This window comes from Bos indicus x Bos taurus, chromosome 7 (assembly GCF_003369695.1).
Source record: "Bos indicus x Bos taurus breed Angus x Brahman F1 hybrid chromosome 7, Bos_hybrid_MaternalHap_v2.0, whole genome shotgun sequence".
NCBI lineage: Eukaryota > Metazoa > Chordata > Mammalia > Artiodactyla > Bovidae > Bos > Bos indicus x Bos taurus.
This window is the reverse complement of record NC_040082.1, coordinates 13,050,735-13,122,823: the sequence shown is the minus strand read 5'-3', so window position 1 is coordinate 13,122,823 and position 72,089 is coordinate 13,050,735.

The following is a 72,089-nucleotide window of genomic DNA, read 5'->3' as shown; positions in this document are numbered from 1 at the left end:
CATATCAGGGGTTATTGATATTTCTCCCAGCAATCTTGATTCCAGCTTGTGCTTCTTCCAGCCCAGCATTTCTCATGATGTACTCTGCATATAAGTTAAATAAGCAGGGTGACAATATACAGCCTTGACGTACTCCTTTTCCTATTTGGAACCAGTCTGTTGTTCCATGTCCAGTTCTAACTGTTGCTTCCTGACCTGCATACAGGTTTCTCAAGAGGCAGGTCAGGTGGTCTGGTATTCCCATCTCTTTCAGAATTTTCCACAGTTTATTGTTATCCACACAGTCAAAGGCTTTGGCATAGTCAAGAAAGCAGAAATAGATGTTTTTCTGGAACTCTCTTGCTTTTTCCATGATCCAGTGGATGTTGGTAATTTGATCTCTCACTCCTCTGCCTTTTCTAAAACCAGCTTGAACATCTGGAAGTTCATGGTTCACGTATTGCTGAAGCCTGGCTTGGAGAATTTTGAGCATTACTTTACTAGCGTGTGAGATGAGTGCAATTGTGTGGTATTTTGAGCATTCTTTGGCATTGCCTTTCTTTGGGATTGGAATGAAAACTGACCTTTTTCCAGTCCTGTGGCCACTGCTGAGTTTTCCAAATTTGGTGGCATATTGAGTACAACATTTTCACAGCATCATCTTTCAGGATTTGAAATAGCTCAACTGGAATTCCATCACCTCCACTAGCTTTGTTCATAGTGATGCTTTCTAAGGCACATCACACGGGCGGCTGCGACCGGTGCACATTGCGCAACGGAGAGGAACTACCCCACGTCCGAGATCGGGGGCAGAAGCCAGGAGGATCCCATGCCCGAGGGGCAGCAGCCAAGAGGAGTTACCCCACGTCTGAGGTCAGGTGCGGCAGCCGAGAGGAGCTACCCTGCTTCCGAGGTCAGGCACGGTGGCCGAGAGTGCTAGGCTGCGACAGCACAGGAGCAGCCGAGAGGAGCTACCCCATGCCAGAGGCCCAGGGCGGTGGCCAGGTAGAGCAACCCCACGTCCAAGGAGTGGTGTCTGTGCGGGCACACGAGGGCCTGCTGCTGCCGCTAAGTCGCTTCAGTTGTGTCCGACTTTGTGGGACCCCAGAGATGGCAGCCCACCAGGCTCCCCAGTCCCTGGGATTCTCCAGGCAAGAACACTGGAGTGGGTTGCCATTTCCTTCTTCAATGCATAAAAGTGAAATGTGAAAGTGAAGTCGCTCAGTCGTGTCCGACCCTCAGCGACCCCATGGAATTCAGCCTTCCAGGCTCCTCCGTTCATGGGGTTTTCCAGGCAAGAGTACTGGAGTAGGGTGCCATTGGGCCTAGAAGAGCTAGTCCACGTTCAGGGTCAGGAGGGGCAGCGGTGAGGAGATACTCCTCGTCCAAGGTAAGGAGCAGCAGCTGCTCTTTGCTGAAGCAGCCCTGAAGAGATACCCCATGTCCAAGGTAAGAGAAACCCAAGTATGATGGTAAGTGTTGCAAGAGGGCATTAGAGGGCAGACACACTGAAACCATAATCACAGAAAACTAGTCAATCTAATCACAGTAGGACCACACCCTTGTCTAACTCAATGAAACTAAGCCATGCCCATGGGGCCACCCAAGATGGGCGGGTCATGGTGGAGAGGTCTGACAGAATGTGGTCCACTGGAGAAGGGAATGGCAAACCACTTCAGTATTCTTGCCCTGAGAACCCCATGAACAGTATGAAAAGGCAAAATGATAGGATACTGAAAGAGGAACTCCCCAGTCAGTAGGTGCCCAATATGCTACTGGAGATCAGTGGAGAGATAACTCTAGAAAGAATGAAGGGATGGAGCCAAAGCAAAAACAATAGCCAGTTGTGGATGTGACTGGTGATAGAAGCAAGGTTCGATGCTATAAAGAGCAATATTGCATAGGTAATATTGCATATTACCTCGGATGTGAGGTAGCTCCTCTCAGCTGCCGCCCCTGACCTTGGACATGGGGTAGCTCCTCTTGGCTGCTGCCCCTGAAACTTCCTAGACAGAGTTTAAAAGGCAGGGGAAACTTCCCAAGTATTACTTATTTCAGTTGGTGTTTTAACAATAACTACTTAATGCTTCAAACTTACTGTTGATGGTGAAAGCTTGAAATAGGGATAGTCTATTTGTGAACAAAAGAATAATTCATGTACTTTGGCTCTACATTTTTTCTTTAGATTCTATTTTTTATTTTAATTTGCAATGTTGTATCATTTAGTTTCAGGTATACATCAAAGTGGTGTATATATATATATATATATAAAATATATATATGATTTGCCTCACTTAATATGATAATCTCTAGGTCTATCCATATTGCTGCAAATGATATCTTTTTTATGTCTGAGTAATATTCCATTGTGTATAGATACCACATTTTCTTCATCCATTCATTTGTGGATGGAATTTAGTTTGTTTCCAGCTATTGTAAATAGTGCTGCTATGAACATTGAAGGCTTCTCTTGTGGCTCAGCTGGTAAAGAATCCACCTGCAATGTAGGAGATCTGGGTTCAATCCCTGGATTGGGAAGATCTCCTGGAGAAGGGAAAGGCTACCCACTCCAGTATTCTGGCCTAGAGGATTCCGTGGACTATACAGTCCATGGGGTTGTAAAGAGTCGGACATAACTGAGCAACTTTCACTTTCACTTTCATGAACATTGAAGTGCATGGATCTTTTCAAATTAGAGTTTAACTCCAGGTATATGCCCAGGGCTGCTAGATTATATGGTAACTCTATCTTTAGCCTTTTAAAGGATCAACGATATTGTTCTTATAGTGGCTGCACTAATTTACTTTCCCACCAAAAGTGTAGGAGGGTTCCTTTTCACCATACCCTTTCCAGCGTTTATTGCTTGTAGGTTTTATGATGATGGCCATTCTGACTGGTGTGAAGTGATGCTCATTGACATATTTTGGAAATAAATTCCTTATCCATAGCATCATTTCCAAATATTTTCTCCCAGTACAAACACTGTCTTCTCATTTAGTTGATGGCTTCCTTTGCTATGCAAAAGCTTTTAAATTTAATTTGGTCCCATTTGTTTGCTTTTGTTTTTATTTTTATTACTCTAGGAGCCTGATTCAAAAAAAGTATTGCTGAGATTTATGTCAGAGTATTTTGCCTATGTTTTCCTCTAGGAGTTTTATAGTATTTGACCTCCCATTTAGATGTTCAATCCTTTTTTTTTTTTTTTTTTAATGTGGGGTTAGGGAATGGTCTAATTTCATTCTTTTACATGTAGCTGTCCAGTTTGTCCAATACCACTTATTGAAGAGATTGTCTTTTCTCCATTGTATATTTTCACTTCATTTGTCATAGATTAATTGACCACAAGTGTGTGTGTGTTTATTTCTGGTCTTTCTATCCTGTTGCATTGATAGATATGTCAGCTTTTGTGCCATATGTCTGCCTCTGTGCCAGTACCGTACTGTTTTAATTCCTATAGCTTTGTAGTATAGTCTGAAGTCAAGGCATGTAATTCCTCCAGCTTCCTTCTTCTTTCTCAAGATTACTTTGGCTATTCCGGGTCTCTTGTGTTTCCATACAAATGTTTTTGTTTGTTTTAATTCTGTGAAAAAGGCCATTGGTAATTATATATGGATTGCATTGAATCTGTAGATTGCCTTGGATAGTACAGTCATTTTAACAGTACTGACACTTCCAATCTATGGACACAGTGTATCTTTCCATCTGTTTGTGTTGTGTTCAGTTTTTTTCATCAGTGTCTTATAGTTTTTAGAGTAGAGATATTTTGCCTTGTTAGGTAGGTTTTTTTTCCTGTATATCTTATTCTTTAACAGGATTATTTCCTTAATTTCTATGTTTTATATTTCTTTGTTAGGGTATAGAAATGCAACATATTTCTGTGTTTTAATTTTGTATCCAGCAACTTACTGAATTCATGAAGACCTCTAGTCCTTCTCTGGTAGGGTGCTTAGGATTTTCCATGCATAACATTAAATCATCTGAAAACAGTAGCAGTTTTACTTCTTATTTTCCAGTTTGGATTCCCTTTATTGATTTTTCTTCTCCAATTGATGTGACTTGGACTTCCAAAATTGTGTTGAATAAAAGTGGCAAGGGTAGACATCCTTGTCTTTTTCCTGATCTGAGAGGAAACGCTTTCAGTTTTTCACGATTGATTATAAATGTTGTCATATATGGCCTTTATTATGTTGACCTCCATAGCCACTTTTTGAAGAGTTTTTATCATAAATTGATGCTAAATTTTATCAAAAGCTTTTTCTATATCTGTTGAGATGATCATATAGTCTTTATTCTTTAATTTGTCAATGTGGTATATAATACTGACTTATTTGTGGATACTGAAAAACCCTTACATCCCCAGAATAAACCCCAGTTGCATATCGTGTATCATCCTTCTAACGTACTGTGGCAGTCAGTTTGCTAGTATTTTGTTGAGGATAATTGCATCTGTGTTCATTAGTGGTATTGGCCCATAATTTTTTTTTCATTATATCATTGTCTGATTTTGTCATCTGGGTGATGGTAGCCTCATGGAATGAATTCACATGTGTTCTGAATGTACAGTTCAAAACTCTCACTCTTATGGGAGAATCTTGGTAATATAATTATCCTCCAGTTTGTGGGTCACTGAACTGGGGAGGGGAGTGGGTATAAGATTTGATTATATCTTGAGTGTCTGCACTCCCCCACACACCAGTCTCATTTTGGTTTCTTTTTTATGTCTTTAGTTGTAGAAGATCTTTTCTGGTAGTTTCCAATCTTTTCAATGATGGTTGTTCTGCAGATTGTTGTGATTTTGGTGTGCTTGTGACAGGAGGTGAGTGAGTTTAGGGTCTTCTATTCCACCGTCTTGGCTACTCTCCTCCATTCTGAAAATTAAGGCACTAGATCAAGTTTCCCAAAATGCAGTTCTATAATAAGTAATGATATACCTCTGAAAAGAAGTTTTTCATGACCTGATTAAATACGACTTCATTTAGATGGCAAATCTTTGTGTACAAATGATAATAATACACAGCACAGAGGCAGAAATAAGGCCTCTTATTAAGAAAAAAGTGAAAGTCACTCAGTCATGCCCGACTCTGTATGACCCCATACAGTTCATGCAATTCTCCAGGCCAGAATACTGAAATGTGTAACCTTTCTCTTTTCCAGGAGATCCTCCCAACCCAGGGATTGAACCCAGGTCTCTCACATTGCAGGCAGATTCTTTAGCAGCTAAGCCACAAGGGAAGCCCAAGAATAGTGGAGGAGATAACCTATCCCTTCTCCAGAGGATCTTCCCCACCCAGGAATCAAACCAGAGTCTCCTGCATTACAGGCAGATTCTTTACCAACTGAGCTATCAGGGAAGCCAATGAGGCAATTTTCTTTAAATTTTTTAATTTTAAAATTTCTTTAACATTTTTAACATTTTATTTAAAAAAAACTCATTACATCTAAGTATTCAAACTAGAACTCAAAGCAGTCCTTCTTTCTGGCTTTTTCATGCACCTACCACACATAACCAGTGATTCAGTGCTTAACACATGGAAGAGATTATTTTATCCTGGAAAATTTTAACACCAGGTTGCTTTTATCAACTTGCTTGATCATAAAAATCACTGGGAAGCAGCTAAAAGAAGGTATAGTTTAGGTTAGTACTACCTCAAGGAGACCCCATAAAAAAGAGTGTACTGAAAAGGGTATTCTCAAGGTAACTGAATGAATTTACTTTCCAGATTGGTTTATTTAGTGTCATTGGTTTGGATACTTGAGAACATCTGGCAAAAAATTGATGTTGGTTTTAGCATAATTAATATTAAACTGTTCCTTCTGGGTGTATTTGAACAACAGAATCAATTGCTTTGTGAAGGTATTTCTGACTGCCAATAGTAAAATTATGTAATAAAAAATGATATTTATTTCCTATTTTTTCTGGCAGGAGAACATGCTTTAAGCTCATATAAATGTGACATTAAGCCCCTTAAATGTAAGTTGAAAAATTAACTAAAATGTAGTGGAGCCAACACAGTTTTGTTTTACACCAATTGGGTGTGAAATTTGAATGTGATGTCATGAGAATATTTCTGCATAATCTGATTCTCACACTGGTGTTTTAATCCAGAGCATTGACATCATTGGTTAAGTTAAAAAAACAAAAACAGAAAAAAGAAAAAGGAAGAAAAGAAGAGAAAGAAAGGAAGGAGATCACACAGGGAAGATTAATAATTGAAAACCCCTTGAGGACTGGACATGTTTGGCTCATTCCTTTGATCCTAGTAGAATATAACATGCAGCTCAACACTTAGTGATCAGTTTTAATTATCATTTCCCTTTCACATCCACTGTGATGTGAGATATGAGATGCATACACCAATGAGTCCATGAAGGCCTTGTTGTATAAAATTGTTTCTCTGTGACTGAGTATGTGCACAGGCATTCACTTTATGCATTCATATGGATTAATTTCAGGGCTGTGAGAAAAATCTCTTTTGATTTTGGATATTGATGATACTATACATATTTTGTGTTATTCTTGAATGTGTAAATGCCCTCAAACTCAGTTAATATAAAAGACAATTCACACATAGAGAAAATGAATTTTAACATGAAAGAAGATAATAGTAAATACATTTTTTGTTGTTGTTGTTTCATGAATCCTATATTAGAGCACCTCAGTGCCTCCCAAGGGTGAAAAGTTTATCTTTAATCTAGTAAAGTATTACATACATTAACATTAAAATTAACAGATTTAAAATTAGTTTTTTAAAATTGTCAACCATTTGATCTAAAAATCAATGCCATGTCATAAATTATAATTTTACTAAAGTTCAGACTTGAATTTCAAACAGTTGTAGGTTATTGGTACAATTCACGGAGGCAAGAGTGAACGTAGGCAGATAAGACTGTATAAACTGTTAAACTTGTTCAAACTTCTACCATTTAAAAATGAACTCCAAAAGAAATCCAAGTGCTATTTTTTATCAAAGAGAAGAAAGTATGTATAGATCTCACACAATTATCTTGTTTATACTTTAAAAATATGCATTTTCAGTAAAAGTAATGATTTATCTTTTAAAGATTTTTGGCATCTTATATCTATTTCCAAAAAATTATGCAGTGATCTTTTGATCGGGATGTTGCAAAAGTTAAAATGTACTTGCAGCAATCCAATAATAGCTAGTAACCTTAACCTAGTTTATTTTATTTTTATTTTTGTTCTTTTTGAGTTAGAGTACTTTGTTTCCTATTAATATATAAATTTCTTAATATATATATTTTTGGATGACTATTTAGTCAAGCTTGATCAAGTCTAGAGGCAGCTATAAAAACTGCCAAATGAAGAAGTCATTTTTTGAGGAAAGGTATCTGATTGAAATATTTACAACTTACCTCTTAGAAGTACTATGTGGGTAACCTCAAAACAGATTCAAATTGAAAACACATGTGTATCTCTGAATGTCCATTTTATGAAAATAGAAATACCCTGTGGTGTAAAAATTATTGTGGTATCTAGACATCTCAAAAAGCATATTAAACAAGAAGAGTACATTATGAGAATATGAGCTTTGCTCTGAATTTCTTTTCTCCACAGCATAATTGTCTGAAACTAATATCTTCTGACTTGTTGGGGAAAAAAATCACAATACAGTAACTACTAAAGCAGAAACTCTACTAAATCTAGAATTAAATTTTTCTGTCTGTGAGTATTAGGAGACTATTTTAGCCTAGATTCTTCATCCCTGAACTGTCCTGCCCAACGCGTACACACTCTGGCTGGAAATTGCTATATCATTTCACCATTACCACATGGACCATCATCACAGATATTGAAGTGCAACACTACCCAAAGCCAGCCTGGTTTCAATCATGTGGTAAGAGATACAATGTAAGATGCAATGAGCTTTGACATCCTAGTCAGTTACATGATCTTCACTTAAATTACACTAACTGGGTTCAGTATCAATTGTTTTGACCTCCCAAGAAGTTAATACAGTCCATACGTCACGTATTTATGTACCAAATCCATAGAGTCTTAAAAATCTTCTTGAAAAAAGACCGGTTTCAGAGTAGTTTATGTCTGCTATAATGGTATCTCTTCTACTTTCCCTTTTGGAGTTTCAATCTTAGAATACCAAATCAACAAAAGTGGAAAAGCTTTTCCGAATGATGATGATTGTCTTCTCCCTAAAATGTTATTAATCATCACATCTTCGTGATTTAACGCCATATTCTTCTGGTTTTTCAGGTAGTGTCCACATGTTTCACAAGAAGATCACAGATTTGAAGTTAACCCCCCAAATATGGTCACCGAGTAAAAATATTACATGTCTGTTGTGTAAGACTTAGGGTTCATGCTCTAACACCCTTTATTTAGGGTTCAGCCTCATACCTGCATATGGGGCCCCAGTGACAGCAATTACTCTTGCGTCACTGGGTCCTAAAATGTGGCCCCACGACTACTAACAATTCACAAGTATTTTCCAAGGTGACCAAGAGTCCGATCTCTGGGAGTGCTCAGTTTTATTATATATCAGTGTCTAAAGCTTTATTGTGTTATGAATTAACAATTGTAACATTTAATTAAAAATAAACATCACCTCACATCACCTTATTAAAACAGCAGCAGTCTTATTAATGTTAATGTTTACTTGAGTTTTGCTCAGTTGCAGGGAGATATTTGGTGTGCGATATATTTCCTCTTTCTGAGGTGACCTTCGACCTGAAAAGCATCCAATTGTGGTTCAAATGCTGATAGATCACTGTGCTTTTGTTCACGTGTCGTTTTCATTGAAGGACTGCTTTCGTTTGTTTTTGAAAAAGGCACCTTTGGTCAATAGCAACTCCTCTGACCTAAACCTTTCAAAAAAAAATTCCTATAACCAGGGTCAAAATTAATTGGTTTGATGTTTTTTATCCTGAGGTATACTCGAGTAAAATTAATAATGATTTTTAAATTCTTGAATATTAACCTCTCCAGTTTTGTTTCAGTGGGAATATGTATCTCAAAATTTAAAAATAGAATTATATTAATATAGATTTCAAGTCAGATAACTTGGAATCAACTCTTTTTTTGTTTGTTTATTCACTGTGCAACTCTCAGGACATTAATGAACCTTGCATTGCTTCAGTTTCTGTATTTAACAAACCTAAAAAAGAAAGCTAGAAAAATAAATTTAAAAAAATACCTATCACTCAGTGTCCATATGGAGATTAATAAGACAGCATGTAGCACAATACAAAGCACGTGCTGTGCATATATTCTCATTCAATCTCTCTCGCCCTCCTCCACCTCACAGAGGGAATACTGAACTGATACAGACACCATGAAGGTCATATGACAGTACATATTAAAGTTGAAAATGTATGAACCTGTGACTCTATGATGCTTGACCATCAATTCCACTTACAAGTGTCTCCCTTAAAGCAAAATCCCTTCATTGGATGTACCAAGACCATCACTGCAGTGCTGCTCCTATGAAAGGAGCAGGATAGCACAGTGACGCAATCCAGGCTCTGGAGTGTCTGTCTAGACCTGAATCTATGCATCTCACTAGTTGGATAAACCTGTACAAGTCATTCCACGGGAGTGCTATGTCACTTATCAAATTGGAAATAGGAATAGTACCTTCCTATGCTGTTTTTAAGGCTGAATAAATTAATATAGGTAAGACAAGTACAACAGTATCTGCCAATAATGCTAAATAAGTGTGGGTATTATTGTAATATAGGAAAATTTGACAAAATGAAATCTAGAGATATGAAATATTTTTATACATGGAAATTTAAATGACAATTCAATGGGAATTGACTGATTTGTTTATTAAACCATATAATTAACTATACATCCGGAAGAAAGCAAAGCTCGAACTGCTTTTCATGCAATTTACAATTGTATATTTCAGATGCATTAAATATTTAAATAAATTAAAAACCATTAGAATATATTAAAATAAAATTATAAAGAATATTGGTGCAAACTTGTATTCTTCATTCACAGAAATTTAGACATTTTGCAGCAAAGCCCTAGCTTAAATCATGGCATCACTAAAACCCATTCTGTCTGCAGTAGAGCTTACCTTCTTTTAGCTTTTTCATAGAGCTTTTAGTATATTAGGAATTTAAGCATGTATATTACAATTTTCCCCAGCTTACAGATTGTATTTTTAAGCTTTCTTTTTTCCTATATTTAACTATAATTTTTATGTAGTAAAATTATCAATTTTAATTTTATTATTACCGATTTATGTGTCTTATTTGGAAAGACCACTTCAAACCTAATTATTATTTAAAATCAGTCCATAGTGTTTTTTTTTTTTCTAATTTTATTTTATTTTTAAACTTTACATAATTGTATTAGTTTTGCCAAATATCAAAATGATATAGTGTTTTTTTATTAATTTTGCATATTTGATTCTTTAATTCACATGGAATTTATTTTCCTAAAAAAAGTTTGAAATCCACTGTTTATTAAAAATGTTTGACAAATTTTATCCATGTTATTAAATAATCCAGTTCTCCCTAAATTGCCACTTTTGTCTTTTTATATCATACCAATATTATATAAAATATAACTTTTTATATTATACAAAAACATATGTATTTTATGTTTCCAATATCTATTCTGATCCATTGCTTTGTTGCTAATTCTTGTACATCAGTGTCTTAACTTCTATTGTTTAAGATTTTATACAAATGTTTCTTTTAAAAGTATTTTTACGGCTAGCCTCTCATGGCTATAATGCTGAATGTTTATTAGAAACCTTGGTCTAATTCTACCACCGCACATTTCTACTCCTTCATACTTCTTTTTTATCCCCAGATGAACCAAGGATTAAATTGAATTTGTACAGTCTTTCCTCATGAAGACAAAGATTATTGACCCATTTATTTAAACCTTCTTTTATGTTCTTCAGTTAATTTTACAATTTTCTTTCCATATCTTTTGAAGATTTTGTTTTGCATGTTCTTAGGTATGGTACTTGTAGCTATAGTGCTTTATATTTGTGTGTTGTGTTGTATTTTATAGTTAAATGTTGTGGGCATTTAAAAAATCCATTGACTTTTATAAATTGATTTTATTAGCAGCCACTATACTGAACTCTTTTATAGTTTTCAGTATTGTATTCACTTACTCTGGATATTCAGTCATAAGTAAATGATATGACTGTGTCCTTCTTTCCAATGTTTAATTGATGGCCTTATCTAGCGGCAATATCCAGTAGCACAAACTGGATTTCAGTCCCTACTTGCCAGGTGTCTAGTGTAATAAGCAATTTGCAAAACCACATATTAATATGTTGTCCCTTTAAATAAATGCAGGCGCATGTGAAAAGTTATTTCAGGGACTGGTGCTCCAGTGGTTAAGACTCCAAGCTTCCACTGCAGGATAGGGAAGCTTCCACCCCTGGTCAGGGAACCAAGATCCCACAGGCGGCTCGACCAAGAAAGAGAAAAAACAAAAGCTATTTCAAAAGTTTATGCAGGGTATTCAGGATGGCCAGATCAAAAGCAGTGGCTGTATACAACCATCCTACCCTGGGACTTGAGGAAAAATACATTGCTTTTCCCATACCCTAAGGGTCCATTTCCTGGATAGCTAAGTAGTGTGATTGCAAGTCAGATATACTCAAAGTAAGCTGATTTACAGTATCCTTGCCCTACTGTCCGTGTAGGCTGTCTCTGCCACGCAGCATCTCGGGTCTAAACAAAACAATGAAAAGTCTCTTCCCACAGTGTAGTCTAGTTGGGGCGTAGACAAATAGCAAACATCTGACTTTATTGAGAACTGCTCAATTTTATGAGTAACCATTTAACATTTTATCAATAATCATTTAATATTATAGCAAATTATATCTTAAGATTATTATATTTATATATTTAACATTGTATTTAAATTATATAGATTAGATGCAAACACCCTCTTCCAACAATACAAGAGAAGACTCTACATATGGACATCAACAGATGGTCAACACCGAAATCAGATCGATTATATTCTTTGCAGCCAAAGATGGAGAAGCTCTATACAGTCAACAAAAACAAGACCAGGGGCTGACTGTGGCTCAGATCATGAACTCCTTATTGCCAAATTCAGACTGAAATTGAAGAAAGTAGGGGAAACCACTAGACCATTGAGGTAATACCTAAATCAAATCCCTTATGATTATACAGTGGAAGTGAGAAATAGATTTAAGGGACTAGATCTGATAGACAGAGTGCCTGATGAACTATGGACGGAGGTTTGTGACATTGTACAGGAGACAGGGATCAAGACCATCCCCATGGAAAAGAAATGCAAAAAAGCAAAATGGCTGTCTGGGGAGGTCTTACAAATAGCTATGAAAAGAAGAGAAGTGAAAAGCAAAGGAGAAAAGGAAAGATATACCCATTTGAATGCAGAGTTCCAAAGAATAGCAAGAAGAGATAAGAAAGCCTTCCTCAGCGATCAATGCAAAGAAATAGAGGAAAACAACAGAATGGGAAAGACTAGAGATCTCTTCAAGAAAATGAGAGATACCAAGGGAACATTTCATGCAAAGATGGACTCAATAAAGGACAGAAATGGTAGGGACCTAACAGAAGCAGAAGATATTAAGAAGGGGTGGCAAGAATATACAGAAGAACTGTACAAAAAAGATCTTCACAATCCAGATAATTATGATGGTGTGATCACTCACCTAGAGCCAGACATCCCGGAACGTGAAGTCAAGTGGGCCTTAGGAAGCATCACTATGAACAAAGCTAGTGGAGGTGATGGAATTCCAGTTGAGCTATTTAAAATCCTAAAAGATGATGCTGTTAGTCATTATTCTGAGGTTTCATCTTATTTTTTCATCTGAAACATGTTCTTCTGCCCTGTCATTTTGTCTAATTTTCAGTGATTGTGTTTTCTGTTCCATAGGCTGCGTGGTTGTAGTTCTTCTTGATTCTGCTCTCTGCCCACTAGTGGATGAGTGTGTCTAAAAGGTTTATGCAGCCTTCATGGTGGAAAAGGCTGATACCTCTGGGTGCTCCTCCTCCCATCACCCTAATCTGGGGAACCTCATTTCAGGTTCAGAGCTTCCACTTCTGTGGGAGAACATCTGTGGTATAATTACTGGCTTCCCTCATAGCTCAGCTGGTAAAGAATCTGCCTGCAACGCAGGAGACCCCGGTTCAATTCCTGGGTCAGGAAGATCCCCTGGAAAAGGGATAGGCTACCCACTCCAGTATTCTTGGGCTTCCCTGGTGGCTCAGCTGGTAAGGAATCTGCCTGCAATACAGGAGACCTGGGTTCAATCCCTGGGTTGGGAAGATCCACTGGAGAAGGGAAAGGCTAACCCACTCCAGTATTCTGGCCTGGAGAATTCCATGGACTATATAGTCCATGGGGTTGCATAGAGTTGGACACAGTTGAGCGACTTTGACTTTCACTGTTTTGTTGTGTCTTCTCTGTCTTTGAATTTAGGATATCTTTTTTGGTAGCTTCCAGTATCTTTTTTGTCAGTGGTTATTCAGCAATTTGTTATGATTTTGGTCATCAGCTTGGTTTACAACAGTTCAAGAAAATTCATCTTAACTATGAATTTTGAAGAGGAAAAAAGAATTAAAGTCACTTGGCTCAATATTTACTTTTTAAAGCTCCTTTTCAATGTTGCTGCTGCTGCTAAGTCACTTCAGTCATGTCCAACTCTGTGTGACCCCAGAGATGGCAGCCCACCAGGCTCCGCCATCCCTGGCATTCTCCAGGCAAGAACACTGGAGTGGGTTGCCAGTTCCTTCTCCAACGCATGAAAGTGAAAAGTGAAAATGAAGTCACTCAGTCGTGTCTGACTCTTTGGGACCCCATGGACTGCAGCCCACCAGGGTCCTCCGTCCATGGGATTTTCCAGGCAAGAGTACTGGAGTGGGGTGCCATTGCCTTCTCCCTTTCAATGTTAGGTTGACCAAACTAAAAGAAAAAAAAAAAAAAAAACTAAGATGAGTTTATTACATGAATTTAAGCTTCTGCACAGCATTTGCCAAATTTCAGGTAATTTGAGAACAATGAAGAGATAATTGAGGACCTAAACTGGTAAAACAAGAGAAACTGAAAATCAAGGTATTTTTTTTTTTTTTCTGTATTAGCTAATTTACTTCCTTATCCTCTATTCTCACTACAGTTTTAAATGATAATATACTTTGAATGTGAATGACAATCAATTTACAGAGATGAAGAGTTACTTATATATAAATACAGAGAAAGAAGAAAAAATCAACTTCTGGAGAGTAATCATCTACTAGAAATTCTCAGGAAATAGCAAATTAGCAAGTGGCAGAATGGGAAGAATTATGCTGAGAATACTGAAGTATTCAATGATCAAGAAAGTTTTTATAAGAACTCATTTTGCCAGATTTTTTTAAATGCTTAGTCTGTTCTTCCAATCTATAAATATTCTTTAGGAAAAATGAAGCTTTCTTTAAACATTTCTGTATTTTTATTTGAAAAAATAATACATGAACATGGTGAAAAAATTTAAATTATGCACATGTTAATGTTCGTTTCCTTCTTATACCAGTGACTGTCTCAGTCCTCTTTATCCAGAGCCAGTAACCATTTCAAAACTCAGAGTCATATGCAAGCTTTGCAAATTGAGAACAGTCTGCTAACTACTGCTTTTTAAAACTTAACTCTTTCTCATTCTGTATCAGTGCATCTGGATTCACTTCATCTTTGTAATGTTTGCGTAACACTTAACATACCTCCATACATCGTATGGAGTTATCACAATAGAGGGTCCCTACAGATGGGCATTTGAGTTTTCCTGTTTTTTGCTTTAATAAGCAATATTCAACTGAACATTCTTGCACATAAACTTGCCATAGTTTTCTAAATGTAAATTGCTAGTGTATAATACTATATAGAATTTCCTTTTTAAAGACTCTGCTTAAATATGACAGCTATTAGTAGCAGCTGACTGAAGAGACTGCTCAATTTAAAATCCTACTGACTTCATGAAAGAATCTCTTTCCCTATACATTCACCAACATGTACCCTGACTCTATAATATTAGACATTTAATAAAAAAAAAAATTTCTCTGGTTTGTAATTTGGCACTTGAAGTATTGGAGCTTCAGCTTCAGCATCAGTCCCTCCAATCAATGTTCAGGATTGATTTCCTTTAGGATTGACTGGTTTGATTTCCTGCAGTCCAAAGGACTCTCAAGAGTCTTCTCCAACACTACAGTTCAAAAGCATCAATTCTTCCATGCTCAGCCTTTTTTATGGCCCAACTCTCACATCCATACATAGCTATTGGAGGAAAAAACCATAGCTTTGACTAAACAGACCTTTGTCCACAAAGTAATCTCTCTGATTTTTAATACAGTGTCTAGGTTTGTCATAGCTTTTCTTCCAAGGAGCAAATGTCTTTCAATTTCATGACTGAAGCCAACATCTGCCGTGATTTTGGAGCCCAAGAAAATAAAGTCTCTCACTGTTTCTGTTGTTTCCCCATCTATTTGCCATGGAGTGATGAGACTAGATGTCATGATCTTACCTTTTGAATATTGAGCTTTAAATGAGCTTTTTCACTTTCCTCTTTCACCTTCATTAAGATGCACTTTAGTTCCTGTTCGCTTTCTGCCATAAGGGTGGTGTCATCTGCGTATCTGAAGTAATTGATATTTCTCCCTGAAATCTTGATCCCAGCTTGTGCTTCATCCAGCCCAGCATTTCACATAGTGTACTTTGCATATAAGTTAAATAAGCAGGTGACAATAAACAGCCTTGACGTACTCACCACGCTGTATAAATCCCTGTGCTGCACAGCAATTCCTTGTTGCTATCTACATTGTGTAGAGATGTTTGTATCCGTTAGTTCCATACTCCTCATTTGTCCCTCCCCGATTTTGCAAATTGCAAATTTGCTGTCTATGTCTGTGAGTCTGTTTCTGTTTTGTATACACATTCATTTGTATCATTTTTAACACATATCATATAGCATTTGTCTGCCTTATTTCACTAAGTATAGTATTCTGAGGGTCCATCCTTGTTGCTGCAAATGGCAATATTTCAAGTCCTTTTTAGAGCTGTGTGTGTGTGTGTGTGCACACGCATGCTAAATCGCTTCAGTCAGTTTTGAGTCTTTGTGACCCTATGGGTCAAAGCCTGCCAGGCTATGGGATTCTGCAGCCAAGAATACTGGAGTGGGTTGCCATGCCCTCCTCCAAGTAATATTCCTAACCCAGGAATGGAGCCCATGTCTCTCACGTCTCCTGCATTGGCAGGTGGATTCTTTAACACTAATGCCACGTAGGAACCCCTTTTATGGCCGAGTGATATTCAAATATATATCACATCTTTTAAGCCAGTAGTCTGTTGATGAGCACCCAGTTTGCTTTCTATTCTCAGCTATTATGAATAGAGTCACTATGAACAGTGGGGTGCTTGTATCTTTTCAAATTAGTGTTTTTGTTTTTTCTATATATATACCCAGGAGTGGAATTGCGAATCATATGGTAAGTCTATTTTTAGTTTTTGAAGAAACTTCAATATATTTTTCCATAATGACTATACCAACCTGCATTCCCATCAGCACTGTATAAAGGTTCCCATTTCTCCATGCCTTCTCTAGCATTTATTATTTATAGACTTTTTGATGATTGACTTTCTGACAGATGTGAGGTGACACCTCATTGTGGTTTTGAGCTATCCAATAATTAGTGATGTTGAGCAGTTTTTCATATACCTGTTAGCCATCTGTATCTCTTCTTTAGAAAAATATCAATTTAGGTCTTCTGCCCATTTTTTGATTCATTAGTTTGTTTGTTTGTTTGTTTTGATTGTGAGCTGTTTGCCTGTTTGGGATATTAAATCCTTATAGACAACATTATTTGCAAATAATTTCTCCCACTCCATAGATTTTTTTTCACTTTGTGAGTGGTATCCCTTGCTGTGCAAATGCTTCTAAATTTGATTAGGTATCATTTATTTTTGCTTTTATCTCTTTTACTTTGGGAGACTAAGAAAATATTGATATGATTTATGTCAAAGAGTGTTTGTCTAGGAGTTGTATTGTGCCACATCTTACATTTTGGTCTTCAAATTATTTTGAGGTTATTTTTGTATACAATATGAGGGAATGTTCTAATTTCGTTATTTTACATGTAACTGTCCAGCTTTCTCTATAACACTTATTGAAGAGACTATCTTTTCTCCATTGCATATTTTTTGTCTCCTTTGTTGTAGATTCAAAAGTTCAAAGTGAAGTCGCTCAGTCGTGTCTGACTCTTTGTGACCCCATGGACTAGCCTGCTAGGCTCCTCTGTCTATGGGATTTTCCAAGCTTAAATACTGGAGTGGGTTGCCATTTCTTTCTCCTGACCCAGGGATTGAACCAGGTCTACCACACTGCAGGCAGACTCTTTACCAACTGAGCCACCAGGGAAGCCTCGGTGTAGATTAATTGACCATAAATGTATGGTTTATATCTGGATTCTCTGTTCTTCTCCCCTGATCTATGTGTCCGTCTTTGTGACAGTTCTGTACTATTTGATTGCTGTAGCTTTGTAGTATAGTCTCAAGTCTGGAAGGGTTATACTTCCAGCTTTGTGGTTTGTTTGTTTTTTTTCTTTCAGGATTGCTTTGGTAATCCCAGGTCTTTTGTGATTCCACATAAATGTGAGAATTATTTGATCTATTTCAGTGAGAAACGTCATGGTTTTGATGGGGACTGCACTACATCTCTAGATTGCTTTGAGTACAATGACAGTTTTAACAATACTAATTCTTCAAATTCAAGAGCATAGAATATCTTTCCATTTCTTTAATTCCTCTTTAGTTTCCCTGATCAATCTTTTATATTGCCAAGCCTAGTTGGTTAAGTTTATTCCTAGGCATTTCTTTTCTCTTTCTGATATTTCATTAGTGTGTTGAGACACAACAGATGCCCATATATTAATCTTGTATTGCGCTAACCGGCTGAATTCATTTATTAGTTCCAGTAGTTTTTGTGTGGAGACTTTCAGATTCTCTATACAGAGTATCTGCATATAGATATATATTTGCATATAGTGACAGTTTTACCACAAGAGCGTTTTTTTTCATCTTCTAATTTTCTTCCAGTACTTTTATAGTTTTATTTTTCACCTCAACCCATTGATTGAGCTAGAGTTTATTTCACAGTAAGGGGTGATCTCAGTGTCAGTATTTTGTTTTCCCCTGCAAAGAATGAATGAATCATCTCAATACCAATATTGTATGTTTCTTGTTTTCACTGAATAATCTGCCATGTTATCACCAACTCATATTACAAATATATTTTAGTACCTGTATGTGTCAAGCATTGTATTGAGAAAATGGTGAACACAAACTCTACTACCCTTTGCTTCATGAAGCCTAACTTTTTATGGGGGATTTGCTTTTATAAACAATGAATAAAATACTGTATTATATAATTTATAATAATAACTAACATTCATTGAGCACTTACGTTCTACCTGACATTATTTCAGGGCTTATTTTTCTGTTTTCCATCATCAAACGTAGCCAGCATCCTGTTTTCAGATAGCCAGTAAACAATGATTAAGTTTAAATTTTTGAGGCATTGTTTTAAAAAGCAAGAGAAAGGGGAAAAAAGGAAGACAAGTGAGTGATAGATTTTATACTACTTGCAAAGCCTAAGGTATTATCTCTGGTCTTTTGTAGAACCAGAGTGCTTTAAACAATTTTACATTTTTTTTACTCATTTACTCTTCACATTAAATCTTAAAGCAGTTAATAATATTAAATACTATTTAAATCTGCTATCATTGCCATGACAAAACAAAAACAAAAAGAACTATCTCATAATTACCATCGAAGAGAAAATCAGGGCACTGAATTGCTTGTGGGGGTGGAAAAGGGGAAAGATTTCTTATAAGGAAAATTAAAAGCCACACATATAAAAAGAGAAAGGATGCCATGTAGAGGAAGCATGTTTAAAGAACTTGCAGCAATTGTAAATTTAGTATATTTAAGGATTCTGAAGATGACCCGTGTGAGTGACGTGTAACCAAGTGACCCAAGGAGACATAAAAAGTCTGTAGATATAGTAAAGGCCAGATCATGTAAGAATCTGTGGACATGAAGATTTAAATGAAAATTTAAATGTTAGAAAATTTAACATCGTAGAAAATTTAAATGTTAAATTTTATCATAGAAAATGGAAATGTTATTAAATAAACATGTGAGAAGTTGTTGAAATGCAAGATAAAGAGATATAGGATGATCTTATATATGTTAAGATGACTTTTATGGATGTATGAAGAATGGAATAAAGGAACACCAGTTTGATAGTACTGCAGAAATCAGAGCAAAATATCATGATGAGCTGAGCTAAATGGGTAGCACTAAACGAGAGCAAAGGGGTCTAGAAATGAAAGGATCTGTTACGGAGTTATGTTTGGGATATGAAAGAAAAGGAACAATGTTAGGTTTCCGGCCTAAGCAGTTAACTGGAGGAATGCAAGAGACGTTGCAGATATAGGTAAGACACAAAAGGAATCGTTCTCTGAGGAGACAATTAACATTTTTTTTGTTTTTTTACAGGTAAAGGTTGAGATTACCTGTGAATCTAAGAGAGAGGAGTAGAGTCCTGGGCCTTATAGCTAAGAAGCACAAGCAGCCAGGAAAGAAGGTAAGTGCCGGGAGCCAGCGAGAGGCACTCCACTCGTGACAGAGGTCATGAGGAAGGAGGCTCGGCATACACAAAGGCGGGATCGAGCCTCAGGAGTCCCCCTGGATATTCTCGAGCATCTACCCCCAAAAACCAGAGTCTGCCTACTTTACTGCTTTGTGCTCTCACCTCTGACTTTACTGGGGTCTGTCCCCCACCACCATCTCACTCTCTCTGACAAAGAGTTAACTTACAGCTCCAGTTAATAAAGTTCCTGGGCATTAGGAGTGTTTAAATCCAAACCCCTCAGATAGCTCTCTAACTCGCCTGACAAGTTTACTGGGACTCCTACAGCTATGCATACGATTGTTTACAGTCTCCCAGCCTCGAGAGGCACGGGAAGCTTAAGATATTCAAATAGCTTAGAGCCTCTCAGAGAGTTAGAAACTGTCAGAATAAAACTAGTAAAGGACTTTGTTGATGAGCCAATGCTTGCTGCCAAGTTTCCACATCCCCCGTACTGTATCCTTGAATGTGTATTAATTAATATAGTTGGTATATAGAAAAAATAAGTAGTGGCCTTGGTGTTAGCAACTTTAGACCCTTAAGGTAATAAATTCTTTCCTTTATTGTAAACCCACTGCACCTCTGCCCTATAGGAATGCAACTTTATCTAACACCTTCGGAGGATGGCGCCAAACCTTAAAATAATTACTCTTAGAGAAAATAAGTCTACGGTTGACAAACCTTTGTCAAGAGTCATAAAATGTTAATAGGCCTTCTGGCCAGAAGATGATGTAAATCACCTAAACCATTTGTATATGATAAATTTGCAGGAAAGAAACCCTGGTTTTTGATAAGGATCAAAGACTGCTGACTTTGCATGATTTCACATCTCCTATTATCCTCTATGTGTAACTTAGGGTATAAAAGCCGTGGTTGAAAATAAAGCTATGGGCCTTGCTCACCCAAGCTTGGTCTCCCCATGTCATTCTTTCTTTTCACATTCTGGCTGAGTATCCATCTGGAGCGTGGAGGTCCTCTATGACCATTTATTTGCCTGGGCTTCTAAGACCCACTCGAGAAGGTGTCTAAGGTGGGGCACCTTCTGCTATTTGAGAGGGCACCGGCGGCCTCCATGGTCAGAGCTAACCTGGTGTCACAGGTTATATTGATTTTCCATGTAAACCAAGCTACTCAGCCTCTCTTCTCCACTGAATTTTCCTTCTGAGTTATCCTCATTCTATTACTCTTTATATCTTTGATGAATATTTAAATTAATCACCAATGCCGTCTCCCCTTCGAATACCCTGGATCAGCCGGGGCTGGACCTCGGCAGGTAAGAAGAAGCTGATACAAGAACAGGAAGAAAACCAGAATAAGCAGAATCCAAGAGAGGATCATGTTTCAAGGTGGGCAGAAAATATTTTTTGTTTTGGGGCTAGACAGAAGGGAATTGGGCCAGCGCACCTTCTATTTCTAACCTAAAGACAAGGCCAGCTGTTTAAGGCCAGCTACCTGTGTATCCTATTCTATCAAGTCCTCTATTAATATGAAGGGAGGTATCAGGATGACCAAGTCCTGAAAGGGGTCTCAGTGACCATTTGCAGTGTTTAGAGATAATCTATACAACTTTCTAGATTGAGAAACAAAAATAAATTTAAAGGCAAAATAAAGAAAAACCTAAATTTTATCAAAAAATTTCCCCCTATCAACAGGTTCACCTGGAGTAACAGGCAAATTTGGCCTTGGAATACGGAATGAAGCAGGGCAAAGACTAATAGAGTTTGGCCAAGAAAATGTACTGGTCATAGCAAACACCCTCTTCCAACAACACAAGAGAAGACTCTACACATGGACATCACTAGATGGTCAACACCAAAATCAGATTGATTATATTCTTACAGCCAAAGATGGAGAAGAACTTTACAGTCTACAAAAACAAGACCGGGAGCTGACTGTGGCTCAGATTATGAACTCCTTATTGCCAAGTTCAGACTGAAATTGAAGAAAGTACGGAAAACCACTAGACCATTGAGGTATGACCTAAATCAAATCCCTTATGATTATACAGTGGAAGTGAGAAATAGATTTAAGGGACTAGATCTGATAGAGTGCCTGATGAACTATGGACTGAAGTTCGTGACACTGTACAGGAGACAGGGATCAAGATCATCCCCGTGGAAAAGAAATGCAAAAAAGCAAAATGGCTGTCTGGGGAGGCCTTACAAATAGCTATGAAAAGAAGAGAAGTGAAAAGCAAAGGAGAAAAGGAAAGATATAAGCATCTGAATGCAGAGGTCCAAAGAATAGCAAGAAGAGATAAGAAAGCCTTCCTCAGTGATCAATGCAAAGAAATAGAGGAAAACAACAGAATGGGAAAGACTAGAGATCTCTTCAAGAAAATGAGAGATACCAAGGGAACATTTCATGCAAAGATGGGCTCAATAAAGGACAGAAATGGTATGGACCTAACTGAAGCAGAAGATATCAAGAAGAGGTGGAAAGAATACACAGAAGAATTGTACAAAAAAGATCTTCATGACCCAGATAATCACGATGGTGTGATCACTGACCTAGAGCCAGACATCCTAGAATGTGAAGTCAAGTGGGGCTTAGAAAGCATCACTACAAACAAAGCTAGTGGAGGTATGGAATTCCAGTTGAGCTATTTCAAATCCTGAAAGATGATGCTGTGGAAGTGCTGCACTCAATTTGCCAGCAAATTTGGAAAACTCAGCAGTGGCCACAGGACTGGAAAAGGTCAGTTTTCATTCCAATCCCAAAGAAAGGCAATGCCAAAGAATGCTCAAATTACCACACAATTGCACTCATCTCACGTGCTAGTAAAGTAATGCTCAAAATTCTCCAAGCCAGGCTTCAGCAATACGTGAACTGTGAACTTCCAGTTGTTCAAGCTGGTTTTAGAAAAGGCAGAGGAACCAGAGATCAAATTGCCAACATCCTCTGGATCATCAAAAAAGCAAGAGAGTTCCATAAAAATATCTATTCCTGCTTTATTGACTATGACAAAGCCTTTGACTGTGTGGATCACAATAAACTGTGGAAAATTCTGAAAGAGATGGGAATACCAGACCACCTGACCTGCCTCTTGAGAACTATGTATGCAGGTCAGGAAGCAACAGTTAGAACTGGACATGGAACAACAGACTGGTTCCAAATAGGAAGAGGAGTACGTCAAGGCTGTATATTGTCACCCTGCTTATTTAACTTCTATGCAGAGTACATCATGAGAAACGCTGGACTGGAAGAAGCACAAGCTGGAATCAAGATTGCCAGGAGAAATATCAATAACCTCAGATATGCAGATGACACCCTTATGGCAGAAAGTGAAGAGGAACTAAAAAGCCTCTTGATGAAGGTGAAAGAGGAGAATGAAAAAGTTGGCATAAAACTCCACATTCAGAAAAGGAAGATCATGGCATCTGGTCCCATCGCTTCATGGGAAATAGATGGGGAAACAGTGGAAAGTGTCAGACTTTATTTTTCTGGGCTCCAAAATCACTGCAGATGGTGACTACAGCCATGAAATTAAAAGATGCTTACTCCTTGGAAGGAAAGTTATGACCAACCTAAATAGCATATTGAAAAGCAGAGATATTACTTTGCCAACAAATGTCCGTCTAGTCAAGGCTATGGTTTTTCCTGTGGTCATGTATGGATGTGAGAGTTGGACTGTGAAGAAAGCTGAGCGCTGAAGAATCCATGCTTTTGAACAGTGGTTTGGAGAAGACTCTTGAGAGTCCCTTGGACTGTAAGGAGATCCAACCAGTCCATTCTGAAGGAGATCAGCCCTGGGGTTTCTTTGGAAGGAATGATGCTAAAGCTGAAACTCCAGTACTTTGACCACCTCATGCAATGAGTTGACTCATTGGAAAAGACCCTGATGCTGGGAGGGATTGGGGGCAGGAGGAGAAGGGGACGACAGAGGATGAGATGGCTGGATGGCATCACTGACCCGATGGACATGAGTCTGAGTGAACTCTGGGAGTTGGTGATGAACAGGGAGGCCTGGCGTGCTGCAGTTCATGGGGTGGCAAAGAGTCGGACACAACTGAGCGACTGAACTAACTGAACTGATGAAGGAATTTGGAACATGACTTCTTATTATCTTCCTCTTCTTTTCTAATGTTAACTTCAATATACCTGACTTTTCTGAGTTAAAGAGTTTCTTGAATGTATAAGCAGCTGGGTGCCAATAAGTCCACAGGCTCAGTTAAGGTCTTAGTACGGAAAACTGGTATGAGAATTTCTCTGACATAGGCAGAAGAACCCCAAACTAAGTTTTGGATTAATGTCAAATTCTGGGAAGAGCTTGGACCTCAGAGAACTTGAATTCTTGAGAGGTCACTAGCTTCCTATGATGTGCTGGTTCTTCCTGGCTCCCAAGAGACCAGGGAGAAACCAAGTAGACCAAATACAGTTATCCTGGTCTCTAAAGCTGGGAGATAACTGGCAATATTTCCCTGTGCATCCCAGAAGGAACTAAAGACTTTGACATCCTTACCATTCAACCTCTCTCTTTCTCACACACATATGCACATGCGCACACACACATACACACACTCACACACACACACTGAATATAGAAATTTGCTCAATTCTATCCTAATAGCCAATGCTGCTGAAGAGATGTCTAATGTCACTCTCTTACTTATTTCTGTGCAGTTTCTCTTTTTCTTCTGATATCTTACAAGATTTTTCTTTTTGTATCTATGATGCTGTTATTACATTAAATGAAGTTTATATTAGTTTTTCCATTTAAAAACATGATTATAGCCCAGGCAAATATGTTAGATTTTAACATTAGATGAAGATCTTACATCTGTTAGGTCTTAAATGAGCCTTACCCCTTATGGTCACTATTCTCTTAAACTTCATGTTAGATAAAATTCACTGTTTCTGGATTTATTTGCCAGATGGCTTTACTTTTTAGCTCTCATTTGCTATCTTTTTGTCTGCCTTCTATGTCAGTAGCTATTGACTGTGCAGCTAACCACCCTAAGCTCAGTGGCTTAAAACAACAGTTATTTCTGCTCCCAAGCCTATGGGTCATCTGGACAGTGCTTCTGGTCCCAGCTACGTTCACAGGTATTTCTGTGATCATCTGTGACTACTTTTGGTCATCTGTGACTACTTCTAAGATTTGAGGTGGAAAATGTGCATGATAAGGCTTTAACAGTGTCTCATGTCAGATGTCAAGAAAGCTTTTAAAAACTAGAAGGATGTTTACAACTTAGAGGGGTGGGATGGGGATGGAGATGGGAGGGAGTGTCAAAAAGGAGGGGATATATGTATACCTATGGCTGATTCATGTTGAGGTTTGTCAGAAAACAGAAAATTCTGTAAAGCAATTATCCTTCAATAAAAATTAAATTCATTTAAAAAAATAAAAAACTAGGAGGATGTTTAGAAGGACTTAGGAACTAAGTAGAAGAGGTTCCCAATGGCCAAGATGAGATAGTGTGAACGTTAGTAAAGGTAATAACTATGCTGCAGCAAAACACACTTAATATGTTTAAATCCATGAGTGTGTAATGACACCAAAAATACTCCACTCCTGAATGTAGGAAATAACTCTTTGAAAACTAGAAAACAAAGTAGAGAATGAAACATTTATCACATTTTTCCTACACAAATTACAGCTCTCTGTAACAAAATAGTAAAGTGGCATCTCTCTTCAGGTCAGCATTCGAACAAATAAGTCAAGAAGAAATGGTCAATTAAGATAGCACCATTTTGCAGCTCTTAATAATGATCATCAGTGTTTGCTAACTTTGCAACCAGGAAATAATCGGGCTTCACAATAGTCTTGTCAACAAATAAGCCTCTAAGTTATACCCTTTAAATAGAAATACAGAGGAACAGTTTAAATTGTACCATGTGAACACAATCCCAAGTCCAGACCATGAGAAAACTGACATGACACATGCCCCATTTCTTTAAGAAATAAGTTAGAAGAGAAAAATGAAAATGAGAGGAAGGGCAAACTGAATTATGATATTTAGAGCTGCACACTTAGTGATAAAATTGTAAAGAAAAGCAAAGAAGCATTTACCATAAAAGTTATTGTAGTGACCACTCTTAAAGGGAGAGAATTGTAGGGAGCATATGGAAGGCTTACATAACAAGTGGCTACAAAAATCTATCCTGCATGGGTATGGGAGAATGTTAATGTGTGGTCAGATTACAGTAATTAATTAACCTGCCTATGTGTTAGGTGTTTTATTTTTATATATTTGTATTAAAGTTAACCAATGAAAGAGTTTTTAGAAATGTATCCAGTAAGTCTTCCACCTCTGATTTACAATGAAATAGCTTGTAGGAGAAATACACCTTCTATCAAGAGTAACTAGAAAAGGCAATTAAAAAAAAAAAAGGACTGCCTAAAGGTGTCACATGAGCTAGAGCAATCAGGATTTAAAGGGCTGACAGTCCCTGGAGAGAAGAAAAGATAATTAAGTTCAGCCCAATTTTTTGGACACTGCTTTTCCTTTGAGGTATTTGCTGATTAAGCTAGTCATCAAATAACATATAGTTAAGTAAAAAAATCATAACTATTGGAATTGAAATAATAAGATTTAAAAACTTAAAAAGTTAGAAAAGAAATAGAAGATTTTAAAATGTATATTTTTTAGCTGGATGAAATATCAGAGTTTGCAGGATGCAGCTAACGCAGTTTAAAGAAGTTCCATAGCCTTAAATACTTCTCTTAGAAATAAGGCAAGCCTACAGATTAATGCAGTTCAGAATTAAGCCCTGATAATCTGTATAAATTAGACCTATCTGCCAGGGATCAATACTTCGAAAGTGCTGATGGTATGGCAGATATCCTAACAGTCTTATTGGGAAAACTCTTTTGAGTGTTGATCTTTTACAAAATACAAAGCAGAAGTGTAATGATACATCTGAACTTAATGTAGAACATTATCAATTACACAGGATATTTAAGAAAAGAGTTGCTTTAGGAAACAAATGGACAAGAGACATTTCCGAATCCTTTCCTATACTTTGCAAATATAAGATCCATGCCAATTAGAATCTGAAATCTTTCATATGCACCTATCTTTATTCCATACGACATAATTCTCATGAATCCAAGAACAATGAGATAATAGCATTCATTTTACATGCAAAATTTTAAAAATATATTACCACAAGTAATCATTATTTTTAAAGTCCTTCTCTAGTGGAAGCTCATAAATCTTACAGCATTCACGAGCACTTCTTTTTCTTTGTAGAAGTATTCTGTATTGAAGCCAGAAGTAATTGTATAAATAATCATAAAGGATGACATTATTTCTTTTCTTAAATATGTATTTAGTCTGAACTAGGCAGTCTGGAATGAACATTTTCTTTTCCTAAATGAGGTCTGTCATCAATTAAAACTAGTAATCAGAGTATTAATCTCACAATAGTATTTGTCCTTATGCCATTATCAAGTCTACTTAATACCCTTTAGCAGAAATAATTCGATCTTTATTATTACTTAATGAGCCCTGAATGCTAGCTCTATTTGGAATGAGGAATTGGCATTGGGGTACAAAAGACTATGAGAGGAAGAATTACAATAGACAAAGAGGGGATTCTCAAAAGCCAACACCATAAAAAGTATCTTGATATTTACAAACTTAAAAGATGCAAATTGAAAGGGTTTTAATCTAAGACCTCAAGAAGTAGACAAATAATCCACTGTAGACAAAAATCAGGCAGAAAGATCAGCTGTCTCCTTCTGGCACTCCCATTGAACTTTCTGCGAGTACCCTGATTTCTGAATTCCACATTAACAGGAAGAGAATAAAATTTAATCTTACATAATTATAATAATGATAATTTAATTTGCCTGCCATCTGGATGTAAAATTTGGAGTTATTGGGATGGTTTTAATTAAAACAAAACATACTGTTTAACATGACTAATGGCAACATTGGCTTATAAAACAAAATCCAGCTACTAGATTTGTACAAGAAGTATATTTAAAGAAATTAAAAGCAAAGTGGAAAATAAACTGCTGTGCAAATATGTAACAGGAAAAAATAGATGAGTCATATTAATATCAGGTAAAATGTTATTCAAAGCTAAGAGTACAAATGAAAACATAGACAATATCTTTAAAATGTAATTTTTCCAAAAATAATGTATAGATTTAATGTAATTCTAATTAAAAACCAAATGCTATAACTTCTATTGATGTTATTAACAATATTCTAAAATTAAAATGGAAAACTGAATGAGTGAAAATTACCAAAATCATCTGAGGAAAAAAAGAGAAAGAATCATAAAGGATGACTTGCCATACAAGATCATTGAAATGTATTACAAAGTTACCATAATAAAAATATAAATACATTATTGGCAAATAGGTCATGACATAAAACTAGAGTCCAGAAATAGATTTGCTAGATATGAAAAACATAGTATATGAAAGAAGTGCCATCTTAATTTAGAAAGAAGCAGATCTTTTCTCTAATAAATAATACTAACATAATCAGCTATTCATTTAAAATAAATAAAAACTTATACCCCATGTTTTATACCATATACAAATAGTTCCTAGAAAGACTGAAATCTAAATTTAAAAAATAATAAAAATGTTAAAATGAGTGTAAGAGAATATTTGTAAAACTTTGGAAGAAAAGAATCCTTTAGCAAGATACTGAATCCAGGAAGGAAGACTGATGATTTTGACCCCTGAAATACTTGTAATTATCACGCTGTAAACAAAGTTTAGAGAAAAACATAGAAAGACAATTCTTGCAAAGTATATGATTTATTTTCTAAAGTACCTGCAAGATATGAAAATAATAGTAGTGTGATAAAAAATAGATAAGAGAAAATGCAAATCACCAAAAATTTTAAAAAACGTCTCAACCTTATTAGCTGTAAATAAAATGTATGTGAAATAACAGAGATACTGCTTTATATTTTCTTGTGGAAAAAAAGTGTTTTGAATGCTAGCATCCAATATTGATGAGTTTATGCAGAAATATTCACAAATAATAAGAAATGAATTAAGACTTATTCAAAACTGAAGACCAAAGAAACATGGTATCTAAATTTAGAACATGATTCTGAATTGAATCTTTCTGATACAAAGGACATTAATGTGGCATGTGGTAAAATTTTCAGTTCAGTTCAGTCGCTCAGTCGTGTCTGACTGTGATGCCACGAATCCCAGCACGCCAGGCCTCCCTGTCCATCACCAACTCCCGGAGTTCACTCAGATTCACATCCATCGAGTAAGTGATGCCATCCAGCCATCTCATCCTCTGTCGTCCCCTTTTCCTCCTGCCCCCAATCCCTCCCAGCATCAGAGTCTTCTCCAAGGAGTCAACTCTTCCCATGAGGTGGCCAAAGTACTGGAGTTTCAGCTTCAGCATCATTCCTTCCAAAGAAATCCCAGGGCTGATCTCCTTTAGGATGGACTGGTTGGATCTCCTTGCAGTCCAAGGGACTCTCAAGAGTCTTCTCCAACACCACAGTTCAAAAGCATCAATTCTTCGGCGCTCAGCCTTCTTCACAGTCCAACTCTCACATCCATACATGACCACTGGAAAAACCATAGCCTTGACTAGATGGACCTTTGTTGACAAAGTAATGTCTCTGCTTTTGAATATGCTATCTAGGTTGGTCATAACTTTCCTTCCAAGGAGTAAGCGTCTTTTAATTTCATGGCTGCAGTCACCATCTGCAGTGATTTTGGAGCCCCAAAAAATAAAGTCTGACACTGTTTCCACTATTTCCCCATCTATTTCCCATGAAGTGATGGGACCAGATGCCATGATCTTCGTTTTCTGAATGTTGAGCTTTAAGCCAACTTTTTCACTCTCCTCTTTCATCAAGAGGCTTTTTAGTTCCTCTTCACTTTCTGCCATAAGGGTGGTGTCATCTGCATATATGAGGTTATTGATATTTCTCCTGGCAATCTTGATTCCAGCTTGTGTTTCTTCCAGTCCAGCATTTCTCATGATGTACTCTGCATAGAAGTTAAATAAGCAGGGTGACAATATACAGCCTTGACATACTCCTTTTCCTATTTGGAACCAGTCTGTTGTTCCATGTCCAGTTCTAACTGTTGCTTCCTGACCTGCATACAGATTTCTCAAGAGGCAGGTCAGGTGGTCTGGTATTCCCATCTCTTACAGAATTTTCCAGTTTACTGTGATCCACACAGTCAAAGGTTTTGCTTAGTCAATAAAACAGAAATAGATGTTTTTCTGGAACTCTCTTGCTTTTTCCATGATCCAGCAGATGTTGGCAATTTGATCTCTGGTTCCTCTGCCTTTTCTAAAATCAGCTTGAACATCAGGAAGTTCACGGTTCACGTATTGCTGAAGCCTGGCTTGGAGAATTTTGAGCATTACTTTACTAGCGTGTGAGATGAGTGCAAAAATGTAAAAGCAGAACGGGCAAGGCTATTATTCATTTCAAGTAGGAATTAGGAAAAAATGACATATCCATTAATAAATTACTGATTACATTATCATACATCATAATATGTAATGCTTTCCACTCATACGAATGAATTAAAGTTATATGTTTAATTTCCACACCAGAACATTCGTGGATTTAGGGAGGGCCGAAGCAAGGAAAAGGCTCTGCTGAGTGTAGCTGCAGATCTGGTGGAGCCTTGACTGACCTGAGGGTGATTATACAGGCCAAGAGAAAGATGCTAACAATTCACACTACGGGGCACAAAAATACTTCAAGAGAAAAGTCATGTTTTTCATTCCAACAGATCATTCATTTGAAAGCTTCCCCCCCTCTTTTTTTTTTTTTTGGTAGTAACAAACTAAACTCCCTCAATATAATATAAGTTTCTTTTATCAAAAATTTTTAGACCTTGACAACACAATTGCATTTCTCCATTCTTTAGAGTCATTCATTCTAATAAAATCAATAACCAATTCCATAATAGTGCTGATTCTAGACATTTACCTATTTTATTAAAGTTATGATCTTCATGAAGCAAATGAGAATGGTGAACTGAAGCTAATTCTGAGTGGGAAAAAATAACAAATGTATTATCCTTGAAAGAATTATGATCCCCCTTTTTGCAATGAACTGCTATTTTCTAAGGAAATTTCAAATTAAATATTTATCCATTTCAAAGATTACATTCTTGATTTTGATGTCATTGAAATTCCGACAATAAGAAAAAGGAAAACTTTGATTTACAAGCAGTGGTATAACCTGCTTATTGAGATATTATGTTTATCAGGGCACACAAACACAGGACATTTTTTCATTCAGATAATATCAAAAAGGAATGGGTAAAGGCCAGACTCAGCCCTCTAGAATCAGAAAATAATTTATAGAAACAATCTTAGCAATTTAAATTTAAAGATCTACTAACTATTTAAATTAATGAGCACATTCTACCACCTCACATTTACCTTTCTCTACCAAACATCATTTTGGAGTTTTCGTGCACTTGAGCATATTTGTAAATTTGAATAAGAGCATGAGAAGTGCTGGGTTCAAAGGACATGCCAGAGCCCTAAGAGCCACATAAGCTTTGTTTACATTTACTCTAGATTGATTATCATGCTCACAGCTCAAGTATTTCCTATAATATACACTCTTGACAATGGCTATGAGAAATAGTGTTGCCGTATATTTCAATCTAACAAGTCTGGTCTGTGGGAAAATGCTCTTCCACTGTGGGAAGAGACAGGAAGCAAAACTATCAGAACAGGCACTGGATTTCTCCACCCCAATTCGGTATAATCCATTTGACTGGTAAAGAATCCGCCTGCAATGTGGGAGACCTGGGTTCGATCCCTGGGTCGGGAAGATCCCCTGGAGAAGGGAAAGGTTACCTGCTCCACTATTCTGGCCTGGAGAATGCCATGGACTGTATAGTCCTTGGGGTCGGGAAGAGTTGGACACAAATGAGTGAACTTCACTTTCACTTTCTGGAGAAGGGCTTGGATGCCCACTCCAATATTCTTTTCTGGAGAATTCTATGGACAGAGGAGCCTAGTAGGCTACAGTCCATGAGGTTGCAAAAAGTTGGACACAACTGAGCAACTAACACTTTCACATGTTATGTTAAGCAAAAGGAAGTATATGACAGAGTTCTGACTCTCAAAGGACACACAGGGAAGGCTTCCTGGATCACTCACTAACCTTGAACTCTCTTTTTAGGTATGTGAGCAGCATGATTTTGTGCTATGTTCTGAGAAGATACAAAATATTTGGGGTTTTCTGCTCAAACTACTTAATATATAGGCAAAGGTTTAATTTTTATTGTTCTTCTCTTCAAATTATGTTGTAAATTCCTCAAAATGAGTTATTCAGTGTCATATAATGCTTTTATATTTCACTGCTATAGCCCATCCAAAACACAGTCACACACACATGTATATACACACACCAGTAGCTCCTATTCTGATGAAAATGCTTGCTCCACAATGTAAAATGATTTTTCACTAACTTGGCCTTAAAGTTTTCAAACTTTTTACTTTCCTAATTTCCTTTATTTGGGAAGTCATATTCAGATGTGAGGTTTTGTTTTTGCTCTTTTTTTTTTTTTCTTGGATTATCAATCTTCCCTCTAGTGTATGTTCATTTAATAAATATAAAGATTCTTCAGTTTAGCTCAGTTCAGTCACTCAGTTGTGTCCGACTCTTTGCAACCCCATGTATCGCAGCACGCCAGGCCTCCCTGTCCATCGCTAACTCCCGGAGTCCACCCAAACCCATGTCCATTGAGTCGGTGATGCCATCCAACCATCTCATCCTCTGTCGTCCCCTTCTCCTCCTGCCCCCAATCCCTTCAGCATCAGGGTCTTTTCAAATGAGCCAGCTCTTTGCATCAGGTGCCCAAAGTACTGGAGTTTCAGCTTCAACATCAGTCCTTCCAATGAACACCGAGGACTGATCTCCTTTAGGGTGGACTGGTTGGATCTCCTTGCAGTCCAAGGGACTCTCAAGAGTCTTCTCCAACACCACAGTTCAAAAGCATCAATTCTTCATTAATAATTATTAATAAATAAGACAGCTACTCCTTGAAAAAAGGTTCTAACACTCAACATGATGATCCTTGGCTTTATAAATGAGAGAAATCTTATGTGCTCTCCCTATAGGTCATACTCCCTGCCGCAGAACCATAAGTGGTCATTAAATGTTTGCACATGCTTAGGGTAGTGAGAACAGTAGTGGTACATTCATGCCACCTTTCTTTCCACAGAAGAATTTTGCACAATTAAATATAAAAATAATTATTGTGTACATTATATAATAGTGGTCTAGAATTGCCATCACAAAATACCATAGACTGGATGGTTTAAGCAGCAGGAATTGGTTGGTTTTTGTTTCCTCACAGCCTGGAGGCTAGAAGTTCAAGATCAAGGTGCTGGCAGGACTGGTTTCCACTGAGGCTTTGCTCCTTGGTTTTCAGATGGCCACCCTCTGGCCTCCTCTTCTGTGCATATACTTTCTTGGTGTCTCTGTGTGTCTAATCTCTTATAGGGATGGCAGTCATTGCATTAGCCCACCCTAACAGCTTCATTTTAATTACCTCTTCAAAACCTTATCTCAAAATAGTTACTTTTTGGAGTACTGAAGGACCACATACTTCAACAAATGGATTTTGACAGACATAATTTAGTCCGGAACACCTGCACCGTGCTATGCTAACTCGCTTCAGTCACATCCAGCTCTTTGCACGATCATATGGACTGTATCCCGCCAGGCTTCTCTGTCCATGTGATTTTCCAGGTAAGAATACTGGAGTGGGTGGCATGCCCTTGTCCAAGGGATCTTCCTGACACAGGGATAGAATCTGAATATCTTATGTCTCCCTCATTGCCAGGTGGGTTCTTTACCACTACCATCACCTGAGTGGCCCCCATAACACCTAACTCGCAGCTATTCAGTGTAAATAAAAATGAGATAGTCCCTGGTTTTAACTAGAAATACCAATACTTTGACCACCTTATGTGAAGAACTGACTCATTTGAAAAAACCCTGATGCTGGGAAAGATTGAAGGCGAGAGGAAAAGGGGACAACAGAGGATGAGATGGTTGAATGGCATCACTGACTTGATGGACATGAGTTTGGATAAGCTCCAGGAGTTGGTAATGGACAGGTAAGCCTGGCGTGCTGCAGTCCATGGGGTCGCAAAAAGTTGGACATGACTGAGTGACTGAACTGATGTACTCTACCTAGGAAATAAATGAATAAACAAATGATAATGCTAGTGAAAATGTAAGTCCATTAAAATGAAACATGCAAAATATTGAGTTTCCTTTAGAGGATAAAGAACGAGTTCATGCTACATGCGGCATTTGAAGATGAGCCTTGAGGAATCCTCAGGATGGGAAATAAAGATCAGGCATTAATCAAATGCCTTATGAGGTGTTACTGTTCAACAGGTTCTTTACATTAATGGTTTTGTTCTCATTTTTAAAAGAGGAATATTGATATTAAGACCGTATGTTTTAACATCAACTGGCTTTTAAATGAAACATCAGGATTTATCTTATTCTATTTCCCCTGAGATGAAAGATTGAAAAAGGAATGTTTGAAAAGTAAAGAATTGTATAATGAACTATTTTATTAAACAAGTTTGTTAAAAGTATTACAAAAAGTATTTAACCTGAAAATAAAATCTGTAAATATAATCCATCCAACAGTATGTTGAAAGAACAAATCACATGACCATTGTAAAACGATGTAGACAAAATTATTTGATAAGTCAACATTATTTAGAAAAACATTCTGGTAAAATATAAAATTCCTTAATTTAATAAAAGAAATATATGAAAAATCTATAGCAAACATTAGTCTGAACAATGAAATGTTAGAAGCAGCCTTTTTAAAGTCTAGAGAAAACAGATTTCTATTAAGCATTTTACTGGGTATAAATGCTGGTCAAAGCAGTTAGGCAAAAACAAGAATTAAAAGGCATAAACATTGAGGGGAGGGAGGCCTGGTGTGGTTTTATTATTTTAATATCAAAATACATGTTATTAAAAGGGAATAGAGATATAGAATGAGGAAAGAAAAAAATGAACACAGCTGTTTTGTCAGTTTTAGATTTTGTTTTGTTTCATCATATCTTACGTACACACTGAATACAATTTTTATGCAGTAACTATAAAAAAATAAAAAACTTAAAAATATGTAAAAAGTGAGCTTTCATTCTAACAACAAGCTAGTATTTTTAAAAGTTTCTCCAAATTGATCTCCACATGATGTCCATACATGTGATCAAAATTTAAGCTTACGCAGGCAAACCAGTTTTATTAAATTCAACACATCTTTTTTCCAACACTTAGTTCTGTTAAAAAGAAAATCACACAGCTGCTCAGTAAATATGAGCTATTGAAGTAACTCATATAAACAGTATTTCACACATAATGAAATGCCCGTGCTTCTGTACTGCTTTTCTTGATTAATCACACTGGATCTCTGAACCTATTTTTGGTCTTATCTTGATCTAGGAAGAATTTTTAAACATGCTCTCTGTTCTCAGGACCATGTAAAAGGGACTATTAGAAAGAAGGCACCACAGCACAATGTTTTCTTGGGATTTTCTGCCCTAGTAAGTATGTTCTGAGTGCCTGAATGGTACAATGACTACTGGAAACTAAGCCTTCCTTTATATCTAAGAGCACATAGGCTCCAGGTCTGGGGAGGAAGGAAAAAGACTCATCCTGATACTTTTCTTAAGTCATATAACATTTGGAGATGCCGCTTTCAATAACTTGTACTTATTAAAACCTTTTTCTTTTCCAGGCACTGATTTGATATACACTATTAAAAACTGCATCATGTCTAGAAGGACAGACAAACAAACCAGCAATTACACATTAACGTAGGATAAGTGCTGAGATACAAATGCTGAGGGAGCACAGAGAAGAGAGGCACCTCTATAAGCTTGAGTTAAAGGAGAACTACTTAGTCTATTGAGATGTTTGCAGTAGTACTTTTCTCTATGCTTGTGGCCAACACAATCATGTCATGTCTGTGCTCAGTTGTGTCCGACTCTTTGCGACCCTGTGGACTGTAACCCACCAGGCCCCTCCATCCATGGGATTCTCCAGGCAAGAATACTGGAGTGGGTTGCCATTTCCTTCTCCAGGGGATCTTCCCAACCCAGGGATCGAACCCAGGTCTCCCACATTGCAGGCAGATGCTTTAAACTCTGAGCCACCAGGAAACCCAAATCTGTCCACTCCCTAATCCCTGGACCCTGGGAATGACCTGTTACATGGCAAAGGGAAATCAGGGTTTCAGATGAAATTAGCATTGCTAACCAACTGATCTAAATAACAATAAAGAGATTATCCTGAGTTACTCAGATGGTCCAGTGTAATCACAAAAGTCCTTTAAAGTGGAAAGTGAAAGAAAGTGAAGTCATTCAGTTGTGTCTGACTCTTTGTGATTCCATGGACTGTAGCCTACCAGGCTCCTCCATCCATGGGATTCTCCAGGAAAGAATACTGGAGTGGCTTGCCATTGCCTTCTCCAGGGAATCTTCCCAACCCAGGGATCGAACCTGGGTCTCCCACATTGCAGGCAGACACTTTACCCTGATGGCTTCAAAGATGGCTGAGAGCCAAGGGTTGCAGGCAGACTCTAGAGCTAGAAAAGGCAAGAAAATGGATTTTTCTCTGGAGTTCAACCTTTATTTTGGCCTCAGTTCAGTTCAGCTCAGTCACTCAGTCATGTCCGACTCTTTGCGACCCCATGAATTGCAGCACGCCAGGCCTCCCTGTCCATCACCAACTCCCGGAGTTCACTCAAACTCACGTCCATTGAGTCAGTGATGCCATCCAGCCATCTCATCCTCTGTCATCCCCTTCTCCTCCTGCCCCCAATCTTTCCCAGCATCAGAGTCTTTTCCAGTGAGTTAACTCTTTGCATGAGGTGGCCAAAGTACCGGGGTTTCAGCTTTAGCATCATTCCTTCCAAAGAAATCCCAGGGCTGATCTCCTTCAGAATGGACTGGTTGGATCTCCTTGCAGTCCAAGGGACTCTCAAGAGTCTTCTCCAACACCACAGTTCAAAAGCATCAATTCTTGGGCGCTCAGCCTTCTTCACAGTCCAACTCTCACATCCATACATGACCACAGGAAAAACCATAGCCTTGACTAGATGGACTTTTGTTGGCAAAGTAATGTCTCTGCTTTTGAATAGGCTATCTAGGTAGGTCATAACTTTCCTTCGAAGGAGTAAGCGTCTTTTAATTTCATGGATGCAGTCACCATCTACAGTGATTTTGGAGCCAAAAAAAAAAAAAGTCTAGCACTATTTCCACTGTTTCCCCATCTATTTCCCATGAAGTGGTGGGACCGGATGCCATGATCTTCGTTTTCTGAATGTTGAGCTTTAAGCCAACTTTTTCACTCTCCACTTTCACTTTCATCAAGAGGCTTTTGAGTTCCTCTTCACTTTCTGCCATAAGGGTGATGTCATCTGCATATCTGAGGTTATTGATATTTCTCCTGGCAATCTTGATTCCAGCTTGTGTTTCTTCCAGTCCAGCGTTTCTCATGATGTACTCTGCATAGAAGTTAAATAAGCAGGGTGACAATATACAGCCTTGACATACTCCTTTTCCTATATGGAACCAGTCTGTTGTTCCATGTCCAGTTCTAACTGTTGCTTCCTGACCTGCATACAGATTTCTCAAGAGGCAGATCAGGTGGTCTGGTATTCCCATCTCTTTCAGAATTTTCCACAGTTTATTGTGATCCACACAGTCAGACTTTTGCATAGTCAATAAAGCAGAAATAGATGTTTTTCTGGAACTCTCTTGCTTTTTCCATGATCCAGTGCATGTTGGAAATTTGATCTCTGGTTGCTCTGCCTTTTCTAAAACCAGCTTGAATATCAAAAAGTTCATGGTTCACGTATTGCTGAAGCCTGGCTTGGAGAATTTTGAGCATTACTTTACTAGCGTGTGAGATGAGTGCAATTGTGTGGTAGTTTGAGCATTCTTTGGCATTGCCTTGTTTTGGGATTGGAATGAAAATTGACCTTTTCCAGTCCTGTGGCCACTGCTGAATTTTCCAAATTTGCTGGCAAATTGAGTGCAGCACTTTCCCAGCATCATCTTTCAGGATTTGAAATAGCTCAACTGGAATTGAGCTATTTCAGGAATTGAAATAGCTCAACCTCCACTAGCTTTGTTCGTAGTGATGCTTTCTAAGGCCCACTTGACTTCACATTCTAGGATGTCTGGCTCTAGGTCAGTGATCACACCATCGTGATTATCTGGGTCATGAAGATCTTTTTTGTACAGTTCTGTGTTTTCTTGCCATCTCTTCTTAATATCTTCTGCTTCTGTTAGGTCCATACCATTTCCATCCTTTATCGAGCCCATCTTTGCATGAAATGTTCCCTTGGTATCTCTCCTTTTCTTGAAGAGATCTCTAGTCTTTCCCATTCTGTTGTTTTCCTCTATTTCTTTGCATTGATCGCTGAAGAAGGCTTTCTTATCTCTTCTTGCTATTCTTTGGAACTCTGCATTCAGATGCTTATATCTTTCCTTTTTTCCTTTGCTTTTCGCTTCTCTTCTTTTCACAGCTATTTGTAAGGCCTCCCCAGACAGCCATTTTCCTTTTTTACATTTCTTTCATGGGGATGGTCTTGATCCCTGTCTCCTGTACAATGTCACCAACATCATTCCATAGTTCATCAGGCACTCTATCTATCAGATCTAGGCCCTTAAATCTATTTCTCACTTCCACTGTATAATCATAAGGGGTTTGATTTAGGTCATACCTGAATGGTCTAGTGGTTTTCCCTACTTTCTTTAATGTAAGTCTGAATTTGGCAATAAGGAGTTCATGGTCTGAGCCACAGTCAGCTCCTGGTCTTGTTTTTGCTGACTGTATAGAGCTTCTCCATCTTTGGCTGCAAAGAATATGAGCAACCTGATATCGGTGTTGACCATCTGGTGATGGCCATGTATAGAGTCTTCTCTTGTGTTGTTGGAAGAGGGTATTTGTTATGACCAGTGCATTTTCTTGGCAAAACTCTATTAGTCTTTGCCCTGCTTTATTCCGTATTCCAAGGCCAAATTTGCCTGTTACTCCAGGTGTTTCTTGACTTCCTACTTTTGCATTCCACTACCCTATAATGAAAAGGACATCTTTTTGGGGTGTTAGTTCTAAAAGGTCTTGTAGGTCTTCATAGAACTGTTCAACTTCAGCTTCTTCAGCGTTACTGGTTGGGGCACAGACTTGGATTACTGTGATATTGCATGGTTTGCCTTGGAAATGAACAGAGATCATTTTTTCATTTTTGAGATTGCATCTAAGTACTGCATTTCAGACTCTTTTGTTGACCGTGATGGCCACTCCATTTCTTCTGAGGGATTCCTGCCGCAGTAGTAGATATTTTGGCCTAGCTATACCCATTTTGGACTTCTGAATTGCTAGAAGTATAAGATAATCCAAATTCATCCTTTTAAGTCACTAGCTTTGAGGTAACATTACAGCAGTCACAGAATACTACTAAAATGCTCTTTACAAGTTAAGGCAGTTTGCTTGATTCCTAGTTTTCTGAGAGTTTTATCATATAGACATAATGAGTTACTTGCAATGGTAGATAACATAATATCTTAATATACCTATATAGATAGATAAATAGATAGACTGGTTGATAATTTATCTAAATATAGATAGGTACTATGTGTTCATGAATGGATCGATGATAGATAAATAGATAGATCCTGTATGTTTTATTTCTCCAGAGAAGTCTAACTGATAAAGTACTAAATATCAGGACATATCTATAGTTCCTTATAGTTTTTTGTGATTACTGTTTTTGTTATCCCATTTTTATTTTGGTAAATATTTCCAACATAGGAATTTGAAAGTATGTGTCTAATACTTGCAGTTTTTGGATTTTTAGGCAATCTAGATATGCTGTTTATTGTTTTAATGATTCTTTTCCATATTAATTTGGTTCCTTGTATGTCTGTTTACTTCAAAATGTGAGCTCATATTTTATTAATTCTATTGTATGAATAATGTGCTGGCAAATTTAGTCATGGAAATAAAATATAGTTTTGAAATCATTGAAAACCTATAGAATTTGTTTAAAGGGGAAATTTCAATACATTAAATTTTGTTTGATACTTTGAACTTTCTTTTTAGTAGACTGTAAAAGAATTCCAGACTTCAATATAAAATAGAGGGATAGCTAAACAAAGCCTATTTCTAGAATTCTATAAATTCGACTTTAGGTGATTTACCATTTCAAACAGCAATTTTGAGGGTTATATTTATCACTTGGATCTTTACAGAGACAAAAAGTCTACTTGAAATATTTTTATACTTGGAAGAATTTTATTTTTGGTGGTGGGGGAATAAACAGAGATTAGGAGGACCATCAGTCAGGAGATAAAACAATTTCTTTTATGTATGAATAACAGACTTATGGAAACTAAAATTTTAAAATGACCCAACAAGTTATCCTATCCATCTCTTTGTCAAAAAGAATTGCCTCCAGAAGAATTTAAAGGAAAGGTCTTGTTCCATTCATTTTTTAGAACTCCCTTTAGATCTGTCTTTCTCCCTTTAAATTATCTTAGTTATATTAAAATTTGTTTGGCATAGCAGCGCCAAGCAAATTTCAAAATGCCAGGAATTAGAATGATAATGTTCTATAAAGATGTTTGGAATGACATATAAATCAACAGTAATTCTATTACATGAAATTCAGAAACTTTATATCAGCTGATTTTATGAAGCATAAGTCCCCCCAAAAAAGAATACATAATAAATGTCCTAAATAGAGATTTTTTTTCTTTTTAGTTAATAAATCACTTAAACTCTGCCGCAGCATAAGACATTTGTGGAAATTATCATATATATTATATCTTAACTTCAGGATAATTACAAGTGAGTGTAAATGTTATCTGCCCAGGTCATGGCCAAAATAGTAGTTCAGTAACTCATTTTCTCTTATGATTTAACTGGACTTTCTGATTCTGCCCTAATCACTATTTATATTTAGTGATTACATGTCTATCTAAAACATAGATTGGATCTTGTTGCATGGCAACTCAAAAACCTCTGATGGCACCAATCCCCTACTGAATAAATTGGAATGACTCAGCCTGGAACTCATCTTCTACCTAAATTTCTGGTTTCGTCTCCCATATGCCAGAGTCCCTTCTCCTTTTTTAGTTTTCCTATGGTTTTCTTATCTCAGTCTACCTGCCAATTCCTAAACATGTCCTCCATCATCTGGACTCTGTCTATGCTTGAATGTTTCCCAGTTACCTCCTCACCCCTTATAACTCTATAACCACCTGCTAGAGTTTTAAATGGACTTCCCAGGCGGCACTAGTGGGAAAGAATCCACCAGCCAATGCAGGAGATATAAGAGACATGGGCTCGATCCCTGAATCAGGAAGACCCCCTGGAGGAGGGCATGGCAACCCACTCCAATATTCTTGCCTGGAGAATCCCATGGATAGATGAGCCTAGAGGGGCACAGTCCATAGAAGTCCATAGTCACAAAGAGTCAGACATGACTGAAGTTACTGAGCAGAGTTTTAAATATTCCCTCAGTCTCATTTCAGTTTGTTTCTCCTTTGAAAATCACCCCAGATTTCTCTAGTTAAAATCAGTCTTTCCTCTGTATCCTTCACTAATATTAATTTCTTCCTCTACTGTAGCATTCAGCATAGCATCATATTTAAATTATAGATGTAAAGCTGTTAACTTATATTCTCTTGGGTTGTAAGGGTCACATAATAGTCATGTTTTGTTTCTTCTATAAAACTTGCATTGTGTAAGTTCATTGAGCATTAACATATTGCTACACTGGTTAACTAATTGTTTATATGACTTAGGGATTTGGACACAGAAAGTTTAGTGTACGAGTTATACATACAGCATCAAGAGTTAGAAAAGACTCACTTAGCTACAAACTAGCCGTAGACAATTTATTTAACCTATCTGGGCATCAGTTTCCTTATTAATAAAATGAATATCTAACTCAAATATTTGCGAGGATTAAATGGTATAAAGCTATGTAAAATATTTAGCATAGCACCTGACGTAGTTAACAACTGGTAAATATTAGCTGTCATTACAATAATGATCATTTTTATATTTTGCATGATTGCTATTTAAAATTTGCACACATACACACACCCCCCACCCACCCCCGCCCCACCACACACAATTAATGAGATTTTTCCAGGTTTTTCCAGTTATCTTTATTGAGTGACTTTACTGTCTCTGTAATGGAATTATCAATGCAAAGGACAATTCACCAAGCCTCAACTATAAACTGAATAGACACAAGCCTCACACATATAGGCACTGCTGCTGCTGCTGCTGCTAAGTCGCTTCAGTCGTGTCTGACTCTGTGCGACCCCATAGATGGCAGCCCACCAGGCTCCCCCGTCCCTGGGATTCTCCAGGCAAGAACACTGGAGTGGGTTGCCATTTCCTTCTCCAATGCATGAAAGTAAAAAGTGAAAGTGAAGTCACTCAGTCGTGTCCAACTCTTAGCGACCTCATGGACTGCAGCCTACCAGGCTCCTCCATTCATGGGATTTTCCAGGCAAGAGTACTGGAGTGGGGTGCCATTGCCTTCTCTGATACAGGCACTACTATTCTTTAAATATATGTAAGTGCAAGTGAAGGACACCTTGTGCTAATAGGCTCTCCACTGAGAGAGCCTATTCTCTACTCATGAATCAGTCCTTTTCCTCCTAGTTTATCTAGGATCATATTTGAGTTTTTCAAAGGAAAGATTTTTAGGTAGCAAAGTGGCAGAAGCAGCAAAAAATTAAAAAGAGAGAAAACATTTGAAAATGAAACCTTTACAATATTAAAAAGTTTAAATACATTAACCAATCAACCAGCTATTAAGCCCTAATGGATTTGCCTCACAGGGCCTTCCAAAACAAAATTCATAATACATTTCTTTACTCTTAACCAACTGAAACACTAGCCTTAGAGCTCCATCATTTCAATCCAGAACCATCTGGCATATAATGGGCATGTTTCCACCTCGAGAGCAGTCTACAAGCTATAAAGAATATGAAACAGGCTCCCACCAACAGCCAACCCAAATCAGAATATGGAGAAGGTTGTGTACTATTATCAGTAACCGCCGCCCCGCCACCGCAAATGATACAACATGCATGGTATAGGAAAAAACATGTCATCCAGCTTCAAATATGTAAATTAGTTCTTTTGAAGAAGCAGAGATATTTGAGGCCATAAATTACCATGTCAAATTTGATAGAAATCTTCAATATAGCTCAGTCACAAAATCATGCAGGATTCTATTGGACTCAGTACTGAGAGAGATTGTATCACTTATGTTATATTGAATAGAATAGAGAGATGTGATGTGATAGTATTTTCCATATGAATGATAGGCTTGCACCTGGAATAAAGCATACCATTTTGTGCTCATAGGTCCTCAAACTACCTAGATAAATTGAAAGGAATTCCAGAGGAGAGGGAGAAAAAAAATGTGAAATGAAAAATGCCACAGATGGGCTGAAGACAAAAGTGCTGCATTTGAGATTCCTAAGCCAAAACCTTGCAGAATCATTTCTTTCTGAGCAATGCTAAATGATACCAGAAAGCTCTACACTTTGGATTGAGTGAAAAGTAAGGACTTTGAGATTAAATCAATCTGTGGGATTTTGCATATACACTAAAATAATAAGATGAAATTATCATTAAGCACGTTATCAGTGACAACGTCCCAACTTCAATTTAGTGACATTGTATGTTACTGAAAGGGTTGCCCAGAGAAAGGCAGCATCATCTTCTCCACAAACACAGAATCTCAGGTCCCCACCCACAGCTCCTGAGCCTGGATTTGCCTTTTAACAAGATCTCCAAGTAAACTGAAGGATGAACATTAACACTGGTAACATACCAGAACAAGTTTTAGTTACAGCTGGCTCTAAATTTTGACTTTTACCACTTATTAGCTATGTGACCTCTTGAGATTCTTTACCTGTCAAAGGGTTATAACAATATCAACTTCTCAGCATTATGTTGAAGATTATTGGTATAATATATAAAAAATGTTTTTCAGAGTAATGAGGGGCCGGTCAGTGGTAGGATATATAAACAATATAGTGTTTTCAAAATGAAAAGAGGAAGAAAATAAAAGGGCAGGGTGAAGACACAGTGAGCGCTTATGTTCTGAAGAGCACTAAGAGCTTTTTCCATCTTTTATTCATGAATTTCAGTCTCCACACCCTTGCATGAATCTTAGCTTAATCATCAACTATCTCATGCTCTTTGAAATAGACATTTTTTTCCTCTTATTCTGTGATTCAAATGTCCTCTCATTGTGTCACACCTATGAGACCTTTCAAAAAGGAATGAAAAGAGACATGCCTAAAATTTTGGAGTGGAGAAGTTGGGAAATCATTGATCCATTCTCCCTTTCCATATTCAAATCATCTGTAGCTCTGAATATGTTGAACATGCATTCAATATTAGTGTATCCACCTCACTGTGCAAACTCCAGAGAAGATGCACAATAACAATCAGAAGATATTTATTCCCTAGAAATTCTACAAGATGAATTTCCAATTTCATTTGACTTCTTGTCATGAGACCAAGAGCAAGAATGAATGGTTAATGATGGGGTGTTAAAGAAATAATTATTCTGACACTTGTTAAAGTGGGGGAAATAAAAACTCTTTTTTCAGAACTGTTATGATAGATGTCAAAGCTTTGTGGTAGGGGAGAGAGATCTGCTTAACTCCAGACACAGCAAAGACCATTGGGAATTTATAGCCAATGAGCAGAAAGAGGGGAGTCAGTGGATGGAAGATTACTAAGAGAAGGCAACAAGTGTAGGGGAATTCTTGCTAAACAGACTTAATAGAATTCTTTGTGAATGCAGGCCAGGATGATAAGATATCAGGAGTGGGGATGAGAAATTTGACTGGATATCAAGTGGGGTATTCTCTCTAAATTGAAATAGTGAGATTCTTGCTAAAACTGAACTATGCAGGTGAAGGATTGCAGAATACGCCAGACCAAAATATGCCACATTGGCATATGGGTTATTTAGAGCTGAAGTAAACTGAAAAGAAGCAGATGCTAGAAAAACTCTCTTTTCTCCCCATTCGCCTAAGGGGAGGACATAAATTTGTAAAACTGTCTTCCATCCCATCTCCTCCATGAAGGACAGAAGTTAATCATTGGAGATTCTAGACCTCTATCATCTGACAGATGTTACAGAAAGAACCTGTTTAATAAACCTTATTAACTAGTCCTTAACAACATCATCTTTTAGGATTTGAAATAGCTCAACTGGAATTCCATCGTCTCCACTAGCTTTGTTCCTAGTGATACTTTCTAAGATCTACTTGACTTCGCAGTCCAGGATGTCTGTTTCTAAGTGAGAGATCACACAATCGTGGTCATCTGGGTCATGAAGATCTCTTTTGTATAGTTCTTCTGTGTATTCTTGCCACCCCTTCTTAATATCTTCTGCTTCGGTTAGGTCCATACTGTTTCTGCCCTTTACTGTGCCCATCTTTGCATGAAATGTTCCTTGGTGTGTCTAATTTTCTTGAAAAGATCTCTAGTCTCTCCCATTCTATTGTTTTCCTCTATTTCTTTGCATTGATCACTGAGGAAGGCTTTCTTATCTCTCCTTGCTATTCTTGGAACTCTGCATTCAAATGGGTATATCTTTCTTTTTCTTCTTTGCCTTTCACTTGTCTTCTTTTCTCAGCTATTTGTAAGGCCTCCTCAGACAACCATTTTGCCTTTTTGTATTTCTTTTTCTCGAGGATGGTCTTGATCACTGCCTCCTGTACAATGTCATGAACCTCCATCCATAGTTCTTCAGGCACTCTGTCTATAAGATCTAATCCAGGAAATTTATTTGTCACTTCCATGATATCATCATAAAGAATTTTATTTAGGTCATACCTTAATGGTCTAGTGGTTTTCCCTACTTCAATTTAAGTCTGAATTTTTCAATAAGGGGTTCATCCTGTTAAGGTGCTGCACTCAATATGCCAGCAAATTTGGAAAAGTCAACAGTGGCCACAGGACTGGAAAAGATCCATTTTCTTTCCAATCCCAAAGAAAGGCAATGCCAAAGAATGTTCAAACTACCACATAATTGCACTCATCTCATACTCTAGCAAAGTATTGCTCAAATTCTCCAAGCCAGGATTCAACAGTACACGAACTGTGAACTTTTAGATGTTCAAGCTGGATTTAGCAAAGGCAGAGGAACCAGAGATGAAATTGTCAACATCCATTGGATCATCGAAAAAGCAAGCGATTTCCAGAAAAAAAACATCTACTTCAGCTTTATTGACGATGCCAAAGCCTTTGACTGTGTGGATCACAACAAACTGTGGAAAATTCCTAAAGAGAGGGGAGTTCCAGACCACCTGACCTAACTTCTGAGCAATCTGTATTCAGGTCAAGAAGTAACAGTTAGAACTGGACATGGAGCAATAGACTGGTTCCAAATCGGAAAAGGAGTATGTCAAGACTGTATATTGTCACCCTGCTTATGTAACTTATATGCAGAGTACCTCATGCAAAATGCTGGGCTGGATAAGGCACAAGCTGGAATCAAGATTGCCAGGAGAAATATCAATAACTTCACATATGTAGATGACACCACCCTTATGGCAGAAAACGAAGAACTAAAGAGCCTTTTGATGAAAGTGAAAAAGAAGAGTGAAACAGTTGGCATAAAGCTCAACATTCAGAAAACTAAGATCATGGCACCTGGTCCCATCACTTCATGGCAAATAGATGGGGAAACAGTGGAAACTGTGACAGACTTTATATTTTTGAGTTCCAAAATCACTGCAGATGGTGACTGCAGCCATGAAATTAAAAGACACTTGCTTCTTGGATGAAAAGCCATGACCAATCTAGACATCATATTAAAAAGCAGAGATATCACTTTGCCAACAAAGGTCTATCTAGTCAAAGCTATGGTTTTTCCAGTAGTCATGTATGGATGTGATAGTTGGACTATAAAGAAAGCTGAGCACTGAAGAATGGATGCTGTTGAACTGTGGTGTTGGAGAAGACTCTTGAGAGTGCCTTGGACTGCAAGGAGATCCAATCAGTCCATCCTAAAGGAAATCAGTCCTGAATATTCATTGGAAGGACTGATGCTGAAGCTGAAACTATGATAATTTGGCCACCTGATGTGAAGAACTGACTCACTGGAAAAGACCCGGATGCTGGGAAAGATTGAAGGAGGGAGGAGAAGGGGACGATAGAGGATGAGATGGTTGGATGGCATCACCGACTCAATGGACATGAGTTTGAACAAGCTCTGGGGAGTTGGTGATAGACAGGGAGGCCTGGAATGCTGCAGTCCATGGGGTCGCAAAGGGTCAGACTCAATTGAGAGACTGAACTGAACTGAACTAGTCCTTATCTTCCATTAGCCCCTTCATATAGTTGCCTTCCCAAAAGTTGCCATCCTAAAAACTCAAAATCCTTTTCCTTGATCTTGCCACTTTTCTACAAAACTATTGTTCCTTGTCAAAACTTCATATGTGCTCAAGTTCTAACCATCCCTTTAAGTAGTCATCACTAAGTATTCCCACATATTTGCACAACAAGCATGTTAATAAACTTCTGTTGAATTTTAGATCTAAGGACAAGTTCTAGTCAGAAAGAGGACTCAGAGGAGCCTGACTACAGTCAAAGAGAGAGACTTCGTCAGGGGACAGGGTTCAACGTACACACACACACAGACACATATACACAAGTGCACACACACTCACATAGAGGAATGCAGCTCCATCAGGCAAACTCTATTCTCTAAGGGACATCCTTGCCACAAATGTAGCCAAATAAAGAGAAGCTTTATTTGCTTTCAGACTTTCCTTCTGTTGAGAAATCTAAAAGAGTCAGGCAAACAACATACAGAATAATTTCCATATCAAAGGAATGATTTGCTATCCTTGGTATTAACCAAATAATACAAAGTGAAGTAAACAAATAAACAAAACACCATCATAGCTTAGAGAAAGTGATTGGGGGGTGATCATGTTAAGAGAAATGATACTGGCAGGCGTGGATATGTATTATTGTGTGTGTATGTGTGTGACAGAGAAAGAGCTATTGAAGAGTTCTTATAAAAGTTAAAATAAGCAGAATATATTTTTGTGAGTCATTTCTCTCAGGGTCATCAAGTTAAGAAAAATCGAGACAACAAAATAACTCCCTGATTCATTGTCACATTGAAATCCATTTCGCCTAACATCGAATAAATGAGTTGATCGTGATACTAAGCTTAATGCTGTCACTGTTTTTATGGGTACTTGAACCTCCAACACTAGAGTCTCTAGGGTAATGGCTATTATCTCAAGGCAGAATACTATAAAATTCTTATCAGAAAACTATAAATCTTATTATCACTTATAAAACATCCTTTTACTGATTTAAAAAAAGTCCCTTTGCTAGTGAAACAGTAAAATGTATTCCAAAGCACATTTTTCACTCCAACAAGGTTGTTTTCTAAAAGACTCCCATTTGACTTGTATTTGAAAATGAATTTCCTTAAACTGATCCATACTGTTATCGTAAATGCCTCTAGAATGCTAAAAAGAAGTGCTGGAATAGAATTATCTGAGAGTAGGCAGCCTTTCAAAACTACTTCTTAATGAACAGCAATGTACTGTAGAGGCAGCAGTAATTTACATTCAAATAAAATTAAGAAACTTAAATTTCATTGGCACAGATCATTGTACTCCACAGATATGACTTGGACTTATATACTTCCTTTCAAAAGAAGTTGATAAATGTTGCTTCCATATTTCAGAAAGAATAAACCATAGCAAAAGAAATAGGCTAACAGCTGTTGCATAATGAAAACTGCATGTCATACCATAGTGAGAAAGGGCAAGTAATGACAAAAAAATGTAAATATGTCATAGTCTCTTCTTCAAATAATAGTAGCTCAGTATTTGGTTCTCTATTGACAGTTATGTAACACAAACTCAGTGTTCATTTTAATATTTGTAATATTAAGTTTGTAATGTAGATTTGTATAATAAATGAGTTTATTTAAATTTTAAAAGCACAGATTAGCACTCAAACTGTTGGGTATAAATAATCTTTGCTTTGGTGATCTATTTTTTCCCCGCTGGCAAGATGTTTCAGTGATTATTTTCTTTTCTAAAAATTCTTTAAACTTGGCTACAGTATATCTGAATATTTTTTGTTTCTAGTGAGAGAAAGAAAAAAACATGATTTTTATCTGAGGGTTCAAAATGAGCTGCTCACTTGAGTTCTGAGAAGAAATTAAAGGCAAAACACATGCCCATGAAAAAGACTCAAATTTCAGGCCCTAACAATCTGCAAAGTCAAAACTTTACATGGAAAAAAGACTGAAAACATTCAAGGCGGGGGAGGGCAGGAAGCCCTCAAAAATGTATCTTTCATATCCACTTAATTTCATTGCTGCTAGAGACATTTTCATAGGAACAGTCTCTAGCAAAAGAAGACAGTGGCTTTATCAGGTATTAATGTTCATCAGCTAATTTGTTTATATCCTGCTTTCCCATTGGGCACAGTGGTGATGTGGTTAAGCCTGTATGCGTGCATGGGGTGTGAGGCATCAGCCAGACCTTGTAGTAGATGTAGGAAGAAAGGAGTGAGTGCGGAGCCCAAGAAGACAGGGTCTGAAAGGGGAGAGTTGAAGACAAGATGTTCATGCTTCACAGCAGAGACTAGTACCTGCTCTGTGAGGGAAAAGAATTAAAACATCTTCTCTACATAGAGTGTCTATTTTGACTTTTATCTGTAGACGATTAACTTTGCTAATTTCCCAGAGATCACAAAAATACCTTATGCACTGAACAAAGCCAAGTTTATTATTTACTACAGTAAGAGAGACCACCATCCTGACAGTCTTAGCATCTTGGAAGACCAGGGCCATTTGGAGGTTTGGAGGAGCTAGTTTACAGATCTTTGAATACTGAAGACCTGATAGGAGTTGGCTTAAGATTGTGACATGATAGTTTAAGGTTATTGACCACAGAAATGTTAGGGTTTGAAAGGAAACTTGGAGAGTAAAAAGCAATTTGATGATCCTACTTAAACAAACGACTGAAGAATAGTCTATTGTTCAGATAGATGGACTTTTCAGGAAGTATATGAAATAAACAATATAATATGTGCAACTTTTTCTGAGTAACAAGTTCCTAGAATAATAAAATCATGTTAAATTAGAGAGTAAGCTAGTGGCTGTTTGGACTTAAAAGGCCAGTTGTATTGATATTAAGGATGGGACTACAGAATCTGATTTGTTGAGCATCTATATTGTTCTTTTTATTTTTTTTCTGATATGCATCTGGAATTTTTTTCTTTTCTTTTTTTTTAAATTAATTTATTTATTTTAATTGGATGCTAATTACTTTACAATATTGTAGTGGTTTTTGCCAAACATCTATATTGTTCTTATCTTTACAACCTTCCCAAAGTAATGTCTAGGGCTTGCCATTGTCCCTAGCATTTGATAAAGAGTAGAATGTATACACGGAGAAGGCGATGGCACCCCACTCCAGTACTCTTGCCTGGAAAATCCCATGGATGGAGGAGCCTGGTGGGCTGCAGTCCATGGGGTCAATAAGAGTCGGACACGACTGAGCGACTTCACTTTGACTTTTCACTTTCATGCATTGGAGAAGGAAATGGCAACTACTCCAGTGTTCTTGCCTGGAGAATCCCAGGTACGGGGGAGCCTGGTGGACTGCCGTCCATGGGGTCGCACAGAGTCGGACACGACTGAAGCGACTTAGCAGCAGCAGCAGCAGCAGAGTATATACAATTTGGATGCTGGTCATGATTTCTGGGAGAGATAGAATTCAGAATAACAAGACAAAATTATTTCTCCATACAATCTCCTCTTTTAACATGCTGCAACTCCCAACTGTGCAAGATTTGAATTGTGGAGTGTATTTTTAATTTACCATATTTTTGTATGATAAAAATATTCAACATATTTTATGTTATCTGGTGAAAGTGAAGCTATTACAAATATTTCAGGTCTAATCTGACTTTGAAAGAAGAGTTTGACACTGGAAAACTACCAATGGCTTTAAACACAGAAGGAAAATTATTTGACTGAATGATAACCTACATGAGTAGGAGGATTTCTAAAGGGGGAAATCAAGAAGAAATGCAAATAACATATATATATTTTTTACAATATCATGACTCTTTTAATTAATGAACAAATATTTTGGATAAGAAAACAAACAAAAATACTGCTATGTATAAATCTTTGTGAATAAATAATCTCACAACACATACAGATATATGTGTGTGTGTTAGTCACTTAGTGGGGTCTGACACTTTGCGACCCCATGGGCTGTAGCCCACCAGGCTCCTCTGTCCATGGGATTCCCCAGGCAGGAATACTGGAGTGGATTGCCATTTCTTTCTCCAGGAGATAACTACAGACAAACAAAATGGTATTGTGAAAAACACAAAAGATCTATTAGTCCCAACCCTCGATGTAGAAATGTGGACCAGGCTTTCAGTTGTTCTTACTTTCTCTGTATAGGACAAATTATAAGGATAATACATTTCACAAGTTAGTTATGAGGATTAAATCAAATATGTAGAAGATATTTGAAAGTTATTTAAGTAGATAAATAAGCACTTACTATTAAGATTGTGTATGTGTGTTAGTCACTCAGTCATGTCCAACTCTTTGAGATCCCATGGACTGTAGCCCGCCAGGCTCCTCTGTCCATGGGATTCTTCAGGCAAAAATGATGGAGTGGATAGCCATTCCCTTCTTCAGGGGATCTTCCCAACCCAGGGGTCGAACCCAGGTCTCCCACATTGCAGGCAGATTCTACCATCTGAGCCACCAGGGAAGCCCATTATTTAAATTAGTTCTGTATAATTAGTTATTCAACTTCCAGAATAAAGTCTAAGTTGATCATAATTATATCTGCTTGGGTTGAGTTCCTTTCATTTAAAACTAGTGAACAAGTAATTAAAAATTAAATAATGCTGACTTACCAAAAGAGTAATAATAAACATAAATTACTTGAGTGACTAACAAAATACTAATTAATATAAAGATTTTAATTCACATTCAGTAAATCAAATATATGCATCATACCCTTTCTTTAACAAGCAGATGAGAAAGCTAGTGCAATGTTCTTCCACTTTTGTTGTTCTCATACCTAATATATTTTTTAGACATCATCTATGTCTTTTACTAAAGCTTTTCTCACATAAAATCCAGCACAATACAAAATGTAATTGTCATTTTTTCAAGGAAGACTTGGGATTTGAGCTTTCTCCAACACATCAAGAGAAAAAAGCAGAATGCAAGAGGTACAGATGAATGAAAGCAAGTGGAAGCAAGGTTCTTTTTTACAGTTGCGACACAGCTTCAGTCAGGCTTCTGTCAATATTTCGTCAACCTGCAACCCACCAATTCATCCTTTTAAATATAATACTAGAATACAATCTTCAAAATTTAAAATTGTGTAGAGGAGAAGAAAATGGCACCCCACTCCAATACTCTTGCCTGGAAAATCTCATGGACGGAGGAGCCTGGTAGGCTGCAGTCCATGGGGTCGTGAAAAGTCGGACACGACTTCACTTTCACTTTCACTTTTCACTTTCATGCATTGGAGAAGGAAATGGCAACCCACTCCAGTGTTCTTGCCTAGAGAATCCCAGGGATGGGGGAGCCTGGTGGGCTGCCGTCTATGGGGTCACACAGAGTCGGACACGACTGAAGCAACTTAGCAGCAGCAGCAGCAGAGTTTAGGCCATAGTCAGCACTTTGTTGTTGAGTAGAGTATAGCCCAGAGTTTTGAGGGACTAGAAATTAGGGGCCTTGCTGTGGAAGATGGCTGACAAGAGAATGGAGAGGAGCAGATGAGAGACCTAAAGATGGCCAGAACTTGGAAGAAAGTCAGCATAATTAAGAAGAAGGGAAAGAGCAGCCTGAGTTACTGAATCTTCCTTCCAACTCTGTGCCGTCTACCTGTGTCTCCTTTTCTCATCATGTTTGCTCATAAGGTTTCCCTGAGCTTTGGATAGTTTTTATTCGCTGTTGCTGAAGACCTTATATCCTTAATTGAAGAGAAAATTTCACCTCTGAAATGAAAAATAGTACAAAATGGATAGGTCCATGAGGGGAAAAATTGCTCATTTATAAAGATAACTGAAAAACTTGTGGGTGATGAAGACTTGGCAGCTCAAAACATCAAGTAAAACATGTATATCTGGAGGACAGTCAGAGCAGAAAACCTTTGCGTAGTGATTTTCTGAAGTAACTGTTAAATAATCATATCTTATTGGTAGCAAGCAAAGAATTAAGTTAAATTGGAAAAAGCTTGAAATTTCCGAGTTCATCCAAAAAGCATCCAGAGCAGAGAGTGCTCTGATTCTGCATGAGGTTTGGTGTTGAGTGTACTGCTCCTTTTAAGAATCTATGACAATAAACTAATGCTGAAATTGTATTACTTGTTGGAATAGACCTTCATGCTTGTCAAATGGTTCTCAAGAACATTACCTCATGAGAGTGTCACCATCCCAATGAATAATTCAGATTGCAGTATTATTTCCATTTGCAGAGTTTACAATTTTAAGATCCAAAGCAGTTAACTTATCCAGAGTCTGCCAAGAAGTTAATGACAAATACAAAATGAGAACTCCAGTGTTTCTGGTCTTCTAGATCAATGGTATAATTTGTTGCCTGCCAGAATAAATTTAAAGTATTCTTGCAGTGAAGATAACTGTGGTTGGTGGTTGTTCAGTCACTAAGTCATGTCTGACTCTTGTGATTACATGGACTGCAGCCTGCCAGGCTCCTCTGTCCATGGGATTCTCCAGGAAAGAATACTAGAGTGGGTTGCCATTCCCTTCTCCAGGGGATCTTCCCAACCCAGGAATCGAACCTGGATCTCCTGCATTACAGGCAGATTCTTTACCAACTGAGCTATATATACTTTAAAACTTTAACAACAGATAAAGAGTGTTTATTAAATAATGGTCAACCTCATGTTTTCATACTATTGGCCTCTACAAGCAGCTCACTTCTGGATCTCTCACTATAGCCCCAAGAGCAATTCTAATCTAGAAGTGTAATAACAAGAGTAATTTTGAACCTTGGTGCTAGGTAAGGACTTTTCTAGTAGATGAAGAAAAGGAGTACAAAGCCATTAAGGCTATATTACCCATTTCTTCTCAAAATCCACCCTCCTTGCCTTGTTTCTTCTAACTCCTTGCTTGACTGGTGTATCTTATAAAGTAAGAGAAGCTTAAAACTATTTCACATTTGGGACAAAGTCTCCAATTACATTTTTGTTAAAAAAATTACTTTTTTAACAAAAAAAGTAATTGGAGGTTTCCAAGATACTGTGAGCTGGAAGAAGTTTTGTGCCCATCTTTGCAATGAAAAGAAGTCAGATTAACTTAAAATTCATGAGTTTGTTGAACCATCAGAGACCTGAGATCACAGAGCAAATCAATGGCCCAAAATCTGGGAAGAGATTGATACCCGCAAGAAGGGGAAATATGAAGTGCTTGCTTCCTAGACACCTCCTGCAGCCAGATGCTGGTGAGAAGAACTGGTAAAGACTGAATGTTGACTAGTAGGACACTGTCAAGTCTGGCAGAGAAAAAATTGAGGGAGATGACATGCTTTTGCAGGCTTCTTCCATGAACTTCAACAGAGGCTCACGGACAAGATCCAAAAGAAGCTTAAGAAAGTGTTCTCTGTGGAACCACCTTGCAGGAGGTAAAGAAGCCTTGAGAGAAGGGAAAGAAATTCTCACCCTTCCAACACTAGGGAAATCTAAGATCAAGGAAAGGAGGGCAGGTGAAAATACCTACTCCTGGGTAGGGAGTAGGATTATGCCCTGAGCTCAGAACTGAGAAGACAGAAGGGAAGAGAACCAAGAAGACTCCATCCCTGAGGCACAGGATTCAATACCTGCCTAAGACGAGACTTAATCAAAACAGCAGAGAAGGTCCTGCCACAACGTCTGTCCCTATCAAACTAACACACTTCAAATCCCTAATTATAAGCAAGGGCAGAATACTGCAGGGAGAAGATAGAAGTGGAACATAAGCATGCAAAGGGATCCTTTCTGCAGAAAAGCTTCAAGGGGCAACCTAAAATGCCTGTTCTGGCAAACAAACTCCCACACCAAACACGAGGTACAACCATAGAAAATTGATGCCTGTAGTACACTGTGGGTAACAACAGCCAGGACAAACAGTCCAACTGCTCACCGGGTTAACTAAAACAGAAGCCATTTGACATGTTTTTGGATCATAATGGATTTAATAGAGAAATCAACGACAACACAAAGCTTTTGAAAAATCTCCAAATATTTGTAACACAATTTTAATTAATTCATGAGTCAAAGAAGACATCTCAAGGAAAACTTAAAAATAATTTGAAATAAATGAATATAAAATTCAACATATAAAAATATGATATGTGTAACAAAAACAGTGCTTAGAGGAGTAAAGGAGCTTCCCTGGTGACTTAGTGGTAAAGAATCTTCCTGACATGTAGGAGACACAAGTTCAACCCCTGGGTCGGGAGCATCCTCCAGAGAAGGAAATGGCAGCCCACTCCAGTATTCGTGCCTGGGAATCCGTAGACAGAGGAGCCTGGAGGGCTGCAGCCCACCGGGTCACAAAGAGTTACACAGGAGTTAGAGACTAAGCAGCAGCCGCAGCAGGGGAGGAAATGTGTAAAAGGAAATGCACAGCATTAAACGTCAACTTCAAAAAGGAAGGAAGCACTCAGAGTAGTAATCTTACTTTCTACCTTAGGAAACTAGAAGAAGAAATCAAACTAAGCCTAAAGGAAGCAGAGAGAGGAAATAATAAAGATGAGTAGAAATCAATGAATTTGAACACAAAAAGTGTTAAGTGAAAATCTGTGAAACCAAAAACTGATTCTTTGAAAAAAATAAATTAAATTGACAAACCTCTGACCAGACTAACCAAAAAAATGAGAAAACGCAACCTACCATTATAAAAAATTATAAAGAACCATCACTACTAATACCAAAGACAGTACCAGACTAATACAGAAATGTCATAAATAATTCTTTGCTCATTAGTTCTGAACCTTCCACATCATAAATAATTTTTCAAAAGATACAAACTATAAAAATGTACTCAAGGAGATATAAATAGCTAGAATAGCCCTTTATTTAGTAAAGAAATTGAGTTCCATTCAAAAAGAACTCCATGCCAAAGTGATTTTATTTGTGAATGTTACCCAATATATAAGGAAGAAATAATAACAGGTTTATACAATAAGTTCCAGAAAATAGAAGAGAATACATTTATCAGATCATTTGATGTGGCCAACATTATTTCAACACCAAAACCAAACCAGAGTTTTATACGAAAAATGCTGAAAAGTATCTCTCATGAACATAGACACAAAACTCCTCAACAAAATGTTAACTAATTGAATATATAATACACAAGATGGATAATTTATCTTGACCAAGTGGGATTTGTCCCAGGAAATGTGGACTGATTCAACATTTGAAAATCAATCAATATTTTTTGTTGATATTCACAAACTTATTCTAAAATTTGTGTGGAAAGGCAAAGAAACTAAGGTAACATGAATTTGAAGCAAATTAACAAAGTTGCAGAGGACTCACACTATTTGCTTTCAAGACTTACCAAATGCTGCAGTATTCAAAATGTGGTATTAATGAAAGGATAGATCAGTGAAACAAACTATAAAGACCAGAAATACATCTATCCTAATGAAGTAAAATGATTCTGACGAAGGTGCAACTGCAAATCAAGAAGTAGTCTTTCAATAAATAGTGCTGAAACAATTCAATTTCCAAATACGAAAATGTAAGCTTTGAAACATAGCTCAAATTTTAAACGGACATTAGCTCAATTTAATAGGTGTTAATGAAACCCTAAAACTATAAAATTCTAGAAACAGATGCAAGAGAAAAAATCTGTGTGAATTATTTTTGCACTTACTTTTTGAACATGACTGGAAAAGCAAGATTCATTAAAGAAAACAATTATAACTTGGATACATTATCAAAATTAAAATATTTTGCTTTGTAAAAATGCACTGTTAAGGGGACTTCCCTGGTGGTCCAGTGGTTGAGAATCTGCCTTGCAGTACAAGGAGCACAGGTTCAACCCCTCATTGGAAAATGAAAACCACACATGTTGCAGAGCAATTAAGCCCTCCCAGTACAACTACTGAGCCCCCATGTGCTCCAGATCCCATGTGCCACAGCTAGAGAATCCGTGTGCCATAAGTAAAGATAACGCATAACACGATGAAGATCCTGCATGCTGTAACTGAGACTCAACACAGCCAAATAAATGAATTGGAAAAAAAAAAAAAAACCCTAAGATAATAAAAAGACAAACCTCATCCTGGGAGGAAATATATGCAAATCACATATCCGACAAGAGACTTTCATGCACAGCGTATAAAGGACTTAGCAATTAAAAAAGAGAAAGAGAGAGAAGAGCTATTTCACCAAAGATATTCAGATGAAAAATAAGCATGTGAATATACAATCAACATCATTCATCATTAAAGGAAATTAAAATTAAAATTTCAATGAGCTACAACTATACACATATTAAAATGACTAAAAAGAAAAAAAACGGCAGCACTGAATGTGAATGTGAAGAGCTACTTGATGGGAATGCAAAATGGTGTAGCAACCTTAGAAGATATTTTGGCAGTTACATATAAATATAAACATACCATATACTTATCATAAACTCAGCTTTCCAACTCCTAGGCATTTACTCTAGGGAACTGCAATATTATGCTTACAAATACTTGTATGTTTATGTTCATAGCAGTTTCATCCACAAGCTCCAAAATTGGAAATAATGCAAATGTCTTTCAGCACAAGAGTGGATAAACACATGGGTGGGAATATTACCAAGCTATATAAAGAAAAATAATTATGGATTCTCACAATATACAAGAATCTAAGTGTATTTTTCTAAGTGAAAGAAGCCAGACTGAAAGAACTTCTTGTTGTATGATTCCAGATATGTGGCATTCTGGAAAAAAAATGGTAGGTGGTGCCAAGGTTAAGTGTGAGGGGAGGAGGTACTACAAAGGGTAGCATGAGAAAATGTGGGGAAATGATGCAATTGTTTGGTATGATACTGTGGAAGTGAATATATATGGTTCAGCACTTTAGTTTGCACCGATAGAACTCTTCAGAGCTTCCCTCATAGCTCAGTCGGTAAAGAATCTGTCAGCAATGCAGGAGACCAGGGTTCGATTCCTGGGTCAGGAAGATCTCCTGGAGAAGGGAATGGCAACCCACTCCAATATTCTTGCCTGGAGAATCCCATGGACAGAGGAGCCTGGCAGGCTACAGTCCATGGGGTCGCAAGAGTTGGACATGACTTAGTGGCTAAACCAAGTTCTATGGTGGCATAGAACTCTCCACTATGAAGAGGGAATTTTACTGTGTGCAGATTTTTATTAAAGTGAGCTAGAACATTGTTGGAATTCAAGATGAAATGTAGACCTTGACAACTGAATCTAACTGTTATAAATACACACTATTTGATGTTTTTGAGCTGCAATGTTGGAGAAGACTCTTGAGAGTCCCTTGGACTGCAAGGAGATCAAACCAGTCAACCCTAAAGGAAATCAGTCCTGAATGTTCATTGGAAGGACTGATGCTGAAGCTCAAATGCCAATTCTTTGGCCACCTGATGCGAAGAACTGACTCACTGGAAAACACCCTGATGCTGGGAAAGATTGAAGGCAGGAGGAGAAGGGGATGACAGAGGATGAGATGGTTGGATAGCATCACCAGTTCGATGGACAGGAGTTTGAGCAAGCTCTGGGAGTTGGTGATGGACAGGGAAGCTTGGTATGCTACAGTCTATGGGGTCACAAAAAGTCAGACATGACTAAGTGACTGAACTGAAACCAAACTGAATGGGCTTTCCTGGTGGCTCAGATGATAAAGGGTCTGCCTGCAAGACAAGAAACCCATATTTCCTGGATCAGAAAAATCCCCTGGAGAAGGGAATGGAAATTCACTCCAGTATTCTTGCCTGGAGGATCCCATGGACAGAGGAGTCTTGCAGGCTATAGTCCATGGTGTCGCAAACAGCTGGACATGGCAGAGCGACTAACACAGCACGTGAAGTAGAAAAGAAAGGAGCCACAATATGTAACTTTGGAAAATAGAGTCTTGACTGGATAACATAAGGCTTAAGGTGAAAGTCACTAAACACAGACGAAAAGATAATGAAAATGAAGTCCAAGGAAAAGCAGCTAGTAATGGATGGCTCAGTCTCTGTGTTCCCTAAGCCTAAGAGATCCCTGCCTCTTTACTTACTTGACAAGTTTTCCTGGGGTTTGCCTTGCCTTGATTTCTGCCTCTTCTCAACACTGGAATGGTTGGGTCATAGACAAAAAACCCAGGTGAAAAATGTTCTGCATGTCACTTGGTTTAATATTATCAAGGCATAGGCTGATTTCTTATACGTCAAAAAAAAATCCATGCAGTTTCATTACCGTTTCACAAATTACTCAAGGCCCCATCTAGTGAGCTCCATTTGACTGTTTTTATATCTGCGTCCAAATCCCCTTTTGGGAGCAACACTGATAGCTGGTTGATGAGACTCCTATTCAGGATTTCATTAATTAATTCTCTCTTTCTCTACCTCTCTGTCATATTTAAAGACAAAATAGACATTTCACATATATGACAGAAAATAAAGTTGAAGAAACATATCTTTCTATTTAAGCTAGGCTGTGTAAGAACATGGGCTTCCCAGGTGATGCTGGTGGTAAAGAACACGCTTGCCAATGCAGGAGACATAAGAGAGATGGGTTTGATCCCTGGGTCGGGAAGATCCCCTGGAGGAGGGCATGGCAATCCCCTCCAATATTCTTTCCTGGAGAATCCCATGGACAAAGAATCCTGGCAGGCTACGGTCCATAGGGTCGCAAAATGTTGGACACGACGGAAGAGACCAAGCGGAGAAGGCAATGGCACCCCAGTCCAGTACTCTTGCTTGGAAAATCCCATGGACAGAGGAGCCTGGTAGGCTCCAGTCCATGGGGTCACTAAGAGTCGGGCACGACTGAGCAACTTCACTTTCACTTTTCACTTTCATGCATTGGAGAAGGAAATGGCAACCTACTCCAGTGTTCTTGCCTGGAGAATCCCAGGGACAGAGGAGCCTAGTGGGCTGCCATTTATGGGGTCGCACAGAGTCGGACACGACTGAAGTGACTTAGGAGCAGCAGAAGCGACCAACTATGCAGGCATGTGTAAGAACATAGAAAATACTGAACCTAAGCTATTTTGCTTCAACATTATTTTTTCATAAATCAATTCTATTCAGTCCATGTGCAAAAATCAATAGTATCACTGTGGGTCTTCTCCTCCAGATGAAATTCACATAAATTCAGTAGTACATGGAGAGAAATTATATGGTAGAAAAAATATATACAGTATGCCTGGAATTTTGTGCATTTAAGAAATTTAAAGGAAATTCACTCTTCCAGCAATATGACCAAAATATTCCAAGTGTAATTTTAAAAATCATGTTTGTACTCTATTTTTCATAGATATATAAGAACATTTCAGGAATCTAATTTTGTTCTTATCTCAATACTTATCTGTGTACTGTCAATTCAGGTTTTTAAATATTTAAAGATTTAGTCAATTGATTCATTTAGCCAAAAAATAAATGACTAGGAAAGAAAGATTGTAACAATTTCTGTTTTAAGATAGCTTTTACTACAATAATGTGTACAGTAAAATCACATGTGTGTGTGTGTGCACATGTGTGAATGAATGCATATGATAAAGGTGAACTTGATATTCCTGTAACAATTCTGTGTATTTTAACATGAAGATCCGGTAAATTGGTTGCAATAGCACACTTGAAAATATAAATCTTATTTATTCATTAATATTATTTTCAAGCACTCTTCTAATTTTCTATATTGTATTTCTCCAGAAGCTTATTAACATTAAGGACTGTATATAAAATTTCTTTTGATTGAGGTATTGAAGCTAGCATAGTCTTCAGCAGACAATGATCTTTATATATGTGTTATATGATTCAATTAGAGAAACCATTTTGTAGAAATTACCTTATGGGTAGAGGAAAGGAGAGCTAAAATCTACTATTCAGTGATAATAAATTGTGGAGAGGCATTGAAACCCTGGTCTAAACATCAGAAAAACCTGGCTTGGTGGGAAGAGAAGAAAAGAAAAGCTTTTCCATTAAGTGGGATTTGTAGACCTTGAGTTATGCCTTATTGTTTCCTGATTCTAAGCTACATCCTTCAAAGACTTTAGTAGCTCCCTTATATCTCTATGTGCTTATGTCTATTTTCTTCACTGGACAGTGGGTTCTTTGTATCAGAAATTGCATCTTATTCACCAATGTTTCAACACAGCTGTATCCCAGTGTCTTGCAAATAACAGACATATAGTAAGTAATTATTATTTCAGTTTGATTAGACTTTTTTAATGGTTCAGATTTTGCTTGCATGCTTGGCCTCTTATGATTACTTAGGAAAGCCCTAAGTATTTATTATTTTTCTTAGATTCTTTTAAGTATCTTTGTTCAGTACTCTGTTTTGGTGACAGTTCCGGTTTAATAGATTTTGGCTCATGAAAATCCCCCCAGGACAAGGTTTTTTGGAGGAAACAATACTTTGGGTGCAAAAGAAATCAGAGCCTTAACCTCACTTTGAATTAGTAGAGCTATTCAGTTTATCATCTTGGGCTCACATTTTCCTCAGTTTTCCACAGAGAAACACATAATAGCTTCTCCTTCATCTCTTCTGAAGCAGTTGTTTTCTTTAGCTATAGGTAGGACTTTGTTCACAAATGATAATGGTTTTGTACTTTTGTACTTATCTCTGTCAATTGAGGGAGTGTTTCAGAAAAAGACCATCAAAGGCAGCTGTAGCCACTGAGCAGATTAAAAAAAAAGAATGGAAAATAAAAATATAGAAATAAACAATAAAATAAATAAACCATTTAATTTATAATACATAATATTTTAAAATAAATAAACTAAAATTAAATAAATAAATAAAAATTTTCTATTTGTTTACGCTTTATAGAATTGAGTACCCTAATTGTTCTTTCAAGCTAAGTTTAGACATGAGTTATTGATAGATTTTTTAAAATAAAATTTTGTCTTCCTGGATGGGGTCCTATTGTGCCGTGAAGGTAAAGCAGATGCCTACTTTGAGCAGGTTCTTCACGTGGCCTTCTGCTGTTGAGCCATCCGTTTGAGCTGGCTGAGAGTGAGCACACTTCAAGCCTCCCAGGAGAGTCCTTTCCACTTTTCCATTTGTAAAGCTCAACGTATTTCTGTTTCTCAGTAAAGTTAATAATGTGTTGAGCTGAGTTGGGAATTTGTTGGGAATATGTAAAAGAGAGGGCTTCCCTGGTGGCTCAGATGGTAAAGAATCTGCCTGCAATGCAGGAGACCTGGGTTCCAACCAATTTAGCAAACAAGCTTAGAAAATATTCTCAGATTAAAAGGCAGGTCTCATACCCATATAGTCAGCATTGTCGACTGAAGAAAAAGTACAAATCCCTTTCATCATAACGGCTTATCATGAACAATGTTCTGGAGCTGCGAGATTTCTTATTTTACTTAGCCCATACAGGAAAGATAGAAAGAAAGACTATTTGGTTGAAAAATGACTTACAAGGCAATGCACAAAACAAACCAAAAAAGGAAATGAATCAGTATTTTCACACCTTCCAGTAATCGTTGCAGATGTTTTCACAAGTCTCAGGACATCTGCTGTTTGTCAGCTGTCACAAATATACACTGTCAATATAAAGCCAAAGCATTACTCTTGTATTTGCAATCTGAGGTTTTCTACTTTTTTTAAAATTTTTGCTTCTTTATAACTTAAAATCCTCAAGAATTTAGTTATTTGGCACAGCTTTTGTTCTGTAGTAGTAGAGATGGAATCCTTCAGTTCAAAGCATCAAGATGGAGAAAGCCATGTCTTTGATGAGCAAAAGAAGCATAAGATAATCTAGTTTTAATAGGCAGCTATTTTATCTGCTTTTTTGTTTTTTTTTTAATCTGATATTTATTTCCCTAAAAGAAGTTAAGCAGCTAGCAATTAGGTTGGATTGCATAACCATTTATTATTAATACAGAAAGCAACTTAAAGACCAAGAATTATTTGTTAAATCAATCTTGAATTTATTAGCTGTCACACTTTTAGCAAAACCATTCAGGATGGTTCTTTATAAGTTTTGTCTTTGGAATTGCTTAACACTCAGAAATAAAAGAATACATTTTCAATAGGAGATATTTTAGTTAGAAACAACTGAGTTCACACATACTAGAAACTTTATATGCAGATTTTCATAGATAGTTTATACATAAGCCCCAAAACTTAAAATATTGTGTAGAGACATTAAAACATTTGAAGTAAAAACCAAAGTTTAACTTATAAATCAATACAGGATTTGATATAGGGCTATACATACAAAAAAAGGAAATCTTTAACTTTTGATTCATGACAAGAAAAAGAAAAAAGAGCAAGGAAAGAAACAAGTCTAAGTGTTGATATGTAAATATAATTGCAAATGTGTTCCTTCATTGTTTAAATCACCCTATATGAATAAGTGCTTTTGTTTTTCATGTTCCTGTGGGATGTATCAGGTCAAATGTCAGTTCTGGCCTCAAAATGTCCTCTTAAAATCCTGCTCTCCTTCTTCCAAAAGCAGGTGTATGAAATAAACCAGCAGGCAGTCAAAGCTGAAATTACATTTGTGTGTTCTAAATCATGACATTCAGTCTTGAAGGGAAAGAAGAAAGCACAGATGTCTTTTTGCCAAAGGACCCATCTCTGTGGAAAAAAGAGAGGACAGGAAATCACAGAGACACACCACATTCCTGTTTGTTCCAGCTGAGCGCTTCCACAGACCTTCTTTGTATCCGACAGAATAGAGACCAGACTCTCACCAAGTGTTCCGGCCAAGATTAGTGCTGCAAATGCTCAGCGATTCTCTGTGCTCACCCTGCATTCCTTGAACGACCAAAATATTAACATCATTTTGTATTTGATTATTATGAATCTCATTTCCTGGGTAAGCAAGGAAGTTTTAGGATATTAAGAGAGAGAGAGGGAAACCCTGCCGAGATGTGCGTGTGAGCTCCTTTAGGACCATTCCTTGAGTACAGTGTCCATTAATATACTGCTTCCTTACCAATAAGCTCAGCAATTTCCCCAGAAGGAACATTTGAATGAGTTTTAAAGGAAACTATTTAGAGATCTGCAAAATGTAATTTGAGTACTAAGATTAAATTTTATTATGCACCTGCATTTTTCTTCCATCTTCAAATGTAAAATCTAGGGAATTTCCAAAACTGTGCTGCTGGTTTATGTTTTATTTTAGTTAGTTTTGTTTCAGTTTTATTTAATTAAGTAAAATTAAAACAACAGAAAAAAATGAAAATAAAATTCTCACATAACTCATCTGCTTTCTTAAGGAATAAAACCTGGGAGAATCTAATCTCATCCCTACCCCAATTCTATCCCCCAAGGTGATGATTATTAACATTTGGTTCTTAACTCTCTGCTGCTGCTACTGCTAAGTCGCTTCAGTCGTGTCCGACTCTGTGCAACCCCAGAGACGGCAGCCCACGAGGCTCCCCTGTCCCTGGGATTCTCCAGGCAAGAACACTGGAGTGGGTTGCCATTTCCTTCTCCCATGCATGAAAGGGAAAAGCGGAAGTGAAGTCGCTCAGTCGTGTCCGACTCTTAGCGACCCCATGGACTGCAGCCTACCAGGGTCCTCTGTCCATGGGATTTTCCAGGCAAGAGTACTGGAGTGGGGTGCCATTGCCTTCTCCGTCTTAACTCTCTAGACTTTCTATTTCTTGCTTATAAGAATATATGTATGATTCTGTATGAAGTTACATTGCAGGCATATTTTAAAAATCATCATATATAATCATATATATATATTAGCTTACAAATAGCTGAGAAAAGAAAAGAAGTGAAAGGTAAAGGAGAAAAGAAAAGATATATCCATCTGAATACAAAGTTCCAAAGAATAGCAAGGAGAGATAAGAAAGACTTTCTAAGTGAACAATATATAGAAATAGAGGAAAACAATAGAATGGGAAAGACTAGAAATCCCTTCAAGAAAATTAGAGATGCCAAGGGAATATTTCATGCAAAGATGGGCACAATAAAGGAAAGAAATGGTATGGACCTAACAGAAGCAGAAGATATTTTTAAAAAGGTGGCAAGAATACACAGAACTATACAAAGAAGATCTTAATGACCCAGATAACCATGATGGAGTGAAAACTCACTTAGAAACAGACGTCCTGGAATGAGAAGTCAGTGGGCTTTAGGAAGCATTACTACTAGCAAAGCTAGTGGAGGTGATGGAACTCCAGCTGAGCTATTTAAAATCCTTAAAGAAGGTGCTCCTAAAGTGCTGCACTCAATATGCCAGCAAATTAGGAAAACTCAGCAGTGACCGCAGGACTGGAAAAGGTCAGTTTTCACTTCAATCCCAAAGAAAAGCAATGCCAAAGAATGTTCCGAGTACTGCACAATTGCACTCATTTCACATGCTAGCAAGGGAACGCTCAAAATCCTCCAAGCTAGGCTTCAACAGTACGTATACCAAGAATTTCCAGATGTACAAGCTGGATTTAGAAAAGGCAGAGGAACCAGAGATCAAATTGCCAACATCCATTGGATCATAGAAAAAGCAAGATAATTCCAGAAAATCATCTACTTCTGGTTCATTGACTATGCCAAAGCCTTTGACATTGTGAATCACAACAAACTATGGAAAATTCTTAAAGAAATAGGAATATCAGACCACCTGACCTGCTTCCTGAGAAATCTGTGTGCAGGTCAAAAAGCAACAGTTAGAACTGGACGTGGAACAGACTAGTTCCAAATTGAGAAAGGAGTACATCATGGTTGTATATTGCCACCCTGCTTATATGCAGAGTACATCATGTGAAATGCTGGGCTGGCTGAAGCACAAGCACAATATTTCTCCAAGCTCAAGATTGCTGGGAGAAATATTAATGATCTCAGATATGCAAGTGACACCACCCTTGAGGCAGAAAAGTAAAGAATAATTAAAGAGCCTGTTAATGAATGTGAAAGAGGAGAGTGAAAAAGCTGGCTTAAAATTCAACATTCAAAAAAGAATATCATGTCATCTGGTCCCATCACTTCATGGGAAATAGATGGGGAAACAATGGAAACATTTGCAGACTTTATTTTTTGGGCTCCAAAACCACTGCAGATGGTGACTACAGCCATTAAATTAAAAGACGCTTGCTCCTTGGAAGAAAAGCTATGACAAACCTAGACAGCATACTAAAAAGCAGAGGTATTACTTTGCCAACAAAGGTCCATCTAGTCAAAGCTACGGTTTTTCCAGTGGTCATGTATGGATGTGAGAGTTGGACTATAAAGAAAACTGAGCACCGAAGAATTGATGCTTTTGAACTGTGGTGTTGGAGAAGACTCTTGAGAGTCCCTTGGACTGCAAGAAGATCCAACTAGTCCATCCTAAAGGAAATCAGTCCTGAATATTCATTGGAAGGACTGATGTTGAAGCTGAAACTCCAATACTTTGGCTACCTGATGTGAAGAGCTGACTCATTTGAAAAGACTCTGATGCTGGAAAAGATTGAAGGCAGGAAGAGAAGGGATCGATGGAGGATGAGATGGTTGGATGGCATCCTGGCCAAATGGACATGTGTCTGACAAGCTCAGGGAGGTCGTAAAGGACAGGGAAGCCTGGCGTTCTGCAGCCATGGGGTCCCAAAGAGTCAGACACGACTGAGTGACTGAACAACAACAGCAATGTGTATTAGAAAATTTTATCTGAAATTTGAACTTAAAATTCTTTAACAAAATATCTTGAACATATTTTCATGGAAAAAATGTATAAATTTACCCCATTTAACAGCTACATTATATACTGTTTTTTATTTTGTTGATGTTTGGCTGCAAATTTTGCTGATACAAATGCTGGGTTTTTATAAACTACTAATATTTGTGCATAACTGCATTTACTCTAGGGTCAAATCTAAGAATAAAAAATTTTCTGTGTCAAAGTGTTCGTCCATTTAAAAATTTTTATGCATGCTCCCTGATTGTTCTCTGTCATTGCCAGAAATAATGTGACAGTACTTCCTTCGCCATATTTCTAACTGGATATCACCAGGTTTTATAATTTATACTAAAACTGATAGAGGGGAAAGCATTTCATTTTGAATATAAGGTGTTTTTTATGTTTCTTCTCAACATTTAATCATATGTTGATAACCTTTTATATTTTCTTTTCTGTGAATTAATTGTATTTTAAAATTTTGAGTCTGGTTTCTAAAGGTCTGTCTTTTTATTATTATGTTATATGCACTGCTCATATATTACGGGCCATAACATTTGACTTGCTAAATGGGTTGTAAATAGCCTGAAAGGTAAAAGTATAGAGACAGTAAAAAGATCAGTGTTTGCTAAGGGTGCAGGGGTGGTAGGAAGGAGGAATGGGTAGAACACAGATTTTTAGGGCAGTGAAATTATTCTGTGTGAAACTCTTCTGTGTGAAACTCTAATGGTAGATACAGGATATTATGTGTTTGTCAAAACTGATAGGCTATACAGCACAAAGAGTGAATTCCTACGTAAACTCTGAACTTTGGTTAATAACAACCTATAATATTGGCTCTTTAATCGCAATATATGAACTGGACTAATGCAAGATGTTAATAGTAGGGAAATGTGTGTGTGTGTGTGTGTGTGCGTATGTTAGAGGTGGGGAGTAATACAGGAACTCTATATGCTTTTTGCCTAATTTTTATGTAAAACAAAAACTGTTCTGAGCTTCCCAGATGGTGATAGTGGTGAAGAATCCATCTGCCAATGAAGGAGACAAGAGACATGGGTTTGATCCCTAAGTTGGGAAGATCCCCTGAAGGAGAGCATGGCAACCCACTCCAGTATTCTTGCCTGGAGAATCCCATGGACAGAGAAGCCTGGTGGGCTACAAAGAGTCCGATATGACTGAAGCAGCTTAGTACACACACATGCACAAAGCTGTTTTAAAAATTAAAGCCTATTTATTTTAAAAATCCCAAAATAGAAAAGACAGCTTGAAGATGAAGTGCTGCGTTTTCTATGTACATTGCTCTCTGGAATTTGTGATAAATCCATACTCATTTTTAGAATTCTTCAGTCAAATGAAACTGATGATCTGATTTCCACAATACTTTATTAAATAACTTCTTTTGGGGTTGTTTTGAAAAAAAGGAAGAGCAGAAAAAATTGGTCTGAATCAGTTTACAAAATTGGCTGGTTTGTGACGGTACAAAGGGACAGGAGCAGAGAAGGGATTGTGTCTGAGAAGAGATGCTTCGCTGTGTTTTAGGTTCTTGGGTCTTTAGGCTTATTGGCATCAGCTTGTTCCATTTATAATATAGCTATGAAACTAGATTGTCCTGTGTAAAGCATACTAGATACAGCCAAAACACTTGAGGCAGATTGCATATCAGTAATCTCATTGCCTCTCAAGGGTTAGTGCTGAAATCTGTGTGGTAATGATGGGTCTCAGGCATGTCTGAACTGGTGTCAAGAAAATGGATCAGGATCCCAGAATGCATCTTTATGTGAATAAACATCACAGTAGATATGAGCCAGGGATAAGATACAGGAGATGAAGTGAAGTTCAGGGTGTGTTTCATTTAAGAGAACTGTCAAGCTGCAGATTGAGTCTATGCAGTTCTAAGGTGTATGTTGCCCCAAATGTCCCCTGCTCTAAACCACTCAAAATTAACCAGAACCATCTTCTTCCCATACATCCCCACAAGTAGCAGGGCTCAGAAAGGAATAGCTGTTTTTAAAAATACATTTTCCATTCTATATGGCAAGATGTAATGTTCCAGAGGCTTTTATCTTTGTAATATCACCCAGTGTGCGATTTTCTAGCTGAGGTAACAAAACAGATGATTTGTTTTTAATTAACCAAGAAAACCTTACTCTTTTTCTTTGCTGAAAATCAATTTTTAATTTAACTCTTGCAGTTTTTTTGCCCTCTTATCTAAGTTTATTTTTAAATATGAATGGCTTTGTAAATATTAGGATTGTGCTCTTTCAGCACTTGGGATAGCTGCTTCTGGGGATGAAAATTTAGATGACCAGATGCTGTCCTCATGGTGACAGCAATGACACTTAAGTTTCTGTCCATTACCTTTGAGGAGCCTCCTTTGAGTTGTAATTTCAGAGTAGCTACTTTTCCCTAAAGGTTCAAGAATCTGTCCAAAAATAGGTGCTACAGAAAAATATTAGGCCCGGTATACTCTGTAACAATTCCACTCACATGCTTTAAAGGGCACTCAGATATTTTTTTTTTTTTCTCAGTCATAACCAGGGCATACTTGATGCTTCTGTTCAATGCTGTTAATTGAGGATGTTAAATTCATCCTCAATTTAATTTTTTTTTAAATCCTGGCCATAAAATAAGTCTCAGGCTCTTATTGTTGGCACAAACTACAGTGTTAGTCTCAATCTCACCAGTTTTCACTAAACCGGTGCTTCTCACCTGGGGCGGTATTGACATTTTGAGCTGAGTAACTCTGTGTTGTGGGAGCTGTCCTCTGCGTAGCAGGCTGCTCAACGGCATCCCTGGCCCACTTGATGCCAACAGTATCCTCCACCAAAATGTATCCAGACCTTGCAGAAATTCCCCAGGTGCTTTGGGCAGGGGAGTGGGGGGCTAGGTGCAAGTCGTAGAGAGAGTAGGGCCCCGGAAACCACCTGAGTTGAGAGTTGGTGCTCTAAACCTTCCCTGAGCACTTTTCATCCAGAATCTGCTTGAACACATCTAGCAATATGGAAGGCAGAAGGAAATGGCAACCCACTCCAGTACTCTTGCCTAAAGAATCCCGTGGACAGAGGAGCCTGGTGGGCTGCTGTCCATAGGGTCTCACGGAGTCGGACACGACTGAAGTGACTTAGCATGCATGTACGCATGCATTGGAGAAGGAAATGGCAACCCACTCCAGTATTCTTGCCTGAAGCATCCCAGGGACAGATGAGCCTGGCGGGCTGCCGTCTATGGGGCCACACTGAGTCGGACATAAATGTAGTGACTTAGCAGCAGCAGCAGCAATATGGAGACCTGTAAAGGGAGGTTTCCGATTAAACATTCATAACTTTGAACTGCCCTCAAATCACGGTAACTGAATGCCACCTGAATCATGGTTTTTATTTATTCAACACCTTCTACTTCGATCTTAAAAAAAAAAATCACTCATCTTTTGAGACTCAGATCAAAGGTAAGATATTCATGCAGCCCTTGCTGGCCACTCCTCAAATATAAAAGCAGCTCTTCTTTCCCAGATGTCTCCCCTGAAACCCCTTTTCTCCCCCTCCCTTCCTTCTTTCCTTCCTTTTTTCCTTCTTTCTTCCTGCCTCTTCCCCCTCCTGCCTTCCTTTTATTTGGGAAATAGAGAATAAGTTCTTGCATATGCCAAACACTCCTCTAAGATTTAAAGTGCTAAACAAAAGATATTTAAAAATTCCTCCCTCATCGCATTTATATTCTACAGTGAAGGTGGAGAATGATAATTATTAAAAGAGTGATAAACTCTAAGTAAAAATAAACTAAAAATTGGAAAAGTTGAAATTGTATAGAGACCAAGGTCTCCCTGAGCAGGTGCCCTCTTGAGAAACAACAGGAAGGAGAATAAGGTGGGTCATCCAGAATCTGATGGAAAACCACACCAGACTAAGAGAAAGACAAACATGAATGGGAGTCTTTACTGTGCTGGGAGCTTCACACAAGGAGTGGCTGAGCCAATAGTGCAGTTATCCACACACTTGGAATAGCCTCAGTGCTTATTTTTTTTCAGTGAATACATTAATTACCTATTCCAAATATAGCATCCTAACTGCAAGAGTCAGAAGATTTCACTCAATTCAGATTTCTACGATTTGCAGTTGTTAATTTAGAACTTGGAAATGACTTAACATATACTGTGGAATTCTTTTGCTCTCTATCTGCATATCTATATCACTATATGTATCTATCGTCATCTATATAACATTATATCAATTTAACTAGAGAAAATACATTAAAAAATTGAAGTGGCATGCTGTAGGACTTTGGTATTAGGTTTGAGGGATTTTGTTTTTTGTTTTTTCCATGCGAGATCCCTATGAGCTGTCACCATGTATGGTTTTTATTCCAGCCCAAGTTTCTCTTCCTCTTGGGCTACTCAGTTTTGTTGAGAAACTTTTCATCCTTCCACTTTGAGCACAGCATGACCCAGAGTGGATTTCTTTATATAGAGGGACTTATAACTCTTAATGAAAAATCCTCAGCCTTCATCTATGATTCATTTACTCTAGAGGTAAGCAATCTTTCTAGGAGATTCACTCTATATGCTCGCCGCAAAATGCTCTTTCTTCCCTGGTGATAATTTTCCTTTCTTTCTGGGTGATCCTGTGAGAGACCCCATCCCTCACTCTGTTTCAGGACTCTGACTTGTATGTCACTATTGTTTACCTGCCCTTTCCCTGGCGATGGGAGTATTGTCATGTACTGTGCCTTCTGGTCAGGGAGTGGACGTTTCTGGTTGATGACCGAGACAGAAGTAACTCTAATATCCATCTCGTGCAATACAACAGCCATCCTTCCCTGCTGCAGCAGCCCAGAGGTTCGGATGCCCAGCTAGGAAGTTGATGCCACACAGACTGATAGAGTTTGCAATGATTCTAATAAAGAACACATTTGCGAAGCGATGGTCAGAGAGAGTCAGGAAATCACAAAGAGATTTTTGGGTCCATGGCATGGGCCAGGTAGGCCTGCCAGAGCAGGAGAGAGGAGTTACTGTGATTGACTCAAGGGGGCCTGTTGATGCCATCCACGGAGACCTCGACCCCCCAAGCACAGCAGGGCAGAGAAGGATGGAGGGGCTGCAGCAAATGGAAGAGATTCAGGGCATATTGTCCCAGCAATTTCACCTCCATTATCCTCTGGTAGGCATTCACATCTCACAGATAGACTTTTCCCAATTCCAAATACTCACCACATGGTGACATTACAAATTATTGAAACAAACTCAGATTCTAGTGATCGGTCATTTTGTCAGAAAAATCCCCAAGCATGTGAATGAACTGAATGCTTTCTGTCATATAATTCCATATGTGAAACAAGAAAACAGACCTGCAGTCCAATATAAAATATTCTCATTTTAGAGGCAAGCAGAAACCCAAAATGGCAAGTGCAATTTAGACCTCCTTGCAAAATGTTATGCATGTGTGTTAATAGATAAATAGATGATAGAGAAAGATAAAAATAGACATAGAGATATTTTTCAAAGCCAGAGTGGTCAGATAACATAGATGACATGTCAGAAGGTGTCACTGAAACCCACAGGCAGAAGCAGTTTAGTCTTGTTCCATTTAATTCACCACAGGCATTGGGC